The 72,089-nt window shown below is 39.2% G+C and overlaps 1 protein-coding gene across 1 annotated transcript; it reads left to right on the forward strand.

The window, feature by feature from the left end:
• The first annotated feature begins 8,579 nt into the window (after positions 1 to 8,579).
• FLN1 (fructokinase-like 1) lies at positions 8,580 to 12,280 on the forward strand. Its single transcript, XM_077366612.1, has 2 exons — positions 8,580 to 9,591; positions 10,953 to 12,280. The coding sequence occupies exons 1-2, from the start codon at positions 8,833 to 8,835 to the stop codon at positions 11,643 to 11,645; spliced, it is 1,452 nt and encodes a 483-aa protein (XP_077222727.1). The 5' UTR covers positions 8,580 to 8,832; the 3' UTR covers positions 11,646 to 12,280.
• Positions 12,281 to 72,089: the final 59,809 nt, after the last annotated feature.

Consider the following 72,089-nt stretch of genomic DNA (forward strand, 5'->3'; position numbering starts at 1 on the left):
GCAATCCACCCTTAGCCTAGTACTTTTATGGTGCGTAAACGGATTCGTTGGTTCACGTACTGATACGCCGGACAATAGTACAGTATATCGAACACGGATTCGCGCTAAGAGAACTCTTGGCCTTACCCATAGATTAACCCACACATGCATATAGTATACGAACACACGTGCACCACGTGTGTGAGCCTAGCTTAGGATATCCTACCCATTTGTGTCTAGATTAGGCCGTAGTTCATATTCCAATAGCTACGATCGGTCCTTAGGTACATAAACACAGTCAAGAGTCGAGATTTTGTCTCCACTCCGCTAGATTAGGATGAGGATTGATGCCTTCAGGTAGCATTTGTTAAAATATGAGAAAATTAAAAGCTTTCCCTTTGGGATTAGGATATAAATCCCATCTTTCCCAAGATCTCATAGGATTAGTCTATTCTTGATCTATCTGTTGAAAGCAATCATATGCAATCTCATCTAATCTTGTGATCGTGTGTCTTTCATTCTTCTATCATACGATTCGATCATAACTTCATACTAATCTCACCATCCCCTAACTGGCAGGAACAAAGTCTCATGATCTCTCGATTATACAATCTCAAGATCTAATCATACCTGGTCCAGATGATCCAACCTTGTTTATATCGTTTATATCATTGGTCTCTTCTTACTCTAGGGGTAACCTATTATAAGATTATTTCGATAAGTCCCTCAAAGTCCATTCCCATGACCCTTAAACTAGGGGCATTCCCTAGTGCATTCGTGTCGCCATCATCATGTCTTAGTCCTTCCTTTGATGTAATAGCTTTTTTCATTAAATAATACCTCAGTTCCAATGGCTCTTTTGTGCTTATTTCTCCACATGCTTCTGATCTTGATAGCAATGAAAGCAAAACTCCCTTCTCATGATTTTATGATACTGTCGCATTTTCTCTAAACTGCCAATAACTTGTAATCTTGATCCTTCCTTTTGATTTACAGGCATCATGTCCACCTGCAAAATTTTAGATTGGATTCGTGGTGCATTAAAGGAATCACACATCTATGCTGTAAGTGAGGAGGAGAAAAATTTCCTCAGTTACATAGCCACCATCAAGCTCGATTGGGGGTTACTCTATGCCGCATTACAGTATTGGGACCTCGATAATCATATCTTTCGTTTCGGCGATCAGGAGATGTGTCCTACCTTTGAAGAATGGTGTGCCTTGTTGGAATACCCTCTAGGTTGGCCTCTGGTGAAGCCATCTTTCGTACTTGATTATTGTCTTTTATTCCTACGCTTGATGAATAATCCAAATGAATCCATGGACTCTTTCGTAAAAGGTCAAGAAGTGTCTATGCAAGAACTTATCGACATTTACCCTCCTGTTGGACACTGCAGCCAAGTCGATGTTCAAAAAGCACGATGTCGCGCTCTGAGATTCTGCTCTTTCGCTAGGTTCCTCACTGTCCAGCCTTCTCGCTTCGCGTCAGCTGTTCTTTTAGATCTCATTGATCAAATGGATCGTGGCGCCAATCCAATTCCTACTATATTTGCAGAAACCTTCAATGGATTGGATGATATGGCTCGTCTTTGTGCCAGCTCAGATCCAGGCTCTTACGTTCGCTCTTTTGTTGGGACCTTCTCAGGATGTCCTGCATTACTCCAGGTGTTGTTATGTCACAAGCTAAAAATCGCAGCTCCTGTCCATTTCAATCATACGGTGTACACCTTCAGCGAGTGGCGTCATGATGTTTCCTTCGATCATAAAAGCGATTGGGTTGACTGGTGAAGTTCTCGCCAACAAGATCAGATTCGTTGGCAAATTCCTGGAATCCAAGAAGCTGTCTTCAACACTGGAGAGGCTAACTACGTTCGTCTTCTTAGTCTTAAAAAGACATCCTTCTATGTTCCTGCCAGAATCCTGCGTCAGTATGGAAGGGAGCAATATGTGCCTCCCCTTCGTCACTTCTATCCACCTGAGGATTTCAAGCCTAAGATTGTCAGAGCCGTTTCATCTGCTTGGGATACCAAAGTCATCAATCCCCTAAAAGAATCGATTGAAGAAGATTGTCGCCCGAAGAAAAAATCTAGGAAGAATGTTTAGGCTCATTTTTAGTCTTGTCAGTTTATCTGTGATTTAATAAAAATGAACCATGTACTCAAGCTTTAATGATTGATCAATAAAGTTCATCTTTCTCTCTCATTGTCTTTGTCTATGTGTGTATCATTGTCTACTTTCTTCTATGATTTTAAAATATGTCTGTCAAATATTTCAGGGAAGTAACACCATAGCTAAACCTACTACTTCTTGGGTTCAGATTTCTTCACGATTGGAGAGGAAATCTGTCTCTCCACCACCACCTTCTCTGAGAACCCCGCCATCTCATTCTTTCTCATCCTCATCCTCATCCTCACCAATGGCAGAAAACAAAGATAATCCTCCACCCGTTGCCGTTACCGATACTCTCGCCTTAATTCTCCAGCAACTTCAAGAGGTCAAAGAGGAGAATCGAGTTATCAAGGCCCAGCTTTCTGAGAGGTTGGGGGCATCGCCTTCCAGTTCTAAAGGTAAAGAACCCATGCACCATACAACTACTTCTGCCGCACCTGTCCAGCCAATGTCCATCCCTATCCCTGATAAAACAGAAGAGGAGCTGAAAAAAGAGCAATACAACGAAGATCATAGTAAACCTTCTCAGTCAGTACTCGATAAGTCAGTTATGGAGAAGTTGGACAGTCTCACCAAGCAAGTTCAAGATATTCAGTCTCAGGATCAGGGGGGCTTCAATCCAAGTGACCTCACATTGTTTTCTGAAATCCGTCTCCCGGCACAGTTTCAAATGCCAGACTTTGACAAGTACAACGGAGTTGGCTATCCTGTCACCCACTTACAGATGTTTACATCATGTGTCAGCCTCAAGGCTTATCTCCTGAGCAGATGGCTCAACTAGAAAGGGATCAAGCCAACGTAGTTCGGAAACAACTTTTCGAAATAGGTTTTTAGTATTTTCTAAGTTGTTTTGTGTCTTTTAGCATTTTTAAAGATTTTTGGTGTTTTTAAGTGTTTTCACCCTTTAAGCCCAAGGGAACCTATAAGACTGACATCCGTGATCCATAGCCTGGCGGAATGTCGAGACTAAGGACAGAATCCCTGAAGCTAAAGGGAAATCCCAAAATAGGTGAACTAGAATCCCTGAAATGATAAATGATCCCAAGAAGATAAGAGATAGAATCTAATAAGACTAAGCTAGTCGCTAAAGAAGGGGAGACACTGGTAAGATACCTAGACTATATGACTGACTCCTAAACTAATGACCCTATGAGGGGTGCTAACTAGACTAAGCAAGTCTCCTAGAAGAAGATGAGACAACTGGGGGTGGGCTCAAAGTAACCTTATCACTGCCCCTGCAATGATAAATAGAAAACTAAAAGACTAAGTTAGTCTCTAATGAAGGGGTAACAAGCAATAGGGACTAGGCAAGTCTACTAATGAGACTAAGATAGTCTCCTAAGGGTGGGCTCCAGGTATCCCTATCATTGTCCCTGCTATGATAGAGGAACTAGTGTCTAAGGGTATATGTCTAAAAGACTAAATAAGTCTTATAAAGGAGAGAATGAGGGGATACTACTGAGACTAAACAAGTCCCCTAAAAGGATGGGCTCCAGGTATCCCTCTCATAGCCCTTGCTATGATAGGAAGATAAATGACTAAGAAAGACATCTAAGAGACTAAGCAAGTCTCATACAGGAGAAATAATGAGGGGATGCATAAAGACTAAGCAAGTCCCCTAAAAGAATGGGCTCCATGTGTCCATATCATTGCCCTTGCAATGATAAATAAGGATAAGCTAGAAAGACTAAGTTAGTACTCTAATATAGATAGATGAGAAAGATCGGTAAGACTACACAAGTCCCGGAAAAAAAAAAAAAAAAAGAAGAGAAAGGATCAACATGCATTGTGATGAGAGCCATGAGGAATAATTTAACATGAGTTGTTATGCCTAAATATCAAAATCATCTACCGTCTTTTACAATAGCCTTCCTATGATCAACATATGATAACCAAGACAAATTCAAGTGAAAATTAATCAATCTAATGAACGTATCACTAAAAGGAAATACACATACCCATACAACTAGTGAGTAATCTTATTCTTTTTGAAAGAAAAAGTCTCACATGAAATGGCCAAAATATTCTTTCTGCTTTATAGATTTTGAACAAAGTGTATGTTGAAGAGAACAGAACATAAATCCAAGATAAAATTCATATAATTTTGCCAATGGTTATTGATTCCAAAATGAAATTCCTTAATTGATAAATGCATAGAGCCTGACTCAAACTAAATGAAATTTTTTTTAGGGAATTATGAAGAAGCATGAAGATGTTCTTATATTTTGGCTAATAGATGACAAGTCTCTCACTCAAAATCAATTCCCAAACTTACTTGAACTTTTCCTGACAACAAGTTATACATCCTTCATTTTAACAAGCTAAACATGCATTTTCCATCAAGCATAGGATAACAGAAACCCTCACATCTGTGAAAAAATCCCACAATCCTCACTGATTTCATAATTGCTACTATCATTCAAATTTTAGCATCAAAGTATCCAACAATTAATTCTTAACAATGAGAAGTACCCATTCAAACAACAAACAAGAAATCTCAAAACAAATTCTATCAACCAAAGGACATTATGAGTTTAAGAATGAAAAAGACTATTTCAGAATCCAACTTGTCTAACCAAACCAAAAGATACATTGTCCTAGCTTGTATATTTTTAATGCACTACCGAATTATTCTTATATAGGATCCAACTAAACTATGGAAATGTAGAAATCCACGTTACACCTGAAAGGTTTTGACAGTTATAGTTGTTTCTATCTCAATAACCTGAGCTTCCTAGCATTTCTATTAGAGTGAAGAAAATGAAACAAGAAAAGAAACAAAAGATATGCAAGCAAGAACAAAATGAAGAGCCATAACCAGTGAAACACAATCAAACCTATACTAAAAATTTGTAATATCAAAGAGTAACATGTCAGTTCCCTAATCTCAATTATAACCACAATACAATATCAAAATTTCAGAGTATTAAAAATCATGCATATTGAACATGAAAAGAATTTTGCAGAATTTAAACATGCATTACAATTTCTAATCATAATTCCCTGCTCCTTTTTCCCTAATTTTCCATAATTTAGAATCATCATAACAGACTCTCACATAATCATCTAGTGAGGTTTCAAAATATACAATTTGCTACAATCTCTGAAATTGACAAACACTCTTTGATCATCAAACAGGCTATACTAATATATCCAAAACAACTTCACTTATTTGTGTTATTTTCTAAGCAGGATTTTGCAATCAGCAAATTTCATGTGATCTATTTTAATTTTGAAAATCACCAAACAATTTACAGCCATTAAACAAGACTCTGCTTATACTCAATCATACATATGATTTATCCAACTAACTTTTAACAATATAACATACATTCAAGATCATTGGGGTCACTTGTAGAGTTATTAAGCAAGGTCTTAAAACCAATAGAATACTTGCCATCAATTTTGCAAATCAATATGTATCAGACAACTATTGAATCAAAACCATATTGATGCCAAATCGTGCAAGTAGAAGAAAGAAGCAATTCACTGCTATAAAGCATCAGAACTTAAAGATATTCTCCTGACTTGCCTAAAAAACAAAACATTTGCTATGAATGCTATGAGCTATAATGAACTAAAAAAAAGACATTGATTCTTTGAAGAATAGAATTTTGAAGAATAATAAAAAATAATGAGAACTGGTGGTCACAACAATCATTAACTTTCACATCATAACAACTAGCATTTTTCAGTCATCATTATCATAACAAATTTTTTTTAACATGATGAAGATTTTTTACCAATTTCATATTAATGAACAATGTAGACTTTTATAAATATAAACTGAGATATTGAAATATAGATTTCAAATCTTACCTCTTATCATTACCAAAAGCTTTCATACAAAACTAAATAAATCTCAACACAATGAAGTTAACTCAAACAAGAAGCAGATATTATCACTTAAACTTCTTTCTAAATGTTAATTGCAAATGAACACAGATTCTAGACAAACTATGACCATATATCATTAGATAAGTTATAAAAAAACTACTGAATTTCTACAACTCGTCAAGTAGGCCCATAACTGTATACAGTCAAATGATCATCAAAGGAAAGATAATTACAAATTATGAAAATTTCCACAGTTCTTTACAAGATCATAACCATATATCCTTAAATGAACACCACAGAAAAGTTAACACTAATTATGAGAACAAATCACTACGACTTTCATAAAAAACAAAATCGTATGCCATCATATGCATCATCAAGAAAAAAAACTATAGATCATGAAAAAATTCAAAAATCCTTAGTTAAATTGTCACTACATATCATCGAAAAATATCTTTCCAGTAAAACTACTACAGATTATGACTGATTTACAATCAATTCCAACAAATCACCACCATGTGATATGAAATGAACATTAAAGGAAAAATAACTATAGATCCTAGAAAATTTTACCGTAATTTAAATGAAATTATAACTTCCTAGCATCAAGTGAACAATAAACCATATATCATGAAAATTCTTAGAATCTATTGCAATTTAAATTACTATTACCTTCTTCTTCAAGAGAGTTTAGCCAAAATTTGCTTACTACTTCCAAATGTTTGAGAGGATAGATGAAGAGAATAGTCAGGAATGTGATCCACGGCAATCAGAGCTTGATCAAAGTATATTAAGAGAGGAAATGGCCGTAGAGCAGAGATCGATGTTGATGATGCTATTAGAGAAGAAAAATATCAAAATCCACTCAAGATGCTCAGATCTGAGCAATCAAAAGAGGAATTTGAACTTAGCTGACCTAGATCGAGCTTTAGCTAGGTTAAAAAACGTATTAAAATAGGGAATTCACAGATCTGAGGTCTAGGATAGGTTGTAAAACAAAAACAAAGGTTTCTATAATGAAAAAGAAGCTGAATCTAAGATTTTGAGAGGAATAACTAAGAAATCTAGGGTTTAGGGAAAGAACAATAGCTATGGATAAGAGGTAAAAGTTACGAAGAAGAAGAAGATAAGGAAAACGGCAGGCCGGAGAAAGTTGGCCAGAGAAGATAAGTTCGCCGGTCGGAAAATTGCCGGAAAAGACAAGCCCTAAGATTTCGCCCAAAATCTCTCTCTCTCTCTCTCTCTCTCTCTCTCTCTAAAGCTCTCTCGTCTGGTTGAGAAGAAACTAGAAAAAATCCCCATTTTCTTCCACTAATTTGCTATTTATAGAAAACAACAATTATTTTTTACCCCCCATGCTCTCTGGACAGTCCCTATAAAATGGATTTTTTATGAACATTGCTTTGCTTGATGGGTGATCCAAGGGAAACAAAGTTTAATAAGGGTTTAGGCAAGATAATGCACCCCCCTTTACTACGTAGCTTAGATCTTAAGCTAAGGTGCTATGTTGACTTGGCTAACTCACCCCCCTTTCTACCCTAGTGCATAAGTTGGCTGGGTTACTACATAATACACTCCCCTTTTGACAATGCAATGCAAACTTGGCTCGTCTTATTAGGTAATTTTTGTTCGATTTCAATGAAATTTTGCATGGACCTACTTGGGATCCTAAACTACTCTAGAGTCAATTTTGGGACACTAATTCATTTATTTGAAGGATTTTTATTTAACCAAGCTTATTTAAGATTCACCTAAAATGGGGTGTCTACACCGACCCGTGGTTACCCGACCCGAAAATAACATGGGTCGGGTTTCAAAATCATGGGTCTTGGGTTGGGTTGGGTTTCATGCTCCGACCCAAAATTAGGTCGAATAGGGTTTAAAGAAAAAAGAAACCCAACTCTTATAGGTGTGCTATGATTTTCTTAAATAAGTTGCCAAATTATTTTCAAGTCCATTGGAACAATTGTTTTCATTGAAGTGATAAAGTTTGTGAGATGAAAAATTAGTTTATTTCTTATATCTATCCACTTGACAACTCAAATTTAGAGAGTTTTGTGTGAAGATTTGAAATTAATCAGAATAGTAAGCTAAACTTTAAAAATCGGATCTGACCCGACCCAACCCAAGAAACTATTTGGGGGTAAGGTCTATTCAGGATGGGGTCATATTTATGAATCTCGGGTTTTTCCATAAAGACCTCACCCGACCCGGGATAGTTTATCGCGTAGTGTAGGGTTATGAAAAAACTGACCTGCCTGACTCGAGTTGCAACCGTAGGAAAAGATATTTATGCCCTTTTGTTTTTCTCAACATTTAGGCTAGTTTGGATTGCAATAAAAACATTTATGGCGGAAGTATTTTCTTTCCACGATTTAGAGAGGGAGGTGATGTGATTGAGGTGATTATGGTTAAATTAGAGCGGCATCGTCATAGATTAAAGTTGCCTCAAATTAGAACCGCAAGAAAATAGATTTCTGATGGAAAACCTTTTCTTAAGAAATTTTCCCTGCCGACATTTTAAAGGGAAATTTCTTTCTTAACTTTACATGTCTAAAAAAATACGACATTTTAGAAATATTTTTCCTTTCCAAACCTTTCCTTCTTGGAATCCAAGCAAAGTGGAGGGATAAGCCGGAGAAATATTTTTCATCTCCAAACTTTTCCCCAAAATTCTTCCTATCCAAACAGCTTAGGGAAATAATAGAGAGATAAGCCAGAAAACCTAAATACCGGCAGACATCAGCAAAGCTGGAGAGGAGATGAAGCAGAAACCCTAACCTTCTCTCTCTCTCTCTCTCTCTCTCTCTCTCTCTCTCTCTCAACCCTAGCCCTCCCCTTCAGTCTCATGGCGTTTCTGCAACCGCAATCTCATCTCTATCTTTCATCTCTGCACTCTCTTCCCCCTTTTCTTCTGCCAAATTCTCCAAAAACAGAGATAATCGGACACCTGAATTTTCGAAAATGGAAGGCAAAACAAATGGTGAGAGCTTGCATTGATGGTGGAAATGGCACTATAGAATCTCCGAAAACTACGCGTAGAGGTAGAAAAAAATCAACTGATACTTCACCCCCAACAAAAACCAGGCGCTCAAAAAAACCAGAACCAAAAGAGACCAAAAATGAGGTCCAAGGAGAAGATTTAGAAACCTATGATGACGTGATGGATTTCCCCTACGAATATCCACCGTTGATCTGCTGCTTCGGAGCCGCACAGAGAGAGTTCGTGCCGACGGTCAGGATTTCTGAAAGTCAGATGCATCCTGACATGTACTCCACATGGAAGGGGCTCCAATGGAGGCCGCCGGAGTTTGTTAGGGCTCCGGGCGGTCCTCCGTCAAATGTAGCAATCTCACATGTAAGGCTTGGTGGTCGAGCCGCCTTCATGGGGAAGGTGGGGGATGATGATTTTGGGAAGGAGTTGGTTTATACTATGAACAAGGAGAAGGTTCAGACCCGCGCGGTGAAGATTGATCCCTCGGTGAAGACTGCGGTTTCGTATATGAAGATTGGGTTCAAGGATGGGACGATGAGGGTCGAAACTTCGAGAGAATGCGCCGAGGATTCTCTTTTGAAGTCCGAAGTACACCTCGCGGTGTTGAAAGAGGTACAAACACAATTGCTGCTCTTATATTTTATATTTCGAGTGTCATCTTTTTCTATAAAATATTAGAGCATATTAAGTAATTAGAAAAAGAAGGTGAGCCTTGGCGCAACGGTAAGGTTGCTCCATTGTGACCTGGTGGTCATGGGTTCGAGTAACAGAAACAGCCTCTCTGCACTCCTTGTCATTTGAGAGAGATGGGTTGACGGTCTTATACTCTTTTGGTTATAAACATAATACACACACGCCCGCCCACCCGCCCACATGCCCACACGCACTCCAATTATGTCAGTGGTACGAAATGCGATTAGGATCTGTGAATTTTGACACCTCTTTGCCTTCCTCTTTTTTTTTTTCTTCTCTTCCTTCTATGGTGTACCTGTAGTTTTGTAAAGTATATGTAATTTGAGAGAGAGAGATGAGCGATCTTACACTTCTTGTCATTTGAGAGAGATGAGTTGAAAGTCTTATACTCTTTTGGTTAGAAACATACTGTATGTCCACACCCTCCAATCATGCCAGAATGCAAGTGGTATGAAAGGCTATTAGGATTTGTGAATTTTGACACCTCTTTGCTTTCCTATTTTCTTCGTTCTCTTCCTTCTCCTATGGTGGACCTACATATAGTTTTGTTAAGTATATGGAGAGAGAGAGAGAGAGAGAGAGAGAGAGAGAGAGAGAGAGAGAGAGAGAGATGAGCGATCTTACACTTCTTGTCATTTGAGAGAGATGAGTTGACGGTCTCATACTCTTTTGGTTAGATACATACTATATGTGCACACCCTCCAATCATGTCAGAATGCTAGTGGTATTAAATGCTATTAGGATCTGTGAATTTTGACACCTCTTTTCTTTCCTCTTTCCTCTTTCCTCTTTTCTCTTCCTTCTCCTATGGTGTACCTACATATAGTTTTGTAAAGTATATGTACGTTGAACAACATTTTCTAAGAAGGTACTCTCTTACTTCTTATATCACTAGTTTATTTTTATTTTTTCTTTATTATGTATCTGAAATAAGAGATTATTAATTACGAATGTAGGAACAATCGTGGTTCCTAGTCTTGCAATATGATATAAGAGATTGTAAATTTATGGAGCATTAATTATAAGAGCCCCAACTGTTGTTCTGTTACTCAGGCAAGGTTTGCATCTTCTATTAGTTTCTGAATTTAAAGAAAAAGAAATGTTGCATTTGAAAATTGGAGAAAAATGGAATTTCCTTCTATGGCACTGTTATGATCAAGTATTTTACGTTTCAGGAAAAATCCTATGGTGTGATTCTCTTGTGAATTGGATTTCTTGTATTGCATTGCATTGAATTTTATTGTTTTTTTATTTCCTTTTCTGGTTATGAATATATGCAGGCTAGGATCTTCCATTTTAACTCGGAAGTTCTCACATCTCCATCTATGCACGCTGCCCTTTTCAGAGCGATGACAGTGTCAAAAAGATTTGGGGGACTGATATTCTTTGATTTGAATTTGCCTTTGCCTCTGTGGAGATCTCCAGAAGAGACAAGGGAGGTGATAAAGAAAGCATGGAACCAGGCAAATATCATTGAAGTTTCAAAGCAAGAGCTAGAGTTTCTTTTAGATGAGGAGTATTATGAGAAGAAAAGAAACTACAGGCCTCAATACTATGCAGATTCCTTTGAGCAAACTAAGCAGCGGCGTGATTACTACCATTATACTCGTGAGGAGATTTCTTCTTTATGGCATGGTGAGATAAAGATCTTATTTGTAACAGACGGAACACTTCGGATTCATTACTACACCCCGACTTTTGATGGAGTGGTGATTGGCACAGAGGACGTACTTATTACCCCGTTTACTTGTGATAGAACTGGTTCTGGCGATGCTCTTGTTGCCGGTATCATTAGAAAGCTGACAACACATCCGGAGATGTATGAAAACCAGGATGTTTTGGAGAGGCAGCTTAGGTTTGCAATTGCGGCAGGTATCATATCGCAATGGACTATTGGTGCTGTGAGAGGTTTTCCAACTGAGAGTGCTACCCAAAATTTGAAAGAGCAGGTTTATGTACCTTCGATGTGGTAATGACGCTACTGTTAGATGTTGTAGTTAGTTACATGCCCTGTGGGAACCAAAAGATGCCTTATTGGAATGTTACAAATGCTAGCTGGGCATTCCTTTGAAAGTGGCTGTAACACGAGATCTGAAATAACTGTAGGCTCAACGTAAGGATGAGACATGAGATTAGTAGCATCATTGGATGGATTGGATATCTTTCCAAATCCATGTTTTGTACCAAAGGATGCCAAGACTGCCTAGTTGAATGATGTTATGCTTTCGAGTATTTTTTTTACAGTACGGACCATTGAGTGTTGTAAAATCATCAGAAGTGAGCCATGAAACGTGCAATTTGTCATAAAGAGCTCATGGAGCTTGCTCTTAGGAAACAAATTTTACACCCCCAACCGGCGAGGAGAACGCTGAGAATTGTTTGCATTTGGAAGCCTAAATAATTTTGAATAACCAAAAATAGGGTTCAGAATGTGGGTTTTGTTAATCAATCTTCTGATATATAAATTCAATTCTGAGTCATTTAAGCTAGTTTTATTTCCTTCTTTCAAACCTATGAACCCAATCCGTACTTATCTTTATTATGTCTCTGCAGAGGCTGGCTGCTACATTCAAAGGTAAATGGATGATTTCAATGAGTCCATTTTGTCTCCCCTGTCATCATTAACATTGAGGAGGAGATGACCCTGGTTATTAGGGCTCATAATATCTTGCAACTTGTTGTCAAGGCTTGATGTTCTTTTGATGCATGGAATGAGAATGTCCATCTATTTATGTTTACTTTCGCAATCTAATCCTGAGTAAAAACTATTGCACTATTCAGCCTGGCATAAGCTATCTGTTAGTCTTCATAGCTTTATTGTTTACCTTGCATTGCTACCTTGTTACTCGAGTTTAAAAATAATACCGATCCAGTTTTTTCACGAGGAATGCATGCATTTGTCATGAAATGTCAGTCAACCTGATTTTATTATCTCTTGAGTATATCTGCATTTTTCAACTATCCGGAAACCATTTTTATATCCAAGCAATTTGCTCTTCGTTCAATGTGTAGAAGACAGCTTATGTGTCAAGTATTGATAGCTAGTGACTCTTGACATATTACATTCATTTGTACATTTATTTGTTCCCACTTTACCAGGAAACCCAAGTCTTGGGCAACTTTTAGATGAGAAATGAGACTGCTACTTTACCAAATATTTTATCTTCTTACGAGCAGTTTAATTGGGTGTGAATGTGATGCTGGTGCTGCTTGTGTAGCATGCATTCTTTATTATCTTATGATATATGCAATTGATAATTTCACCTTTTGTGAATTTGTTATCTTATCTATTGAGAAAGTTACATGTGGTGGTGATGGTAAGAGTAAAGGTCTGCATGAGTTGGAAATCGCCGAAGTTTGGGGTAGAATTCCCTGTCTACTCAGGTTGTAAGTTGATTCACTACTTTTATTCTCTTGCATCAATGATTTTTTTAGCCATATTTGAATCTATTTTATGCTTGCCAAATTAGAGAACAATTCTTGTCGTTAAACTTTCAGTTGCTTCTTACCCCTTAAGTTAGTTTGTGTTAGCTTTCATGTTCATACACAGTATAATATACTGGAGTTTTAGACTGCAACACAAAAAATGGGAACAACTTGGTCATATCTTTTCGTCTTTCTGTATGTTCTGCCAGCAGGGAACCTTATTAATAGTGATGCATGGAAATGATCGAGCAAGTGAAAGTATAGCTATTCAAAACTAGATTTAATCAACACTAGTAGAGAGACAATAGGAGAGGGGATTAGAATCATTCCAATAAAATTTTAGCACTGCAAAAGCTTCTGGCCATATAAAATTAAAAACACAGTGAACTGTTCATAGTTCCAGTACGATTGCTTAATACCTATAAAACATTATTGTAAACCCAAATGAATCTCAGCCCATAACCTATCATCACCAAATGTCCCAAACCAACCCAAAAGGGAATTTGCCAAATTCCAACATTCCTACAATATTAAAAAAGTCTACATACTGCCCTGTTTTTTTGCTGTATATGCATACAAACCATAATATCCAAACTCATTAAATTCTGATAAAATATTTGATAATTCTTAGATAAATCAAGGGATGGAATTCTCTAAGTTCCAAGTTGTATGGACAAGTGTGACCCACTAGATAATGTCATCCGCTCTACAAATTGACATCACTTTTCAAGTCTGTTTTTTGGCCATTCTTCTGATGTAATGGTTGTATTTCTCCTTTACAGGGAGAGTAATCTTTGGCTTGTGTTCCACATCATCCCCTCTGGCAGGAAAGAACTCGACACCGATGACTTTGTACTCTATATAATCATAGCGGTCCTTATTCAATCCTTGCAACTCTTCCATGAAATTCATGTGATTTTAGTTGATGACTTGCCTTTTCTCTTGATAAGAAGCTTATCATATAGGCCTTCATTAATCCTTGCAACTCTTACATTGAAATTCATGTACTTTTATTTGATGGTTTGCCTTGGCTTTTCGCCATAGCATGGATAAGATCAATCATATTTCTAGCAGGAGAGACATTTCTTTGAGGCTACCATTAGTGCTGATTTCTTACCTGGAAAAGGAAATTTCAGAGAGATACTACGGGGAAATCTTTGCCTGTGATTTCGTTATCTGTTCCTCATAGTGTTTCTGAATATTCGAAAATTACTTTTCAATATCTGAGCATGAATGTAGGTTCTCCTCCAAATTGTTATATGTGCCTTCCTCTTTGTTTTTCCATGAAAACCTAAAGTGGATTGCCTTGCCCTTAATGGCAAAATTCAGAGTGAATCAGAAAGTTGGAAATCCACCCATTTTATCTCATACTTGTAGATTGGAATTAATTTAATCAGTCCTAAAAGTATATCATCTCTATTGGACTGCAGCTTTTCAGCTACCGATAGCTGTTCTCAACAAAATTGAAAAATTTGTTTAGGGCCCGTTTGGATCCTGTAAATTTGGCCTCTTGGATTTGGATTTGGAAATTTAAATCCAAATCTAGCATTCGCCCCCTCCTTTTGGTGGTCAGATTTGATTTGAGGCTAATTCAACTTATTTATAAATCAACAAAATAAAAAGAGATGTTTTGATTTGAAAATCTGTTTAGAAGTAGTTATTTAGAAATCAAAATCTCCTCAACATTCCTCAAGTGCATTGCGCCTCCTCGACTTGACCGTGTCTCTGCTCCTCATCCTCTATGCACCACTCTCTCCTCCTCTTTGGTTATCTTTCCCCGCTCTAATGAAGATTGTAGGAACGTGTAGGGCCCAATAAGTGCCATATTTGGCCAATAGGACTTTTAGGGCATGTTTGGATCGATGGATTGTTTTTACTTGGAAAAAAACCTATTTAAAAAAAATTAAAATCAGAGGTTTGGTAATCCTCTTTAATTTGAATTTTAAAATTCTAGGCGAAAGACTTTCATTAAAAATTAAGGAAAGTAAAAAACCTTCTTGAACCCATTTTTCTTTTTTTAAGAAATTAAAATTCTTGTTTATCAGGCTACAGGCTCTCTCTGATGCGGATTGTAGGCCTAATAAGTGGCATATTTGTCCATTAGGACTTTTAGGGATTTGTTTCCATGCTATTTAGTTTTCAGGATTTTTATTTTCATGGTATTTACTTTTAGACATTTTATTTTTCATGTTATTTAGAGTTAGAGAATTTATTTATTTTCCATGGAATTTTATTTCAATTGCCTATATACAGGTCTCATGAATTAGGGATTATTAGCTTTTGATGAATTGAATTGATTGAGATTTCTCCCCTCAAATTTTTTCTTCTTCCTCTTTCTCCTTCTCTTCTTTTATTCCTCTTCTTCTCTTTTCCCCTCTTTCGTCTTCTTTCCCTTCTCTGGCCAGCATCACACTCTCAATCTCTGTGGCAACCAACTAGAATAAGGGTGCCATACCCATTTTTTTTTCTAGATCTAAGGGTTTCAGGTTTCAGATCATGGCGTTTGGGTGTTTCAGATCGTGGAAAATCTCAGGTTTCAGATCATGGAGTTGAGGTTTTCACATCATAGAGTTTGGGGGTTTCATAGTAGCATGGGGTTTGGGGGTTTCATATTGAGAAAATCTCAAGGCTTTGGATCGAGGAGTTTGAGGGTTTTGGGTGTTTCATATCATAAAGTTTGACGGTTTCGAATTATGAACAAGGGATTGTTTCCCATGGCATCGACTTGCCGAAAATATGTCGTCGCCAATCAGCCCGTTTTGAAGACAAAGGCATCACTTGGGCGGAAGAAGGTCGTCGTTCCCTCACTTGAGCGAACCCGTTTTGACAATTCATCGTTGTTTCTTTTAGATTTGTAGTTTTCGGCAACCCGAAAACCAATGGCTTGGTATTATCCCTCACCGGCGACGCTCCCACATTTAGTCGCACCCTTTTCTGCTGCCTTGTAACACCCCAAAAAATAACGGCCACTTACCACTAGAAAATCTCTAATGGGCGTTGTAATAGGGTTACAGAGAAAAAGAACAAGAATAATCAAGAAGAGATATTCTTGAATCGTTGAAGGAGGCAGAGCTAAATTATAGAATTTAAAATCCGAGGATGTTTTTTTTTTTTTTTTTGAAATGGCAAAATCCTAGGATAGGATGTTAATTCATGTAAGCCAAACTAAAGAAAAAGAAAATCCATAAAAGAAAAAACCCAGAAATAAGTTCTTGGAAAGCATTATGATGATGCTCAAAATTGTTTGTACAATCAAATGACTAAGATGATGCTGATCCTAACCGCCGTTGGATACAGGTAATGCGAAGGAAGCTGGACCTGAAACCTGTACCCATAGACAACAGGTTAGGGACCACCCGGAGTTTTGACTCTGGGGAACCCTCTGACGCTCAAGTCAGTGAAGAGATAAACAGAATGAGAGCTTAGCCAGGGAGAAGAACGTGTTACCTAGTTGGGAGAGGGGGGTTCCTATTTATAGGCGAACGTTCTATATTCCGTGGTTTGGTGTAATGGCGATGTGTTGTGATGCTATTCACCGAGAGGTGATAATGACATTCTATGGTGTATTATCATTGTGGGGTGCAGCTGATTGGATGTCCTGAGAGCGAGGCACGATCTCTGATGCAACAGGTACAAGGTCTAGATGTCATTAGAAGAAGGTTCTTGCCTTTTCGAGCGGTTGGTGATGTAACCCGCTCCTATGAGGCAGTGTGCACTTGTGAGGTGGCGGACAAGATCGTGCGGCACGGCCTTGCGGGAAGGTGAGTGTTACGGGGACCAATAGGTGGTGACCACTCAGCATGCCTTTGGCGGGGGCCACGTGTTGGAGATCGGATGGCTATTCAATTAGGCTAATGGAGGTGACCCCCAGCTCGCATATGGTCCAGTGTGCTCGGCTTTGTCCTTGGAGCGAAAGATCCAAGAATCTCCGGCGAAATCTTCCCGCTTTCTCACCTCTGTGTAGCACCCCTCACAACCAACACTCCACATTCCAGCCGATTCCACCTGTGCACCAGTGAATGGTCTTTGGAAAATATTAGAAATGAGATTAGTGTTAGAAGAGAGGAAGAAGAAGAGGAGTAGAGATACGGAGAGTCTCCACTAGGGAGCTCCTCATGTAACTCAACTCAATTCAACTCAACTCAACTCAACTCACTCAACAAAGCCTCTGTCCCAAACTAGTTGGGGTCGGCTAAATGAATCTTTTAGAAAAATTTCATTAAGAAGGAATCTACCCGGCTCTAATCCTGTCTCTAGTTGGGTTCTTCTACGTGGATCATTTTCTTCCATTCTATCCTATCCAAGGTCTTGTTCTTCGTTATGTTCTTAGCTATCATGTCTTTCCTCACTATTTCTACCCAAGTTGTTTTCGGTCTGCCCCTACCTCTTTTTACTCCATCAATTTGGCACGAGTCGCCTCTTCTCACCGGAGCGTCCAAAGGCCTACGTTGTATATGTCCAAACCATCTTAAGCGGTGCTCTCTCATCTTCTCCTTAATTGGTGCCACGCCCACCTTTTTACGTATGTCTTCATTTTAAATTCTATCTAACCTTGTGTGGCCGCACATCTATCTAAGCATTCGCATCTCCACTACACTCATCTTATGCACATGCTGGTTCTTGGTGCCCCAACATTCTGAGCCGTACAACATGGCTGGCCTCACAGCTGTCTTATAAAACTTTTCCTTCAACTTGGTAGGGATTTTACGGTCGCACAGAACTACTGAGGCAAGCTTCCACTTCAACCAACCAACCTGCTCTTATTCTATGGTTAACATCCTCTTCAATCTCTCCTTCCTTATGTAGAATTGAACCAAGATAGCAAAAGATATCCCTCTTAGGTACCTCTTGTCGAGTCATATTTACTACATCCTCGTCCCGCTTCCTTACATTACTAAAGTTGCATTCTATATATTCTGTCTTATTCCTACTCAGTCTAAAACCTTTGGATTCCAAAGTAGTTCTCCATAACTCTAACTTAGCATTTACTCCTGCTTTGGTTTCGTCGATTAATACTATATCGTCTGCAAATAACATACACCACGGCACCTCATCCTGGATAGCCTCCGTAAGTTCATTCATAACTAACGTAAAAAGATAAGGGCTTAGAGCTAATCCTTAGTGCAGTCCTATTGTAATTGGAAACTCATTAGACGTGCCATCTGTGGTTCTGACACTAGTTACTGTTCCATCGTACATATCCTTAATCACATCAACATATTTAGTAGGCACTTTTTTTCCTTTCAAGGACCCACCACATAACACTCCTGGAAACCCTATCATACTCTTTCTCCAAATCAATGAAAACCATATGAAGGTCCTTTTTATTTTCTCTAAATCTCTCCATTAACCGCTTAATCAAGAAGATAACTTCCATAGTCGATCGTCTGGGCATGAAGCCAAATTGATTCTCTGACACCTTAGTCTCTTTTCTTAGTCTATGCTCAATTACCCTCTCCCAAAGCTTCATGGTGTGACTCATTAGCTTAATTCCCCGGTAATTGATGCAACTTTGAATATCCCCTTTATTCTTATAAATAGGGACTAATCACTAATGTACTCGTCCTCTACTCATCAGGCATCTTCTTAGTTTTCAAAATATTGTTAAATAATCTAATTAACCAAACCAAACCCACATCACCCAAGCATCTCCAAGTCTCAATAGGAATATCGTCAAGCCCCCTAGCCTTACCTCATGTGATATTTTTCATAGCTACTCTTACCTCTGATGTTCGGATTCTACGAACAAACCTTTTGTTTGTATCATTAAAAGCGTTATCAAGTTCTCCCAAATTCGCTACAGGTTCTCTATTAAACAACTTATCGAAGTAACTTCTCCACCTCTCTTTAACCTCGTTTTCTTTTACTAACCATCTTTCATTCTCGTCTTTTATGTATTTTATATGATTCAAGTCCGTGCTCTACCTTTCTCTCATCTTAGCAAGCTTATAGATATCATTTTCACCCTCTTTCTTCCCTAACCTGTGGTACAAATCCTCATATGTGCCTCTAGCTTCCCTTACTGCCTTCGTAACTTCTTTTCTAGCCAATTTATACTTCTCAATGTTCTCCTCATTTCTACACTTATGCAAACATTTATAACACTCTCTTTTAGACGTAATCACCTTTTGGACCTCCTCATTCCACCACCATATGTCTTTAGACGGTTGCCCACTTCCTCTAGATTCTCCGAGTACCTCCATAGCCACTTTCCTGATATAACTAGACATCCCATTCCACATAATATTAGTCCCCTCGTCAAGACTCCAAGGTCCTTCTTTAAGCAGTCTATCCTTAAACATCTTTAGTTTTTCCCCTTTGAGATCCCACCACCTAGTCCTCGGATGTCTAACATCTTTATCTTTTCTCCTCCAACGTTTGATGCATATATCCAACACCACCAGCCTATGTTGTGTGACTAAACACTCACCGGGTATGACTTTACGATCTTTACAAGCAGCTCTGTCCCCCTAGTGAGGAGAAAATATATCTGGCTACAGTTGGTGCCACTGCTAAAGGTTATCAAGTGTGAATCTCTTTTCTTAAAAAAAGTATTTGTTAACATCAAACCATATGCCACTGCAAACCCTAAAATATCCTCTCCTACCTCATTCCTATTGCCAAAACCCAATCCGCCATGAACCCTCTCAAAACCTCCACTTGTTTTTCCCACATGTCCATTTAAATCTCCTCCTATAAATAACTTCTCTCCATTTGGTATTCCTTGGACTACTTCATCCATGTCGTCCCAAAATTGCCTCTTTGACAGAATCATTTAATCCTATTTGAGGGGCATACGCACTAATAACGTTAATCATCTATTCACCTAATACTAATTTAATTAGAATAATTCTATCACCCTTTATTTTAACATCTACAACCTCGTCTCTTAAGCTCTTTTCTATTATGATCTCTACACCATTTTTATTCCTCTCCTTACCTCTATACCATAACTTGAAATCCGTATTTTCTATTTCCCTAGCTTTTTCTCCTATCCATTTAGTCTCTTGAAGACAAGTTATATTAACTCTCCTTCTACTCAGTGTATCAACTAATTTTCTCAGCTTACCTGTTAGTGAACCTATGTTATAACTTACTAAACGAATCCTACTCTCTTGGACTAGCTTCCTCGCCCCCCGCACCAGTCCAGTAGGGTGCGAGGACCCTTGCCCATTTTTCGGCACACCCGGGCGCCGATGTGGTGCGTCACTAAGGGAGTGACGGCCCAGGACTCGCCTCCTCATGCCTTTCACCGGCCCATGAAGGTGCAAGGACCCTTGTTCATTTAACACTACATCTGGGCGCCGATGCAGCGCATCGCTAAGAGGATAAAGGAGGAGATTGGTGTCAGGTTGGCAGCCGGCCATAAACTCGTAATGTAAATGATGTATACATAGGCCCAAATAGGGCAACATGTGTGTATATACTATGGAACTCCAGCTTGCTACAAAGGAGACTACAACAACCAGCTAAAAATAACAAAAAAGTACAATAAGCTCATACACACATTCAGCTTGGTATAACACTCCTCATGCTGGTGTGGTGAATACATAATGAAAAGCATAATAAAAGTAGTAACTACCATAGTGAACATCATCGAGATCAATAGCTATAAAAAAAGAGCAACTCCCCCTTAAGTAGCACAATAGCGAGAGCGTTCAAACAGGACCCCCCCCCCCCCCCCCCTGAATGAGAGGACAACGAACAAATCCGTATATCAACGAGCAATGGAGGCGCCATAGTAGGAACTGTCAACGGTACAACGAGCAAAATAGGCACACCGAAGGTGTGCACATCGAACATCGGCGAAATAGCACTGGTTGGTAGAGACATCAGTTAAGTAGCATAACACCAAGAGAAGATAACCACCGATGGAGAAACCATCGGAGACAAGATTGACGGAGAAACCTTCGCCTGGAGAGAAGAAAATGAGAAGATAACCAACCAACGATAGGGAAACCAATGTCTGGTGATAAGGTCGACGGCATGAACATCGTCGCCTGAAGATAGGAAGAAAAGGAGGGAGAAGATAACCAACCAATGAGGGGAAACCATCGTCTGGAGACAAGGTCGACGGTATGAACATCGTCGCTTAAAGGGAGGTTGACGGGGAAACCGTTGCCTGAAGAGAGCCAACCAATGATGGGGACATCATCGTTTGGAAAGAAGGTCGACAGAATGAACATCGTCGCCTGAAGAGAGGAAGAAGAAAAGGAAGAAGATAACCGACCAACAATGGGGAAACCTTCGCTTGGTAAACCGACAAGCAATGGGGAAACCCGGTGAAGATAAGGCATAAAGCCGGAAAAATAAGATGAATGCGTAGAAGGTACGCCACGAACAAGAAGAGAAGAAACAACTGAAGAATGGAACTGGCACTTGAAGAGTGGTGAAATAGATTAAGGAGAAAACAACATGAAGAAGACGAAGAACAGAATCACGGACAATGCCACTCCTCCTCGGGTTTAGGGTTTAGAGATGTAGGTGTAGGGTTATGGATTTAGGTTTAGGGTTTAGGGATTCACATTTTGGTGGGTTTTGGGAAGATGGAAAAGGAATAGGGATATGGAAAAGAGAGATGACAGAGATGGGAGCTAGGGTTTTGGGGTGGGGGTAGCGCATGAGAGAGGGAGAGGGATACGGCGTGCGAGATATAAAGAGAGATGCGTGGGATGAGAGATGGATAAGAGATGGAGTCTTTTTCTTTCCCTTAGGATCTTAGCTCTGATACCATGTTAGAAATGAGATTAGGGTCAGAAGAGAGGCAAAATAGTAGAGATATGGAGAGTATCTACTAGGGAGCTCCTCATGTAAATGATGTATATATAGGCCCAAATAGGGGCAACATGTGTATAATGACTTTAGTACCCCTAAGACTACAAATAATGACTAATAGGGCTGCAACAGGGTCAGGTTGGGTCGGGTTTTTCAAAACCTTAGCCCAACCTTGGATCCCATTCTCTCGGCCCTGACCTGCCCTGACCCTGAGTTAGGGCCGAAAAACCTCAACCCATTGCCCGCCCTACAGGGCTCAGTGCTGGCCCTGGCCCGCCCTGATTGGCCCTGATTGGGCAGGGCCTGCCCGGCCCGGCCCTAATTGACCCTAGTGCAAATACCTGTTAAGAGTGCCAAAAATAAAGCAACCACTTATCATATAGAACAAAATGATCAATAAACAGAGAAAGGGAACAAAATAAGACAATATGAATTCAACAGCATGACGGGCAACAGAGACAATTAATAATAATAATCTAAAGAAACATCAATCCAAGATAATAGAAAACATTAGCAAAAGAAACAAGCACAGATGGTTCAATTCTATAATAGAAAACTTAGGGTCGGGCCGGGTCAGGGTACCCGAGGCATTAACCCAGAACCCGACCCGACCTGAGTCAGGGTCTAAAAAATTGAACCCTGACCCGCCCTCAGGGTTGGAAAATCCAGCCCTGACCCTGTTCGGGCTCAGGGAGGGTCAGGGCTGACAGGGCCAAACTTGCACCCCTAATGACTAAACTACCCTAATACAACAGAAAAAAACTTTTCTTGGAAAAAAGACGGATGACAACAGAAAGAGTAACATGCTTAGTATATATTATACGTAACTTGAGAAAAACCATTCAGATTGTGAAATAGAGTATGTTATATTGTATAGAACAATCTGATATAGCATGTGCAAAATGTGTTTTAACTCTTGGGCAATCCAACAATCTGATATAACATGCGCAAAATGTGTTTTAACTCATGGGCAATCCCCGACCGGCCGGAATTGGGGGGGTTTTAAGAAATGATCAGGGGAAATAATTTGGGCGTTTGCGGGGCCTATCGGAGTGGCAGATGCATCGGAAGCCGAGATTCGGGCGGCTCATCAAGGCATAAAACTTTTGGCATCTAATAGAGTGGATAATGTGGTCGTAGAAGGGGACTCCTTAAACGTCATTGTTGAAACCCTACATGGTGTGATAGAGAAAGAGAGAGATAATGAGAGAGTAGAGAATCAGATGAGAGGTGTAACTGTGAGAGAGAGAGAGAGATGATCGATCACCTATCCCTCACTAATATGTATTATATATATACATGAGTTAGGTTATATGAAAAAAGACCAAAATGACCCACATGAGTGCACACCCACTTTTAACACTCCCCCTCAAGCTGGAGTGTATATATCATACATCCCCATCTTGTTACATAAGTTGCTCAATCTCACTCTGCTTAAAGGTTTGGTAAACATATCGGCAACTTGCTTATTTGATCTAGTGAACACTGTGCATATCTCCCCCTTTTGAATTCTGTGACGGATAAAGTGGCGATCTACTTCTATATGTTTAGTCCTATCATGGAATACTGGGTTCTGTGAGATGTGAATGGCGGACTTGATATCATAGTGAAGTGAAGCAGGAGATGAGTAGGGAAGTCCAATCTCTGACATGAACGATCTCAACCAGATCAACTCACAACCTGTATAGGCCATGGCTCTATACTCTGCTTCTGCACTTGATCTTGATACGACATCTTGTTTCTTGCTTTTTCCAGGAAACCAAATTTCTCCCAACAAAGGTACAGTAGCCAGTAGTCGATCTCCTATCTGCTGGTGATCCTGCCCAATCTGCATCTGAATATCCCTCAATTCTCATATGCTTGTGTTTCTTGAAGATCAATCCTTTACCAGGAGCTTTCTTCAGGTACCTCACAATCTGAGTGACTGCTGACCAGTGTGATGTCCGTGCTGTATTCATGAACTGGCTGGCTACACCAACAACGTAGGATATGTCTGGGCGTGTGACAGTGAGGTAAATTAGCTTCCCAACTAAACGTCTGTATCTCCCTGGATCCTCTAGAATTTCTCCTTGATCAGGAGAAATCTTGATGCTAGGATCCATGGGTGTCTCAGCCGGCTTTGCACCCAGCAGACCTGTCTCCTCCAATATATCTAGAGCATATTTTCTTTGTGACAGAGATAGTCCTTCACGTGAGTAAGCTACCTCTATCCCTAAAAAATATCTGAGGCGACCATGGTCCTTGGTGCTGAACTCTTTTTGAAGGAAATCCTTCAGGCTTTGTATACCTGCACTATCACTCCCAGTAATAATAATGTCATCAACATAGACAACCAGAAATATCCAACCATCCTTGGATTGGGAGCTGAATACGGAATGGTCCATAGCGGACTAAGTCATGCCAAACCTTACAACTGCTTCACTGAATCTCCCAAACCAGGCACGGGGAGATTGCTTAAGGCCGTACAAAGCCTTGTTCAACTTACAGACATCATTCTTCATCTCCCCCTGAGCAACATACCCAGGAGGCTGCTCCATATAAACCTCCTACTGCAGATCACCATGCAAGAATGCATTTTTGACATCTAACTGATAGAGTGGCCACGACATATTAACAGCAAGTGGGATGGGAACTCTAACGGATGGGATTTTTGCAACGGGAGAGAACGTCTGTGTAATCAATTCCATAGGTTTGTGTGTATCCTTTCGCTACCAGTCTTGCCTTCAGTCTCTCCACTGTACCATCTGGTAAATATTTCACTGTGAACACCCACTTACAACCCACTGTCTGTGCCCCATGGGGAAGGGAAACCAACTTCCATGTATGATTAGTTTGCAAAGCACCCATCTCAGCATCCATTGCTGCTCTCCAACCAGGATGTGCTAAAGCCTCTACAACTGAACGAGGTATAGAGACAGAGGAAATAGATGATAACAAAGAACTAAAAGTCGATGACATGCGAGCATAAGAAACCAGGTCAGAAATAAACCTGATCCAACCCCCCCCCCCCTTCTGTTTTCAAAAATCACAAGGCTGATCATAGAGCATGTATCAATTGATTTTCCTTTTAAAATAAAATTGCAACCCTCAGTCCAAGAGACATCTTATGCTCAACTCTATTACCCATAGCTAATACAATTGTACAAACACAATAAAAGCATCGAACCAATTAACCAAAACTAAGTAGACAGACATATAACTTGATAAAGCCCCTCACAATACGTTCCTGAAACAAAAATCTAAAACTTTAACATAAACATATCAATGCTCCAACAGTTATCTATAATTTGTCCTGATTCTCATAACTACATAAACTTTCACACAATTCTGAACATCTATGGTTATAAAAACACCTAATAGACAAATCACACATCAAACAAACGTATACAACCATTTAACAGGGATTGGACTAATGGAGTGAGTGAAAAATACATCCAACACTAAATATATATATATATATATATATATATATATATATATTTCTTAAGCAATTTCCAAAATCAGAGCTTCAAAAAAATTCAGTAAAAATAAATCTATAAGAACATGCTGAGGCTAATCTTCTTCCAAATCAAAATATAGAAAGAGTATTTACTAAAAACACAAATCAATATTCTTCATCAAATGTCATTATAATGCCAAGACCTGAAACTTAAAACGTATGTCTTTAGAGACGCATAAAGAACAGGAAAATCAGTGAACAAGATTGATCAGAATCATGAAGATAAATGATGATACTTGACGAAATTAGAAGAATAAATACCTTTTTAGAACTCTGAAATAATCAGGCTTCGCTTGAACCTAACAGACCTCTTCTTTTAAAAGCTCTGAGATGATCAGACCTTGCTCAAATCGAACAGGTCTCTGCAATTCCTCTTCTTCTCTCCTTTTCCTTTTCTTTGATATTGCCTCTGCTATACAAACTTTTACAACTTCTTTGGCAGTACAACCTTTAAGGATCTCAGAAAACTCCTAAATTTCTAAAGAATTATAGGAACAACCTGATCTGAAACTTGAAAAGAACGAAAAATGTAGAAACCTGATGGATCTGTGGCTTACAAGGACAAATCTAAAGCTTACTGGTATGGATCTAGGGTTTGAGGTAAGATAGTAACATAGATATGAAACTTGGAGTTTGAATTAGGGTTTCAAAGAGGAAAAAGATAAAACTACGGTTTCTAAGATCTACAACAACAAAAGAGTGAAGATGATATGGGTTAATTTTTCTTTGTATGCTACATGGGTTATTAGGTTGTATTGTCAGTTGTTGTTTCCTTTATTTTCATTGGTTGGTATTTGTAGTTGAAGGAGTTATTAGTGTGTTGTAAAGGTAGTGGGTGTATGTGTCTAGTTAGTGGGAGAAGTTACAGACAGTTACGGGGCAGTTTCTCCTTGTACTTAAATTCTGTATTGTGTTAATGAAAGGGATATCTATGTTTTCCAGAAAAATATCTCTCTGCTGTAATCTTTTGCAGAAATTTTCCAATTGTTTATCTCTTTGAGCAGTGTTCAAACGAACACCACAGCTCGGGGTGGCAGGAAGAAATCTCAGCAAAATTCCTTTTTGAGGAATTTAATTTCAGATCATAACAATTTGGTATCAAAGCAGGGCTCTGGGATGGCTGATGGTACACGTGGAGCCCAAATGGAAGAAAGAATGCGCAGCTTACAACACTCGCAAGAGGAGTTGAGGGAAACGACAACGCCATGGTGAATTGCTTGCAGAGATACTGCATCGTTTGGACGAGTGGAGGGCAGATGGAGGAAACCCTGAAGGATCAATCGGGCATTCTCAAATTCTCCAAGGCACGGGACAATCATTTGGCAGTAATGGCAGCATACAGACACGCACTATGAAGTTGGATTTTCCACACTTTGATGGGAAAAATCTGAGTGGATGGCTTTTCAAAGCGAAGCAATATTTCAGCTATCACCAAGTACCTCAAGAGCAATGGTTAACAATGGCCTCTTTCAATGTGGAAGGAGAAGCTTTGGAATGGTACCAATTGGTATACGGAATATAAACCACAAGCAACATGGGACCAATTCATCAAAGCCATGGATGCTCGCTTTGGACCCACAAGAAGTGAGAATTATGCAGGTTGATTGTCTAAACTTCAGCAAATGTCTTCTGTCATGGATTATCAAAGGGAGTTTCAAAGACTTTCAAATAAAGTTAAAGGACTCTCTGAAGAATACTGAATTGAGGTGTACCTAAGCGGTTTAAAGGATGAAATAAGGGTAGGAGTTCAAAAGATGAATCCCACCTCCCTTCCCGAAGCATTCAGTTTAGCTCGGTTGCAAGAGGAAGAAGTGAATGTGAGACGCCGATTTATGAGGTCCAAAGCTCCTCGGCCTAAAGCTGTTGCAACCACCAATCAACAAAAGAGTCCAGTTCCAATGATTACAAAACTGTCACCTGCGGAAGCTAGAGATAGAAGGGAGAAGGGTCTATGCTATCACTGTGATGAAAAGTATACTCCCAATCACAGGTGTAGAACCCAAAAATTATTTGGGTAGAAGGACTCTTGGAGGAAGACGAAGATGAAGATGTTCCGGCTGTAGCAATTGAGCAAGACAATGAATTTATAGAAAATGAGGATGATGTGGCACCTGAGATCTCTGTACATGCCATTGCTGGAACCCGAGCACCACAAACAATGAGGGTAATGGGTATGTTAAGGCATTGCCAAATCACTATTCTTATTAACAGTGGATCAACTCATAACTTTATTGATCCGATTGTCATCCGGCGTACCAACATTCCAACTCAATCCGATGCAACCTTTGAAGTTATGGTGGCTAATGGTGAGAGACTGAAGGGAAATGAACGCTGTAGAGGAGTTTTCATGCAAGCTCAAGGTGTACCAATAAAAGCTGATTTTTATTTATTATCTCTGGGAGGATGTGATGCGGTTCTTGGAGCAGCATGGTTGCACACGTTGGGCCCTATTTTGTGGGATTTCTCATCCTTATCCATGAAGTTTAAAGATAAGGAGAGAGAGTATACATTACAAGGCATTCCTTCTACTAATTCTGAGGTGGTGGGACCTGAGAAGATTGTTAAGCAGTTAAGGGGAACTGAAAAGGCGTATGTGTTGCAACTTTGCAACATGGCAATGGTGGCCAAGCAAGCAGACATTGATCCACATGTGCAGCAAGTATTAGATCAATTTTCAGATGTGTTTAAAGAACCTAGTGAACTGCCTCCTCCTAGATCGCAAGACCATGGTATACGTCTCATTGATGGGGCACATCCAGTATCAGTACGGCCGTACGGGTACCCTTATTTCCAGAAATCTGAAATTGACAAAATAGTTGAAGAATTATTATCTTCTGGGGTTATCAGGCCTACTGTATCCCCATTCTCATCTCCAGTTCTATTGATACGAAAACACGATGGATCCTGGAGGATGTGTGGATTACAGGGCATTAAATAAGGTTACAATTAAAGACAAATTTCTTATTCCTGTAATTGATGAATTGTTGGATGAATTGCATGGATCTGAGATCTTTAGCAAGCTTGATTTGAGGTCTGGTTATCACCAGATACGGGTGAAGGAGGAAGATATTCCCAAAACCGCTTTTAGAACACATGAGGGTCACTACGAATTTCTAGTGATGCCTTTTGGTTTAACCAATGCTCCCTCAACATTCCAGGCTCTCATGAATGATGTATTTAGGCCGTATTTAAGAAAATTTGTGTTGGTATTTTTTGATGATATATTAGTCTATAGTTGATCTGCTAATGAGCATTTGCAACATTTGGAAGCCACCTTGGAAGTCTTACGCAAGCACAAATTATATGCAAAGGTTTCTAAAAGTTCGTTTGGGTGCAATGAAGTCAGTTATTTGGGCCACATTATCTCTAAGCAGGGAGTTGCAGTTGACCAGGAAAAGGTGATAAGCATGGTTAATTGGCCTAGACCTACTTCAGTGAAAGCATTGAGAGGATTTTTGGGACTGACAGGGTACTACAGAAAGTTTATACTAGGTTATGGTAAAATTGCAGCACCCTTAACAGCTCTATTGAAGAAGCATGCATGGGGATGGAATGCAGGGGCAGAACATGCATTTCAGAATTTAAAGGAGGCAATGACAAAATCTCCCGTCTTGGCTCTTCCTAACTTTTCTCTCCCATTCATCATTGAATGTGATGCCAGTGGGCTAGGAGTTGGAGCAGTTTTAATGCAGATGGGCCGTCCCCTTGCATATCTTAGTCAAGCTTTACATGGTCGTAATCTTTCTCTCTCTTCATATGAGAAAGAATTACTTTCCATAATCATGGCTGTAAAAAAATGGAGGCCTTATTTACTTCGAAGAAAGTTTATGATTCGAATGGATCAACGAAGTCTTAAATTTCTCTTGGAGCAAAAGATTGCAACACCTATCCAGCAGAAGTGTTTATCAAAGCTTATGGGATATGATTATCAGATTGAATACAAAAAGGGGGCTGAAAATAAGGTGGCTGATGCCCTTACCCGCATCCAAGATGGAGAAATATTTCCAATTTCCAATCCTGTGCCAACATGATTAGAAAGGGTGAAAGAAGAAATCGTTCGAGATGCTCATCTCCAACAAATCAGAAACAAAATTGAAGAAGGAGAATTGGATGTGGCTAAATATAAGGAAGTTGATGGAATTCTATGGAGGAAGGGAAGGATCTTGTTGGGACCCGCTTCACCACTAAGGAAGGAAATTTTTTTGGAGCATCATGCCTCACCTACCGCTGGACATTCTGGGTTTCAAAATACGGTAAGGAGAATAACCACTTCTTTCTATTGGCCAGGGTTAAGAAAAGAAATCAAAAGGTGGGTCCAAGAATGCGGCATTGTCAACAAGTCAAGTCAGAAAATGTGGCCCTTCCTGGTCTTTTGCAACCTCTCCCTATCCATGAGAAAGTATGGAGAGATATTTCCCTTGATTTCATTGATGGCTTGCCGGTTTCCTCTTCGAAATCAGCTATATTGGTGGTAATTGACAGACTCTAAAAATATGGGCATTTTATTCCTCTCTCTCACCCTTACACAGCCCAAACAGTAGCAAAGTTATTTTTCGATCACATATTCAAGTTGCATGGTATGCAGTCCACCATTGTTTCTGATAGAGATTCGTTATTTACAAGTAGCTTTTGGAAAGAAGTGTTTAAATTACAAGGAACCCAACTCCAAATGAGCTCAGCATATCACCCACAATCCGATGGGCAGACCGAAGTTCTCAACAGATTCTTGGAGAATTATTTGAGGTGCTTTGCTTGTGCTCAACCGAAAACATGGGCTAGGTGGATTACTCTGGCCGAGTGGTGGTATAACACCACATACCATTCAGCCATCAAAACGACTCCATATGAAGCTTTATATGGTGTAGCACCACCTACACTATTATCATATGTACCAGGGTCTACAAAGGTACAGGCTGTTGAAGAAGAATTAAAAGACAGAGATAAGGCTCTACAATTGATAAAAGAGAATCTTCGGATGGCTCAAGAGAGGATGAAAACTTTTGCAGATAAACATAGGACTGAGAGATCTTTCAATGTTGGTGATTGGGTGTATCTAAGATTGCAGCCATATAGACGGGTTTCTGTGGCAGCAAGAAGATCAATGAAGCTGGCAGCTAGGTATTTTGGACCCTTCCAAATCCTCCAAAAGGTGGGACCCGTAGCATACAAATTGGAATTGCCTCAAGGAAGTAAAATACATCCAGTTTTCCACGTGTCACAGCTGATGAAAAAGATTGGGGAGCAAATTCAGCCAAGTACCACTTTACCACCATTATCTGAAGATGGAAATCTTCAGCCTTATCCTGAGTCAATCCTTGGAAAAAGAATGGTTAGAAGAGGGAATGCAGCTAACACAGAAGTCCTGGTTCAATGGCAAGGAACACAAGAAGCTGATGCAACATGGGAGAGGTTAAGGTGGCTTGAAGAAAAGTTTCCCGATGCTAACCTTGTGGACAAGGTTTCTCTAAGGGGTGGGGAATGATATGGGTTAATTTTTCTTTGTATGCTACATGGGTTATTAGGTTGTATTGTCAGTTGTTGTTTCCTTTATTTTCATTGGTTGGTATTTGTAGTTATTAGTGTTGTAAAGGTAGTGGGTGTATGTGTCTAGTTAGTGGGAGAAGTTACAGAGTTACGGGGCAGTTTCTCCTTGTACTTAAATTCTGTATTGTGTTAATGAAAGGGATATCTATGTTTTGCAGAAAATATCTCTGCTGTAATCTTTTGCAGAAATTTTCCAATTGTTTATCTCTTTGAGCAGTGTTCAAACGAACACCATAGCTCGGGGTGGCAGGAAGAAATCTCAGCAAAATTCCTTTTTGAGGAATTTAATTTCAGATCATAACAGAAGATCAATACAAAGTGTAAACAAAGAGAGGCTAATCAGAGATCAATCGGAAAAATATTGCTAGAGAAGAAGATCACGAACAAGGAAGTGAGTTAGGGTTTCGAGAATTCTTCTCGTTCTCTTTCTCTATCTCTCTCTCAAAATGATGAAACCTCTAAAAAATGAAAACCCCTTGCTTCTTATGCTTAGGGTTGCAAATGAACTGAGCCGGCTCACGAACATGTTTGGGTTCGGCTCGTTAAAAGCTCGGCTCGGGCTCGTTCGTTTACTAAACGAGCCAAACCCGAGCCCAAAAATTAGGGTCGCTAAATAAACGAGCCGAACTTGAGCTTTGTATAGTTCGGCTCGGAAAAGCTCGCGAGCTTTTTAAGCTCGGTTCATAAACGAGCCGACCCGAGCCGCGCTTTAAAGGTTGGATTATGTTTCTTTTTTATATATAATAAAATAAAAGAATGTGGTTTATTTATCACAAATGAAAGTTTGGCCGAGTGGTTAAGGTGCTGAATTTAGAGGGGGCTTGGTTTTAAATCCCACAAATGTATGTTTTTATCATTCTTGAGACGAGCCGAGCTTAAGCTCGGTTCGTTCCACTTAACGAGCCGAGCCGAACACGTGCCTTCATAAAAACTAAACGAGCCGAGCCTGAACACCCCAAAGCTCGGCTCGGCTCGTTTGCAGCCCTACTTATGCTGTGTTCTTTTAGTTTCCTTCCTCCTCTTTTCTGTGGAAAGTCCGTTTTTTTTCCATGGAAAGCCGTAGAAAGCGTTTTCTTTTAGTTTCTGCAGAAACTCTTTCCCTTGACGTGGAAATTTATAAAAAATTACGTGGAAAAGGGGTTTCCGCGATTTCACGGAAAGCCCCTTTTTACCGAGACTTCCACCCGACGATCGTCACTCTCTCTTCTCGCTCAGACTCTGTCGCAAGACCTCCATTCTCGACGACTCTCTCTCTCTCTCTCTCTTTTCTCGCTCTCTCTCTCTCTCTCTCTCTCTTTATCTCTAATATTAGTCTTATTTTTGCTTGATTTATGGGGTTTGGATAGGGTTTCGGTTAAGGGGTTTGGGTAGGGATTCAGATTTACTGGGTTAGGGTTTTTTTTTTGTTTTTTTCCCATTCTATTTTGGTATTCTATTACTAGGTTAGAGTTTCGGATATTTGTTTCTCCTCTGTATATCCACATATCTTTGGTTCAAAAAAGCTCTATATGAGCTTTAGATCATTCAAGGAATACATTTGCTGTTGATTTACGCATTTATTTTTTGGTTACTTTTGTGCCCTGCATTTTTAAAGTATTTTTTGCTGATTTTTAAAATGAAAATTCCAAACAGATCTCTCCATGTATTCTAGCTCAGCAAATTAGTAGGAGTTTTTTTTTTTTCATGTATTTTTCGCAGATCTCTCCATGTATTTTTCATGTATTCCTAATGTCTTCCTGTTGTTGGTTGGCCCATGTATTTTTTAGTTGCTTTTGTATCATTGTATCTTGGACTAATTTTTGTTTTATGAAGGAAACACTCCACACTGAACTCTTCATGTATTTTAGCTTAGCATATTAGCTTGAGTATTTTGTGGGTGTTTTTTTTTCCAAGTTTTAAAACCGTTTGATGCAAATCTCTGACTCTGTCTATTTGATACTCAATTGGTTTTATAAATTTGAACACCTGATCTATTTGATTTTGGGTGGATTTAGGATTCCACAAATATGATTTTTTCTTGTTAGTCATGTTTTTTTTTTTTTTTCTTTTGCAGGTAATCATCCCACTGTCGATTTCATTCTTCCTAACCTTCCTGAGGTTTGTTCTTCATTTCCTTTTTATAGTCTTGATTTCTTTTTTTATATTTTTTTGTTACAAGCCCTATTCCATGTCGTGTTTGGGGCTCCTTATATTTGTTGCTTCGGTTGTTAGAATTGTATCATTGTATTTTGGACTAATTATTGGTAACCTTCTGTTTGTCATAGTTTTCTTATTTTAATTGACTTGAGAGGGTTGGACCCACTTATTTTAGACTAGGTTCTATGTTGGGACCATTCTACATGTTAGTTTGTCATCTAACTGGAATATAGCAAAATACGTTTGTTTGATTTGTAAGTCAATTGGATTAAAATGATAACATCCTAATCCATCAAAAGTTTCCAAATGATTCCCTCCCAATTGTTTCAGGCTCTAAGTGTTTGTAAACAATTCCAAACACCCCAAAAAGAGGACTCAAAATTCAAAAATCCTAAAGCTTATTTATAACTAAAAACACCCCTCTAATCAAAATTCAGAAGTCCTGAAGTTTGTTTCTTAAATAACAATATAACAGAAAACTCAAAAAATAAGGAAATGATAATGTGCCCCTTTTCATCACTGGGGACACCCAGCTGCATTGTACGTGGCAATCAGGTCACTTCATTCCTTCAAATGCGAAGTACATCAGCCCCTTTGCATTCATAGATACACTGTAGCTAGGTGTCCCAAGTGATGAAAAGGGGCGCATTTATCATTTCCCAAAAATTATCCTCATTCGAAATATCATATTCAAGATAAGATAAGAGGATGGTGAAAAAATTAGAATATTTCAACCCATCATTGGATTGACATAACAAAGCAGAACCCAATTAAATCTCAAAAGTCCATTTTGATGGATTTTAGGCGAAAACTATTTCTCAGTATTTGTCAAAACGAAGGCGGTGCAGATGAATTCGCCCCTGCCAGTTGGTATTCAGTTCCCTCTTTACCGGGTTCAGAAGCTACAAAGCGTACATCCAGCTCAAAGGGTACTTCCAATTAGCTCTCTCTCTCTCTCTCTCTCTCTCTCTTTCTCTGTATGCCCAAGGGTTCCCATGGGTTAATCATTCCCCTTACCTTCTTGTTTTGATGCTAGCAAACCAAATTGATTAGCATTTATGGACTAATGTGTTGCTTTGAGGTGTTGTGTTATATACAGGATTTTTATGTCATAATCGCCATTACACAACTCTTCTCAACACATGGCTTGTAGATCAAGAAGCAAAGGAACCAAGAGCTTGCACTCACAGTGAAGACATCCTCATTTGAAGATGTTCAAATCAAGCTCAACATGAAGATCCCACAAGTTCCCTAAGCAAGTGTCAAGAAGGAGCTTGGAGTTGAACATGCTATGGTGACACCTCATGTACCATTCAACATGTATTGAAGATTGGAGGAGGTCACAAGAGCTAGAACGAGTTCAAGAAGTTCACTCACAAGCCGAAGAAGTCCAAGAAAGTGCAAATGAGGCAACCATTTCAAGAAGACTCAAGGTCCTTTTACTTTTAGAATGTATTTTGGAGTCCTCTTGTTTAGATGTAAAATGCACATTCAAAAGGTTTTTAAATGGTTTTCATACCTAACTTTTTATATCTGTAGAAACCATTAACACACCCAAAAATGTGTTTGAAAACCTAGGACTTAAGGCCAAAGACCATGGCCTAAAATCCCTGAAACTTATAAGTTAAATGGAATTTTAACCAGGGCTGGTCGACCGGGGGTCTCCCGGGCGACCACGGAAGCAAGGCTGGAAATCCAGCACTTGCGAGAAAAGAGCGGGCCGGTCGACCGGGGGAAGCCAGGCGACGCGAAAATGGTTCTGTCAAACCAGAACCATTCTGTCATGGGTTTAAGGCGGACGACCACCAAGGGCCAGTCGACCGCGGAAAGGTTTTACGCTTAAAATTTTTAAGAAACAGGTAGCCTTCGCCGGGCGACTGTCATGGGGCCGGTCGACCGCAACGGTTTGAATTTTGAAATTAAAAATGGTGCCCGATAGGGGCGGGCGACCGCTGTGTCCTGGTCGACCGCTCCGGTATGGCAAAAGAGCCGTTGGGGCTTTTGCAGGTTGACTTTTTCAAGCCAGTTTATTACAGTTTTACCCCCAAACGGTCATATTTTCAAATGGGCTATATATACATCATAAAAACAACCTTTTGCAAGATTAAATCCTATCTTTGTGAGCTTAAACTTTTGAATCAAATGTTGTTCCTCTTTGAACTTGTATTTTCACATTTTATCAAGAGGATCTCTCTAGGCTTCACACTTGTATATATTCCTTGGAAAGTTTGAGAGCTTTATTGTTTGTAATCTGCCTACCAAGAGGCAAGAGAGTTCTTTTCCTTTTCTATTTCTTCATTTGTATTTGAGGGTCTCCGATTCAGCCCGTTAACAAAGGTAAATTGTTGAAAGAGGGAGTGTGCCCTCGCCAAGGCTTCGTGCAGAAAAGGTTTGTTCCCTTTGGAGTTGGAGGAGTCGGAGGAGTCGGGTGTACGGCTTGGAGATTCGCTCATTGAAGAATCTCATCATTTTTTAGTATAGCGCCCAAGGAGGTAAACTTGGAAGAGTGGAGTAGGTCTTGTGATAGACCGAACCACTATAAATCTTGTGCCTTGTGGATGCTTTCTCTTCTCTTTTCCTTTGCACATTTTGGTGATTGGTAATCTCTACCCTTTAATTGCATTTATATTTTATTGAACAAGGGTTAGATGATATAGGCATAAAGTTTATTGTAAACCCTAACTTTCATCATCTCGATTATTTTAACAAGAGATAGATTAACTAGTGCTTAATTAGTAAATTAACTTTAATAATCCATCTTAATTAAGCCAAAGATTTTAATTGACCAATTCACCCCCCTCTTGGATTGTCATACCTACATTTCATTTGGTATTAGAGCTTAGGCTCTTAAAGAGAATTTTAATTTTAAAATCTGCAAGAGAAAATATCCGTGTCAATCCAAATGGATTTTGAGAGAGGCCAATCCGCTCTAATCCCTCCATTCTTTGATGGAACGAATTTTAGAGCATGGAAAGTTAAAATGCTTGCCTATCTTAAATCCATAGATTTTGACATCTTAGATGTCATTGAAAGGGGATTTTCTATTCCAAGAAAATGTACAAAAAATGATGCAAGATTATTTTCTTTAAACTGCTATTCTTATAATATGTTCTGGACTATGTCCTAATGCTTTTGAGAAAATTTCATTATTCACAAATGAAAAAGATATTTGGACTAATCTTGAAAATTTCTATGAGAAAAATGTTTGTCTCTTTACAAATGATAAAAACATTATTTTAGAATAAAAGAGACTTTACAAAAATCTTTTGTAAATGAAAATGCTTTCAAACATTCAATTTTCGATTTGGAAAGTTAAATTAAAGATTTGAAATTGGAAGTTAATGAAAGCTTAAAAAGAAATGAAAAATTAAGTCAACTAAGTAAAGTTTTGATAAATAAAAATGATGACTTAATTAAAAGATGTAATATCCTTTGGAAAGAAAATGAAAGCCTTGAAAACACAAACAAAGATTTAAATGAAAAATATAAACTTGTTTGTGAAAATAAAGAACAATTACAAATAAATCATCTTAAGAATCAAATGAATGAGTTTGAATTAATAAATAAAGAACTCTCATTAAAGAATCAAAGACTTCAAGAAGAAAAAGATAAACATGTTTGTTTACGTTCAAAGTCTTGTAATTCTTGTTGCTCTTCATCTACCAATGATTTTTCATGTACTTATTGTGGTTGATTAGGGCATCACAAATCTAGGTGTAAGCTTAGATTTGTGAAATTTAACAAGTTTGTTTGGATAAGAAAAGATACACTCCAAAAAATAAACTTGTATGGAACCAAAGTGATTTGGGTTCCAAAGTTTCCTACTTAAACTAATCATTGAATATGTTAGTTTAGGTGTTGTGCTCAGTTGTTATATCATTTATATTTCTTCTAGATACTTCACTTCATGATTAATATCCTTGTATCTAGATTATATGTGCCTTAATGACATATCATTTCATAATTGAGTGTAGACACCCCATTTTGACCTGACCTCCAATTTCCCCCAAATTCGAACCAATCCCAAAGGTCGAGTAAAATCCCGAAATCAAGTGAGGTCCCGAAGCCAATTCCTAATGTCCGAAGCTTGTCTCTTAAATTGGAAAACCTAAAGTTGAACCCTGAACATCCCAAGATTGAGCCATAATTCCGAACCCCGGTCCCTCTAATCTTTGTTTTTCAAAATTTATAAAATATCCCAAAGTTTTGGCGTTGACCCCCCTGTTTGAGTTCCCGAGTCCTAAGGCTTAATTTGTACAACCTTATTTTGATATTTTCACTAACCCACCTTGTCTGCTTGAGCGCAGAATGTTACCCAAAATATTGTTAGTGTTCTCCAGAATCCTCTCGCAAAATTACACAAGAAATGGGCGAAAAATGGACGAAAAGACAAGCTGAGTTTGTGCAAAAAAATCAAAACTGGATTGTGCTAGTGTCATTTGTTTAAGTGAAAGAGAAAGTGGTGTGAATTATACTAGAAGGGTGTTGTTCAAAGAAAGAAAAAGGGGAGCAAATATATATAGCTTGTGTCTTTAGGACCCTTTCTCACCTCGAACCACCCTCTATACAACAAACAAGAATGGAAAATTACATACTAAGGGTGGCTGTCCAAGGCAAGAAAAGGGGGTAGAAAATGTCATTTCTTTTGTTAAAACCCCACTGATTTAGGGTTCGAAAGAGGAGGGGATTTTTATTTTTTTTGACACAGTAGAGAGGAGAGGAAAAAAAATGGAGCCGCCATCTTCCACCATCTCCGGCCCCCACTCTCCGGCGAATTCCACCCTAGCCGACCACCATCCTCTTCGCCAACCACCATCTCTAGCCATTCTCACCCCTTCCTTCACAGCCATTCTCACCGGCTATTCCATCTCTACCACCAAAACCCACTTTTCTAATCCAAACCCCCCCCAAAATCCGACCCCAATCCGGAATCTGTGAAACCCACTTCATTTCACTCACCCTCTCTACAAACTCATCTCAAGCTCTTCCTCCATTGTATTCTACTTGCAGCCAACAACCCCAATCCTCGTCGGAATCCTGCAAACCCCACCGGAATCCGAGCCTCCATTCTCCCAACCCCATCGTCTCTGCAACTCCTTCTCCATTTCAAGACCCAAATCTACTGGTATCTCCTTCTCCGGCGAGATTCTACCGGAATCCGACCCCCAGCTACCACCATCTCCCCTGTAACTCTCAACCATTCACATATTAATTTTTTTTTTTTACCATCATTTCCTTTAACTTTTGAAACCCTCCATTTTTACAAGGAAAAGAAAAAGAGAAAGGAGAAGGGTTGCTCGGTCTTTATTGTTGGAGAGGCTTTGGATTTTTTTTGGGGGGAGCAACACAGTAGAGAGGGGGAAGAGCAGGGAGCAGAGGAGTAGAGGGAGCTTCGTTTGGGGGCAGCCACATAGGGAAAGAGATAGAGAGAGGGAGGACCGAATCCAGTCATTTTCTCTGGTAGATTTTGCCGTAATCCGTCAACTCTCGAGCTGATATTGAGGATGTTGAAGGTGTGAAGCAACAGGTTTCATTCCCTTTTGTTGATCTGTGAGTAGATATCCTCCCACAAGGCAGATATATCAGGTAATTGCCTAATCCTTTTCAGAGCTAGATTTCGAATCATAATGTTTTGATAATTGCACCAAGTCATATTAAACCTCGGTAATGTTAATATCAAGACGAGAATGCTAATAACATAATTTTCAAAACATGGTTGTGTTAATGTTGTTTCCCCAAGGTCGAGGCTGATATTTGTATGATTCGGTGGGTATACCTTGTTTTGGGGAGTGCGCCAAACTCAGTTAGAATTACCTCGTTCAATAAGAGCACTAAGCTCATTTGTCCCCTGTCAGAATGCTTACGGCTCATTTGTCTTGTGTTAGGTTCCACTTGTCTAGTTCCTGCTCTAATGTCAATCATGGAATTTCAATTACTAATGTCTCAAGACTTGCCACCTTCATTTATACCGGGTATCTTAGTCAATGCATTCTAAACGAGAATACTTACTATGTTTGTTGGAATATCTCTTATACTTGGCAAAAGAAGAAATTGTCGAATTACATCTCTGTCCGTGTTGTCTCTCCACTTGATCATGATGTAATCTATGGAACAACTTATTGTAGCCTTTTCATTCATGTTCTACATGCCCCATGGCGATGACGGAATGCTTCTTGAGCCAACCCTTTGCCCTTCACATCCTCTTTCCCTTCTTGGGATTCTTACAGGGTGTAGGGGTTTCCCTTCTTTCTGAGGTCTTCATTTCTTATGGGATTCAGGGGTTCCACCTTGTCTTCTTTTTGGGACTACTCTCTTCACGTTCCTTGGGATACTCTTTGCATTTCGGGATCCCATCGATTTTGGGAACACTTCGTCACTCCTCTTGGGTCAAGGCGACGACGGACGGAAACCTCCTGAGCCAAAACCCCTTTCAATCAAAGGGATAAACAAAAACACATAAAAATCAAATAGTAAAAATCCAAAAACAACAAAAATCATCAAGAGCATCAAAAACATTTTTTGAAAATGCTGTTTCGAACTACATTGGCTTGATCTCTTTCCACAGGGTATGTAGGTAGCTTGGGTCCACCCAAGTCCAGTCAAACCTTTTTAATAAATATTTTCAAACATTTCAAAACAAAAAAAAATGGGCAAGGATGGTGATTGTCTGGTCACTCGGAGCCTTCTTTTCATTCAATTTTCGGTTTTCATCGTGGTTTTCCGGTTTCCATCAGTTTTCTGACGTTTTATCGGGGTTTGGGACGTGCGATGACGTAGCGTGGCCCCTTTATAGGGATTGTCCTTGCTGAGCCCAACGATAGGTCATGACGATCGCGAGACTTGTCCGATCTTCAGCAGATTAGGATCACTGAGCTTGATTCTTTTTTTGAATCGCCCTCTGAGCCTATCGTGTGTTCCGTCTTCTTTTCCCTGGCATTTTTAGTTCTCACATGCCGTTGATTTTCCAATTTCTTTCTTTTCTTGCATCTTTTAGCTTGCTGTGTGCTTATCTTGGATTTCTTATGCATTCTAGTTTGTTTGTTCTTCTAGCGTGCGATCGATTGCCATTTTCTTAGTCTTATCTCTTGCATAGGCTCGCATGCTAGTGTGTTTGCTTTGCTGCTTTGATTGCTTAGCTATAGCGTTTATCCATTCGTCTTAGCTTGATTATCTGTCTAAACTTAGATATTTGCTTTCCTTATCTCATTATATCTATCATTATTTGCTTAGCTGTAGCTATGCATGCGATTGTTTATTGTTTTCTTAGATGTGATGAGTTAGGATTAGATGCGATGAGTTAGGATTTGGATGTTCATTTTCTTTGCCCATCCCCGGGTCATGCATGCTTAGATAGACGTTTTCTCGGGGATGATTGTTCCCATTTCACATGATATTTGCCCAAAACTCTTCAAAGTTAATTAAAAATGGCATAAGAGACCAAGTGCTTGTACTTGGGCGAATTGGGGATGTCCTTCGGATCTTCCTCATTCGTCACCAGGAACGGACCTTTGCATCTCTGGTTATCCGTTGCGACAGAGTATTTCATGGGATCTAGGGCCCATTTCCTTGGATGGCGACTCTGAGTTATTTTAGGTGCGTCTTGGTTTCAAGGCTTTTGTCTCCGGATCAAGAGGTATCTCATACATATATATTGGCCACCCATGCTGTGAGTGGCATCATGTTTCGAGAGTTCCTTGGTAGAGCTCTCCTTCACATTGTGGAGGTCTCAGAGGATTGACTGGGGGATCTCGCGTTCCTCGGTCACCGTCCTCTCGGGATCGGGGTCCACATTGAGCATTAGATACTCATGATTATGTATGATTCAATAGAGTTTATCTATATCCATTGAGATTAATGATCACATCATCTATTAGCTATAGTCTATAAGGAAAACAATTCTACATTTGTTCTTAGACTATATTTGTGCTTTAATGGTTATATCTTTTAGAAAAATTCATCTAAGTGTAAAAACACATCACCTGTGCACTTGGCATCCACGACTAGAAGAGCTAATATGTCAAACCTTGCTAGACATAGATCAAACATGTATCATACTTTGTATCTAGCAAAACCCATCAAAATCACATCCACAAAGATCTTCATGGAAACATATGTCCACTCAATCACATGAGCCTAAATGTAAGAAATATAGAAATAGATTTTTAGGAATCCTCACATAGCTTAGGGATCAAGTTTACAAGTCCATTAGAATCCCATAAATACAAGAAAAATAGAAGAAAATCGATTTGATCACAAAATCCCTTGAAAAATATTGAAAAATTGGAAACAGGGGTGTGGCGGTCGACTGAGCCTCGGCGGGCGACCATGGTAGGTAATTAGGAGAAAAATAAAAAGAGACAGGCGGGTCGCGGTGGGCGACCGCGATAGCCTAGTCGACCACGACGGTCAAAAACTGCATTTTAAAGGGCTTCCGCGAGTCATTTTTCTATCTTCCGCCATCATTTTCTCTCCTAAGATTTTCTCTCCCCTTTGCTCCCAAGCCATTTTCGTCTAAGATCTTCAAGATTAAGGTAGTTTTGAGAAAGTTTCTTCATCTTCCTCCTTCGATTTGTCACTCTTCACTCTTTTCCTTCGTTTGAAATCACCTTTTGTTTTGTTCTCTTCACATATCTCTTCATTTCTCCCACAAAATCTCTTGATTTCTTTAGGATTCCATCTCTTGTATCCATTCTCCATCTCCTCTCACTTTATCCCTCATCTTCTTCTTGATTCCTCCATTTTTTTTCAAAACCCTAATTCTAGAATGTCGACTTCAAGGAAATCCACCGCACAAAAGAGCAAGGAATAAACCCGAAGAGGAAGTGTTCCCCACCGAAAACTTCTTTAATAAGAAGGCTATGGATCGATTCGCCATTTTTCAACAGCGAGGATTCACCTTTGGACGAAGAGTCATTTTTCAAAACTTTAAGAAGTTCGATCTTCTGTCTCTCTTTGAATTCCAAGGTTGGACCTTCTTTCTCACTTATAGTTCCTTGGTTTATCCTGAACTATCTAGGTATTTCTATGCAAATTTAGATATTGCCCATGGAGGAGTAGTGATGAATACATATATGCAAGAAAATGTATTTGGGCTAAATTTGAAAGACCTTTGTACTTGGCTTGATGTGCCTAATGATGGCAGAAGGATCTTCTTTTGGAAAAAGGGGCGAAATTGAAAAAACATTTCACAAAAGAAGAGGTGTATGAGACATTTGGAACCGTTCCTCCTCCAAGTGACAAATTGAACATCAATGCCAATGTGATGAATGCCACTGCGAGGTTGGTTCACAAAGTTATATCCTATAACATCACACCTAGAGCTTGAAATTTTGATGCAGTAAAACCTTTTGAAACATTCCTGATCCACTGCATTATGAATAAGATTCATCTAAACCTAGGTTACATCATCCTAAGGTACATGGATGAGGCTGTCAAAAGAGGACAGGGTGGTCTTCCTTATGGGATACAAATTACCAAGCTCCTTAGGCGTAAGAAGTTCAACCTAGACAATGCATTCTCAGCGAGCCCTGATCCCGTACTCAACCACACCACCATTACTCTTATGAAAATCCCTATACCAAGTGGAGCTGGTCCTAGTGCGGTTGGATCAGATGAGATTGAAGAGGCTTTAAAAGAAAATGAAGAAGTGGTCCAGATGCAGGAGCGGATTCGCACACACGAGTAGCAGCGCCAGGCTCCCACCACTGGCTCTTATGAGGATCTTGCTAGAGATATTGCATCCTTGAAGACTGGCCTAGACACTCTCACGACTGGATTGGAGACCCTCTCCACTGGATTTGGGATTGCAGAGACCTAGAGAGCCACTGATCACTCAGCTATGATGGAGTTTTTGAGAGAGGACAGGAGACTTAGAGCTGAGCAGCATGCCGACATGATGCGAGCCTATTAGAGGAGCCAGACTACCAGATATTTTTCCAAGACTCCTCGTGACGAGGGTCCTCCTCAGGAGTGATAGATGCCCAACACCTTCTTGCCAGCAGATGCACTGGAGATTATCATATCTTATTGTTGCTTGATCAACTTTTTGATTTCTTCTTCTTGCCCAGTATGGGCCTTTTGGACTATGTTTATATTTCATTTCCTTCATGGATGTTGTTCATGCCCGATGTGGGCTTTATGTCTGGATGTACATGCCCAGTATGGGCTTTATGACTTGATGATGTGGATGATGCCCAGTGTGGGCTTTTTGGTTTATGTATGATGGATGATGGTACCCTGTAGGGGCTTTTATGTTTATGCAGTTGTGGATGGATATGCCATATGTGGCATATATATATATAGATGTATTGGATGTTGCCCAGAGGGGCTTTATGTTGTATGTTCATTTTGATATCATGTTCAGAGTTCATTGTGTCTCAGTTGTTGTAGCAGTGTTGAGAAGTACTTGTCGCTCTCACACTCATTTGTATTTCTCTGACATGATGTTCTGATGTGAAGAGGATGTGTATATCGATCCACAAGTTTCTCATATATATATATATATATAATCTTTTGGTTGCCGTGGATGTGTATTCCCATATTGATACTTGTGTATCCATGTGTTTATTAGACTATATTCTATTCATTGTCATATCCTTAGTCTAATAATCATCCATTCTTGTTCAAATTGTAATTATCTTTTGATTGGAGCAAAATTTGGTATGGTTAAAGGTGATTGCATTCAAGTCAAGCGTCTATGTGCCTAGAACTATTACATTTAGATTAGAAGCACATAGTCAGGGGGAGCTTTCACCTTCATATATGTGTGAATCTCTACGGGGGCAAGTAACTTTAGATCTCGAAAAGTTTTATCATAGTTCAGAGCATATTCATGCTCTGGAAGAGACTTGTCTGCTCATTGCCTAGAGAACCCCTCATTAAGCAACTTATGATCTTGAATAGTCATGTCTTAAATTTGAGCATATCCTTGCTTAGGTAGAAACTTATCTTGCTTTAAAAAGTTACAAATGGAGACCAAGTGTTCAAATCATTTACCTTTCAACCATAGTATCCTGTCATTTCACCTAGGGCCAGTGACAAAAACTTAGGGGAGAGTCAAATGGTTATATATTCATGTTTATATGGATCGTTGTGATGTGCTCACAAGGTCTATTACCCCCATAGTTGTGCTTAACTTGCAAATTTTTAGATAAAAAGGGGCTTATCATGTATTTCACTTTTGTTTTTCTCTTTGATAAGCATCACTTGAGCATAAATGTCATATCATATACTAGGTACATAGCTTAGATAAGCTATTTCTCACCTTGACACTTAATTTGCACTTTCATTTGTAAAATCCTTCATTTTTGCTGTTGCCAAAAGGGGGAGAGTTTTGGGAATTGATTACGTAGTCCAAATTGTATGTGCACCATATGCTTTACATTCATTCATTATACATGTGCATATAGTGAGGGGGAGCTATGCTCTATTGTTTATATCATATCACGCTTATTCATCTATTTGTTTAACATCTTCTTCCTCCCTAATCAATTTGTTTGCCATCATAAAAAATGGGGAGAATGTAAGCCCAAGGGTTCCCATGGGTTAATCATTCACCTTACCTTCTTGTTTTGATGCTAGCAAACCAAATTGATTAGCATTTATGGACTAATGTGTTGCTTTGAGGTGTTGTGTTATATACATGATTTTCATGTCATAATCGCCATTACACAACTCTTCTCAACACTTGGCTTGTGGATCAAGAAGCAAAGGAACCAAGAGCTTGCACTCACAGTGAAGACATCCTCATTTGAAGATGTTCAAATCAAGAAGCTCAACATGAAGATCCCACAAGTTCCCTAAGCAAGTGTCAAGAAGGAGCTTGGAGCTGAACATGCTATGGTGACACCTCATGTACCATTCAACATGTATTGAAGATTGGAGGAGGTCACAAGAGCTAGAACGAGTTCAAGAAGTTCACTTACAAGCCGAAGAAGTCCAAGAAAGTGCAAATGAGCCAACCATTTCAAGAAGACTCAAGGTCCTTTTACTTTTAGAATGTATTTTGGAGTCCTCTTGTTTAGATGTAAAATGCACTTTCAAAAGGTTTCAAATGGTTTTCATACCTAACTTTTTGTCTTTGGAAACCATTAACACACCCAAAAATGTGTTCGAAAACCTTGGACTTAAGCCCAAAGACCATGGCCCAAAATTCCTTAAGCTTATAAGTTAAAATGGAATTTTAACCAGGGCCGCTCGACCGGGGGTCTCCCGAGCGACCGCGGAAATGGTTCTGTCGAAGCAGAACCATTCAGTCATGGGTTTGCGGCGGACGACTGCGGAAATGTTTTGCGCTTAAATTTTTAAGAAACAGGTAGCCCTCGTCGGTTGACCGCCATGGGGCCGGTCGACCGTGACAATTTGAATTTTGAAATTGAAAATGGTGCCCGATAGGCGCGCTCCGGTCTGGCAAAAGAGCCGTTAGGGCTTTTGCAGGCTGACTTTTTCAATCCAGTTTATTACAGTTTTACTCCCAAACGTCATATTTTCAAATGGGCTATATATACATCATAAAAACCTTTTAAAACAACCTTTTTGCAAGATTAAATCCTATCAAAGGTTGTTCCTCTTTGAACTTGTATTTTCACATTTTATCAAGAGGATCTCCATAGGCTCCACACTTGTATCTATTCCTTGGAGAGTTTCAGAGCTTTATTGTTTGTGATCCGCCTACCAAGAGGCACGAGAGTTCTTTTCCTTTTCTATTTCTTTATTTGTATTTGAGGGTCTCTGATTCAGCCCGTTAACAAAGGTGAATCGTTGAAAGAGGGAGTGTGCCCTCGCCAAGGCTTCCTACAGAAAGGGTTTGTTCCCTTTGGTGTTGGAGGAGTCGGGTGTACAGCTTGGAGATTCGCCCGTTGAAGAATCTCATCATTTTTTAGTGGAGCACCCAGGGAGATTAACTTGGAAGAGTGGAGTAGGTCTTGTGATAGACCGAACCACTATAAATCTTGTGCCTTGTGGATGCTTGCTCTTCTCCTTTCCTTTGTACATTTTGGTGATTGGTAATCTCTACCCTTTAATTGCATTTATGTTTTATTGAACAAGGGTTAGAGGATATAAGCATAAAGTTTAATCTAAACCCTAACTTTCATCATCTCGATTATTTTAACAAGAGATAGATTAACTAGTGCTTAATTAGTAAATTAACTTTAATAATCCATCTTAATTAAGCCAAAATTTTTAATTGACCAATTTACCCCCCTTCTTGGATTGTTACACCTACATTTTACTCTCTCTCTCTCTCTCTCTCACACACACACACACAAACTGTATACACCCCTCAAATCTCTCTCTCACTCACTCTGTTCCAACACAACTCCTTTGGTCGGGTCCAACAATTGAATCTTTAAGATCTTTGAATAGGCATGTCCAGCGTATTTAAAAAATATATATATGCACACCTAAGAGATCATATAACAAGTATTTTAAAAAAATTACTTGGCCCACCTTATTCAAAGATTCAAACCGTTCATTGGGTCCAATTTAAATAGGCTTGCCCATAAAATCATCTCCATATGATGATCCTTACCCTCCAAGGCACCATATAACGTGTCACAGAGATGGTTCATCCCATAGAGATGATTAATTTTTGGGTTGGTGTGTGGTGTCGTGGTGTGTGGTGGTGGGAGTGGGTGTGTGGGTGGGGGGACAAATGAAAGTTTGGATCTTTGAACAAAGTGGGACCTAAGAATTTTCTAATAAATAAGCATTATACGGTGCCCAGACGTAGGTGCACAATGCGCATATTTAAAAAAATCACTCAGATATCATTAGTGTTGAGAAAATCCACCAGACAAATTCGATTCGATCGTACACAAATAAACAAAAAAGATAAAAGAAAACACAAGCGGCAGAATGAACACCGAGATTTACGTAGTTCGGCCAAGCCTACATCCACGGTCGAGAACACGATCGTCCACTATGAGAAAAATAATATACCATGATTATAATGGGATCAAACAGAACCACCAAACCCACAACCTTTTCCTTTCCCTCTCACTCAAGACCGTACCCAAGAGAAATCCAAGAGAAAGTCAAGAACAAGCCCAAGAGAAGAAACCCTAGAAGAAAAAACCCTTTCTTCTCTCTTTCTCTACCTTCTCTCTCCTCTATTTCCTAAGTTCTGCCGCACTCACCTTTCATGTTGATGAGCCCTTTATATCTAGGTTTTAGAAACAACCTAAAACATCTCTTTCTAATTCAGCTTCCCAATGTAATTGTGTTTCTTTGGAAACAAGGCAACTTTCCCAACAATCGCAACCTTGGCTTGTTTTCCAACTACCTGAAGATTTCTTATTGATGTTGCCACCGGTCTGTTGTCTCCACAAACGACCATTAGCCTTCCGAAGTACCAGCTACACACCATTAAATCATCTTGGTTCTGACTCCTCCCGATTCAATCACCACGGCCAATGCACGTGTAGCTGCCAACCTGTTAACTCACCTAGTCAACATTGGAGAGGGATCTCTATCCATCCTCCCTGACACAGGTACTGTGATCTTCTGACCGTTGTATGCAACCTTGAAACCTATCTCTACACAGACTACGAAAGAGACCCTATGCGTGCGCGGCCATTACTCGTTTCCAACTAGCTATCGAGATCTTAGGAACACTAGCCACCGTTGTTTGCCCAAGGGTTCAACCCTTTATATGTTTTGATGATCTTCAAACCCAAATTGATTAAGTGTATACTGATTTACTTTGCAAGTGATGTTTATTAGACAGGTAATTCATTTGGAACATCAAAACTTGCGCAAGTAATATAGCCCGAGAGCCATTGCTTGGAGATGAACTCAAGATGGTGATCTACTCATGAGGCAAAGTCAAGACATTCAAGAGATGGGGGAGTCACAAGTATAGGTCAAGCAAAAGAGTTCACAAGAACAAGCCAAAGATTCAAGTGTAGACAATTTGTGCCAATGCAATCAAGGTAAGACTTTTTATTTATCATTCATAGACTTTATTACAGGTCTTCTCTTTCAAATTGTCTTGCACTTTCAAATGTATTGCATTTCAAATGGTTTTACGCATTTCAAGTTTTGCAATAAAACTTTTCAAAACCTATTTGAATTCAAAGTGCTTTCAAAGATTAGTAACTTGAGTCCCAAAACATTTTTTTATAGAAGGGAGAAATACTTAAGCATTACCAAAGTTTTAAATTTAAAATGGATTTTCCAACAGGGCCGGTCGACTGGGCATAAGCTGGTTGTCCGAGAGATGCTTGCTGGAAATCCAGTTAATGGCAAAACACACTGGGCAGGGTCGACCGCATAGGTTCTGTTTGCAAAAAAAAAAAAGAAAGAAAAGAAACCATGTTGGATGGGTGGATTGGGCCAGCAAAAATATAGCCATTACAGGCTCAAACGACAAGTTTTATTTTTGGATTTTTTGCATCTGAATGTACCCATATTACCCTTCAACGGCTATGTCTCAACGTGGGCTATAAATATGGACCTAATTAATTCATTTACAACCTTTCATTTTGGAAAACACATTAACACTTGCATTCAAGGTTTTAAGCATATTCCAGCTACCTCCTTCAAAGAGCTTTTAATTGTTCATCCAATTTCACAAGGAGATCTCCATAGGCTTAAATTGCACTTCCATTTTGGAGAATTTGAGAGTTACATTTTATCACAAGCTTATTAGAGGCTAAGATTTTTCTTCTTCTTTGTACACATTATATTTGCTGAGAAGGGTTTCATCCCTTATTTAGTGCGATTGTAATAGGCCCTCGAATCTAGGCTTTGTCTGGATTCGAGGTGGTGGAGAACACCCAAGGAGACAAATTTGGGGAGTGGAGTAGGCCTCTTGGTGGAGGACCGAACCACTATGCATCGCGGTGTTGTCTCTTCCATTGCTCTTACTCCTCATTCTGCTTATGGTGATTGGTAACATCTTTGATTTTGCTCTTTCAATTCTTAATTAAAACAAGGGTTAGATTGTTTTGAAAACCTTATTTGATTTGCAAAAGTTTTAAAAACTTTATCTGGGGTTGCCTTTGGGATTTCAACAGTGTCCCCAACCAGATGATATAATCCTCTACACTTCTCTCCTTTCATCAGAACCATACAGTTGCATGTGATTTTCATTGCTCCACCTGCAGCTGAATACCTGTAACCCCTGCAATCCAACTACTACATCAAACATCTTGATCCTCACAGTTCCAACTCTCATGACGTCAAAAGTAGACCCATTAATCAAGGAAACTACACTCATCCTTGTCTCCTGAGATGTATCAAAATATTCTCTCTTGGAGCATACATGAACAGGGAACCCTGAATAAGCTCTTCTAAACATTTATCAGTAGAAGAGTTCCGGATAGAAGAATACAAAGTTCAATTTTACTTTCTTTGAGAGATTTTCAAATACTACTTTTATCATTTCAAGATGTATTAAATTGAAATGTGGTATCAATCTTCCATCATTTGATCATGTATATGGAGCATTATAGTTTTATCTATATATACATGATCTTTGGTTGCCATGGACATGTTCCTGTACTTCATTGGTTACATTCTCTTGTCCATGTGTTTATTATTCATTTCATTTTGTATCCTAAAGTCTAATAACTATCCATTATTGTTTAAACTAAATTCTTTTGAATGGAGCAACTCAAAATGGTTAAGGGTGATTAGATGTGAATCAAGGGCCTATGTGCTTAGAACTCTAACATTTAGATTAGATGCACACAGTCAGGGGGAGCCTTCATTTTGATATGTGTAAATCTCTATGAGTACGAAACAAGTCATCTCAAAAAGGTTATATTATAGTTCAGAGCATATCAATGCTCTGGAAGAGACTTGTCTGCTTATTATCAAGAGATCCGCTACATGATGCAACTTGTGAACTTGTAATGTTAGGTCATAGATCTGAGCATATCCTTGCTCAGGTAGATACTTATCTGCTTCAAAAGTTACAAATGAAGCCCAAGTATTCAAATCACTCACCTGTTTAACCATTTTCTCTGTCATGCCCTACAACATAGGTTTCATCTAGGGCCAATGACAAATAAATAGGGGGAGAGCCAAATGGTTACATATTTATGATTACATAGACCATTGTGATGTGCTCACATGGTTTATTTCCCCCACACTTGTGCTTTTTATCCAAAGTTTTAGATTAAAAAAAAAAATTGGCTTATCATGCATTTTACTCTGTTTTTCATTTTGATAAGCATCATATGAGCTTAAATGTCATATCATATTCCATATATATAGCTTTTATAAGCTATCATTCATCTTGACACCCCACTTGCACTATCACTTGTGATTATTTTCCTTTTTGCTGTTGCCAAAAGAGGGAGAATTTTGAGAATTGATTAGGTAGTCTAATTGTATATGCACCATATGATTTACATTATCATTTTACACTTGTGCATATAGTGAGGGGGAGCATTGCTTCATTGTTTATAGTATTTAAATGCTTATTCATCTATTTGTTTGATATCTCCTACCTCCATAATCAATTTGTTTGTCATCATCAAAAAAGGGGGAGACTGTAAGCCCAAGGGTTCCCATGGGTCTAATCATTCACCTTACCTCTTGTTTTGATGCTAGCAAACTCGAATTGATTATCATTTATGGACTAACGTGTTGCTTTGAGGTGTTGTGTTGTATACATGAATTTCATGTCATAATCCCCATTACACAACTCTGTTAGAGAAAGTGCCCTAAACATATAAATTAGTCCAATATTGGCAAATATTATTTTAATATTATTTTATTATAAAAGGAGTTTTATATGTGGCCACATGGGACGAATTTTCTCAAGTAGGAGACTTGAGAAAACGTTCCATAATAAGTTTTCAAAAGTTTTGAAATAACTTTCAAATTAAAGTATATCTATTAAATAGAAAGTCTATTTGGAGAAGGAAATCATTTTACAAGATAAAGAGCAAGAGAGAGATTTTTGGAATGAGTATAATGAGTCTACCATATTTGGGACTCTTATTCCAACTTTGAGTATTGAAAAGAAGTGGGTGTTATAAACTAATTATCTATTTTAGATAAAATAGAAGTGAGACTTTTTAGGTACCAAAATGTTAGAATTGGTTTTCTATAAAACCCCAAGTATTATTGGACGTTTTAACCTAACCTTTTCAATCAGGAAAACTTCTTCTCTCTTTAGAAAAACGCACATCTCTCTCTCTCTCTCTCTCTAAGCCTTCTCAAGTTCAAAACCTAGTTTTCATCAAAGACTACAGCTTGAGATCAAACGCTCCATCCATATTTTAGATTCCCAAATTCAAAAAGGCTGCTTTGGATCAGTTCTTAACATAGAACAAATATTGTTCTATTTTTCTTGTGCAAAATCAAAGGATCCCATCGGATCAACTTGCGGCGTTCGCGAAGAAGAGTTCGTTCGTCACGATTCGGGGAGTAGATCAAGCAGACGATTTTCTTCGTGGTAACTTCTCTAAAGGTATGATTTTATCTATTTATTTTATCACCAAAATATAATCTAGTTCCTAGAAATCCTGTGCTAAGGGAAAAATTGAAGTATAATTGTTATACTATGCGATTTTATTCCGCTGCGCATAGCAATTTTGCCCAGGGGTTATACGACCATTCTAACAAGTGGTATCGAAGCAAACTAGGGAATAGATTAGGAGGCTAACGAACCAAAGATAGATCTTGCAGCTACCCGCTGTGAGCCCAGACGTTTATCCCTGCTATCCGAGGTTCCTAGTCTTTGTGTGATTTTAACAGACATAGGACTATTTTTCGAAAACAACAGATCTGATCTAGTTGCTAGATTTGTTTGGATGATCGCGTTACATGGTTGGATAGTACACTCGAATACGAATCCAAACATCAAGAATCATCGAAATCCGATGGGCGGATTATGAGATATGATTTTTTGAAGTTGCATGTAATTTGCTGGAATTGCTGAAATTTTGGTGCGAAAATTGAAACGGGTTTTTGATTTTCACCCTAAACAAGTTTGAAAAACCTGTAACCCAGGCATGGATTTTTCAAACAATGTCTTGGGGAGTTTGTAGCATGATCAGAACCATGATAGATCTTTCGGATAATTGAATCCCACTCAGAATTATCTGAAATGTCATGTTATCTGGATTATGTCCCCGACACAGGACAAATTTTTGTTTTTCCTATCAAACGATCTTGTTTTACCCCAAAAATTTTAATGGTGATTTCTTAGATCATATAAAATTATTTTATGATGATTCTAATGGAAATCAGATTGGTTGTATATTAATTAAAAATTAATCAACCTATTAAAAGTGCGAAATAGTCGCTTAAGGTAAATATTGGGCAGAAAGGGAGTTTGGACCTCAACTTGTGAGCTACAAACATAAGTTATTTTATGATTTTATGTGCTGATGTGCAAGTGATTTATCTTCTTATTCGTGGTTTGTTCCACATATTATCCGCAATGTATTAATTTTAATTTTATTTAATTGTTATACTCCCTCTGGGCAGTTGTGCGGACAACTGGTTTTCCATGGAGATTTGATCATGATGTATAGGTTACATAGGCTAGTGTAGGATACTAGGGTAGTTTATTTCATGTTAAAATAAGCTCAGTTGATGATCGGATTGTCGACAAAGAGGCCGGCGGACAGATGAAATTAACCGTGGCATGGAGATGCTTCAGATGGTCTGGCAGATGATGGCGGCTCTTGATTCGACCAAGGACGGAATTATACATCAATGTTGCTGATGTACATGGCCTTATATGATAAGGCATATATCTGAGTTTTGTCCCTTTGGATGATTCGCCTTGAGGTCGGCGAATATCCCTTGTACGAAAGCACTAAGTTGCCCAAAATTCACCCTCGGTTTGGTACCGTTGAGTTGTGGGGATACCCTTATTTAAATAATGTTAGTAGGAGTTCCCTACAACCCAATACCAAATTGAGTTTATGGTTTGATGGTTGTATTCATGTGATGAATGGTTTGTGGATGGTTTGTTTTTTTGATGTATGTTATTGTTTCCATTGGATGGTTACTTATGTTGAAACATGCATGACATGTTGTTATCACTCTCCCACTATAAGAATTCCCTCTTAAATATATTAAGTTGATAATGGAATCCAAATTGAAAGAATTAGATTCCATGGCCTTCCATAGCCATCTGATGGTTGGCTAGTTAAGAGGATAGAATGGTCACATTAAGAGGATAGAATGGTCACATGCCAGAGCAGAAGCCGATTCTATTCCCTTAGCTAGAGTAACCATTAGATTCCCATGGGAATAAAGGGGATGTGTGAAGATACAAAGGTCACATGCCAAAGCAGAAGCCTTTGTAGATTTGCATGGTTTTCTGAGGCAGTAGGTCTAACTTAACCAAGCAAAGGGTATTGATGCCCAAAGGATAAACATACCGCGATGCTTGGAGGCCAAAACATAAATCAGATGTTATGTGAGACATAATGGATTAGAAGAATCCACTTATTCAAAGATTTGGATAAGTTTCCGATACCCATTGGAGAGATCACTGATCTCTCTTGATTCACGGGGTTGAGGGACCCGTGAATGAGACGTACAATGGGTGGTACCATCGTAGATCGAAAACCCAGATCCGATGGAAATATGTCATGAAATTAATGAACTTAGATTTGGTAGTCTTGCTATTTTGTGTCTCTCTTTTTCATTAAATGTAGATCAATGGCTTCCTTCAACCCACTAGCTAGAATCCTAGAAGATAATAAGTTAACTGGCCCTAATTACATTGACTGGAAAAGAAATTTGATGCTGGTTTTAACAGTTACGAAAGTTTACTGGGTTCTTACCACTGCTGAACCTGAAGAGCCTACTGTCGATGCCCCACAGGCTGAAAGGGACAGGTGGCAGAAATGGACTGATGATAATGAAATGGCTAAGTGTTATATCCTTGGCTCCATGTCGAATGTGCTGCAACAACAACATGTTGGAATGGCTACAGTCACAGAATTAATGCTTAATCTAAAAGAATTATTTGGAGAGCAGAATCGCACAACTAGACTGATTGCGATAAAGGGCCTTGTATCCACTAAGATGGTAGAGGGAACCTCGGTCAGGGACCATATGCTAAAGATGATGGGTTTCCTTAATGAACTCGACATCTTGGGGGCCATCATAGATGCAGAAACGCAGATAGACATTGTTCTTGCTTCCCTACCAGGGTCATTCAACGAGTTTGTGATGACCTATCATATGAATAAGTTAACAATGACATTGACTGAGCTATTAAACCAACTCCAGTCAACTGAAGATCTGAAGAAGGTAAATAAGAAGAGTGTCTTCTTAGCTGAGGATAATGTACCTTCAGTCTCCAAACCGAAAGGTAAGGGAAAAAGAAGGAGAAAAGGCCAAGCCTCCAAGAAAAAGGCTCCAATGGTTAAGAATAAGAAAGCTTTCAAGAAAAAGTCAACCAAAAGCAACGATGCATGCTTCCATTGTGGCAAGCCTGGACATTGGGAGTAGAATTGCAGGAGCTACTTAGCTAGCAAGCAGGGTAACAAGCCTTCTCAAGGTATGTCACAAGTTTTTGTTGCTGAAACCAATATGATTGGTCCTGCTTTTTCCTGGTGTGTAGATATTGGTGCGACCTCACACATCTGCAATGTTTTGCAGGGGCTAAGGATAAGTAGAAGGCTGACTGATGGCGAACTCAACCTACAGGTTAGAACTGATGCAATTGTTACAGTTCAGGCTGTGGGTGATTACTATTTGGCATTTTCTAGGGGATACTTACTATTAAAAGATTGTCTTTATGTGCCCTCTATAAGAAGGAATTTGATTTATGTTTTTAAACTTATTTCAGATGGATATTTAGTAGATTTTAATAAAAGTTCAGTTTTTATTAAAAAGAATAATTCTATTATAGTTGAAGGTACATGTTCAAATGGTTTATATCTAATTAACACAAAAGAGGTTGTGAGTAACATTGAGAGTGTTCCAAGAGTTGATGTTCCGAACCTCAAAAGGGCAAGGAACATGATAATTCCTACTCAACTTTGGCATCTTCGATTAGGTCATATTGGTGTACAGCGGATACAAGGTTAGTGAAAGCTGGTCCATTGGATTCTATTCAAGTGGAACCCTTTTCAACTTGTGAATCATGTCTACAGGGCAAAATGACTAAAATTCCTTTTAAAGGCAAGAGTAGAAGAAGCGAGAGTGTGTTGGAGTTAATACATACTGATGTTTGTGGACCTCTTTCTTGTCCTGCCAGAGGAGAGTTTGTCTACTTTGTGACTTTTACGGATGACTATTCAAGATACAGATATCTGTACCTAATGCGACGTAAGTCTGAGACCCTGGAAAAGTTTAAGGAGTTCAAGAATGAAGTAGAAAACCAGTTAAATAACAAAATCAAGACTCTTCGCTTTGATAAGGGAGGAGAGTATCTCTCGGATGTGTTTAAGGACTACTTAAAAGAACATGGAATAACATCTCAATGGACTCCACCTGCCACACCCGAGTTGAACGGTGTGTCAGAAAGAAGGAATCGAACTTTGTTAGACATGGTTTGTTCCATGATGAGTTTTGCCAAGGCACCATTGTTTCTTTGGGGGTATGCCTTAGAAACAACGCTCTATATCCTTAATCGAGTCCCAACTAAGTCAGTACCAATGACTCCATATGAATTATGGACGGGTAGAAAACCTTCATTGAATCACATGAGGATATGGAGTTTTCCTGCCCATGTTAAAAAGATAAGTACTGACAAGTTAGAGAAGCGAACCGAAAGGTGTCTCTTTATTGAATATCCTAAGGAAACAAAGGGTTATTGGTTTTATAACCCTGGCGAACAAACTTGTGTTGTAAGCCGGAATGTCACATTCTTGGAAGAAGAGTTCATCCTAGATGCAGGTGAGATGGAGAGGATTGCCTTGGAAGAGAAATCTGATAATCCAATAGAGAGATACGAGAAAACTGAGCAAGAATCTAATGAGCCGACTCCGACACTTCGACATAGTATTAGGAAGATAAGAACACCCCGTAGAGATCTCTATCTGGGTGAGAAAATTAATCCAAACATAGAAGAAAAAGATCCCCTTAACTATAGAGAGGCGATGTTAGACATCGATGCGAGCAAATGGTTAGATGCTATGAAATCCGAAATGGACTCTATGTATTCCAACAAGGTCTGGACTCTAGTCGATCCACCAGAGGGTATTAAGCCCATTGGATGGAAATGAATATTCAAGAGGAAGAAAGGCCCTGATGGAAAGGAGGAGACCTACAAGGCACGGCTTGTGGCAAAGGGTTATACTCAAAAGGCTGGAATTGATTATGAGGAAACCTTTTTGCCTGTAACTATGTTAAAGTCCATCAGGATTTTGTTAGCTATCGCTGCACATTATGATTATGAAATCTGGCAGATGGACGTCAAAACGGCCTTCTTGAATGGAAATATTCAGGAAGATATTTATATGGTCCAGCTAGAGGGTTTTGAGGCTGCTGAAGAGGATAATCACAAAGTGTGCAAGTTGCAGAGATCCATTTATAGATTAAAGCAAGCATCTCGCAGTTGGAATCATCGTTTTGATCAAGCGGTCAAAGAGTTTGGCTTCTCTCAAAATGTTGATGATGCTTGTGTATACAAGAAGGTTAATGGGAGTGCCGTAACATTTTTTGTCCTATACGTGGATGACATTCTACTCATTGGGAATGATGTAGGAATGTTATCTAACACAAAGTTATGGCTTTCCAGTACATTTGCAATGAAAGATCTGGGTGAAGCTTTTTATATTTTAGAACATAAATTGTATAGGGACCATAAAAGTAGGAAGCTTGGGCTATCACAGGAGGCTTACGTTGATAAGATATTGGCAAGGTTTAATATGACAGATTCCAAGAAGGGATTAATCCCTTTCAGGCATGGAATCAGGCTATCCAAGAAGATGTCTCCAAAGACATCTGAGGAGAAGCAAATGATGAATAAAGTTCCCTATGCTTCGGCTGTGGGAAGTCTTATGTACGCCATGTTATGTATAAGGCTAGATATCTGTCATTCTGTAAGTGTGGTTAGCAAATATCAGTCAAACCCAGGTCCTGAGCATTGGACGGCGGTTAAACATATTTTTAAATATCTTAGGAGAACCAAACATTACTGTTTGGTTTATGGGGCAGATGAGTTAGTCGTTTCTGGCTATACCGACATGGATTTTCAGTCTAACGTTGATGACATGAAGTCTTCTTCAGGCTTTGTTTTTACTTTAGCTAGTGGAGCGATATCTTGGAAGAGTTGTAAATAAGACACCACAGCAGATTCTACCACTGAAGCAGAATATATTGCTGCCAATAAAGTGGCGAAAGAGGCAGTCTGGCTGCAGAAGTTTTTGGATGACCTTGGCATCGTTCTCCCTGTCGAGAAACCAATTACGTTGTATTGTGATAACAACGGGGCTATTGCTCAAGCAAAGGAACTAAGGTCTCATCAGAAGTCCAAGCACGTCCTTCGGAAGTATCATGTGATACGGGAGATCATTGACAGAGGAGATGTTGTCATAGCAAAGGTGGCTTCAGCAAATAACGTGGCAGACCCTTTCACAAAGTCCCTTAGTCAAAAAGTGTTTGACAAGCATGTAGAGGGAATGAGTCTTAGATATATGCACGACTGGATCTAAAGTCAATGGGAGATTACTTTAAATTCCAGTGTACCTTGCATTTTTATTAATAAAGAATTATTTCATGACATTTTTGGGTGCTATTTTGTTAATATGTGAGATGTGCTTGCTTTTACTCATATTAGTCCTTAGGAAGCAAAGTAGGAATACCATGCTCAAGGATTCACAGATCCTAAGGGGCTGGGAGATATGGAATTCCGGTTCTTTGCAAACCTTAAAAGTTCCTGGTTGGGGTGGAGACTGGACATCTCCTCCTGTACACAACCAGCACCAGTCTTGCTGACATGCACGTGTCATGGGGTGACTTATCTCAGTCACTTGGGTAGTGGATCCTAAGCAAGAAGAGTGGGAGCGACAATTGGGATCGCGCTCTAAACTGGATCTCATTGGAATAGCCTGTGGACAGGAGATAGTAAGGTTATTCCACCAGATAGGACCTTTTACATGTCCTATGACCTGAGGGATTTTATTAGTCTATGGGCCCGTCCTGTTATCTTGGTCCATCTTGCAATGGTTCTCTTAGGAATCATTTGAGGGTGGTACTGGAATCGTTGACAAACCTATGAGACTAATAGTGATACCCGACAAGGAATTCTCCGCCTCATATACCTGAGGGTACCATCTACAGTTTTGGTCAGCAATAGGCTTATAAAATACCTGGCCAGGTGGATTTGATAAATGTTTTATCAAATGTTTTTATGAAAATATTTTGAATGGTTTAGCAAATGCATTTGCGGGCCTAAGCTGCTTGACTGAAAGGTATACCAAGAGTGGGCCCATGGGGTAGTGTATATCCACCCCCCGTAGGACTTAACTCAGTAGATGGAGAACGGAGGAAGGACTTGCATATATTGGATGTGATTAGGTAGGGGTGCTCATTAATCGGTAGAAACCGAATAACCGAACCGAACCGAACCGTTTCGGCTAATCGGTTCGGTTACGAAACCATTCGGTTTGGTTTCAGCATCACAGAAATTTCGGTGTTCGGTTTTGGTTTCAGTTTTTAAGGTAAAAAAATCGGTGTAACCGATAAAACTGAAATATCAGTTTTGAAGGGATTATCAGTTGTGTCGGACGGAGCTCAAAATGCATTATGTTTTAGTTCAGAAAGGGAGTGGAAATCTCGAGGCAAACGATCTCGGTCGTTAAATTCCACATGTACAGAGACTACTCCTGCCATGGCCATGTGCTCCTTAATTGCTGTGGAGCTCAGTTGTTATATTCGCCCCCCTGTTTTTCAGTTAGTACAACCCACTCTACTCATATAGTGTATTTATGACTATTTTACAATAGAGGAGGTTGTCCCGAGTAAAACGATGTCTACGAATTACCAAATCAAAAAAAGACTTAATGTTAAAGACTTAGGGTTTCATTTTCTTTTTTATTTCTCTCTTCTCTCCTTTCTTGTCTTTGCTAGGGTTTCTCTCGCCTCGCCGCTGGTGCTTCTAACACTGCCCTCGCCACCTCTAACAGCTCCGGTTCGCCGCCTCGTGGACCGCCGCACGGTAGATAACATTTCGTTCTTCCTTTTTTTTATTTCTTTCATTTTTCTCTTGATTCATCTAAGTTATTTTCTTATTTCATTTTTTGCTTGCTATCGAGTTTGTATTTTGCTTCTTCTAGGTTTTGGTTGTGTGCATTGGTAGATAACATTAGGGCTTCTTGTGGCATTTTTAGGGAGGTTTGATTCGACCCACAATTGTGGTGGTTGTTCACAATTCGGTTATAACCGAATTAACCGAAAAACCGAAATCAAAATTGGTTTCGGTTAGTTTCGGTCCTCCCTCAATTCGGTTACGATTTCGGTTATGAAAATGTGCTAACCGAAAAAAATTCGATCACAAGAATTCGGTTCATTCGGTTCGGTTATAACCGAATGAACAGCCCTATGATAAGGGGTAAGATGATTTGACGGTCATCTTCAAGGTTACGTCTCGATGGAGGCTACTGACTCAATGTGATTGTGGTTTTCTAAGTACGGAAAAAGATCACAGTGGGACTCTTCATTAGGTTCTGCAGGATCGACCGTTGAATCCCTGCAACGATCCCACTCACAACCCGAATGACCAATTGTATCTGTTAGATATGGTCCCGCATTTATTTGACTGCATAGATAAACTTGTTTTGAAACAAAGGGAATAGATATCATAGTGTATGTACACTATGAGACATATTTGGAATACCAAATTGGTTAAGTGTTAACCGAAATGGGTATTATAGGATGGAGCTTTATTCCCATTAGATGGGAATTTCTTACAAGATTTAAAATTTTGGATTTAACTATATTGGACAAATTACATGTTAAGGGCAAGTGGGAGATTGTTAGAGAAAGTGCCCTAAACATATAAATTAGTCCAATATTGGCAAATATTATTTCAATATTATTTTATTATAAAAGGAGTTTTATATGTGGCCCACATGGGATGAATTTTCTCAAGTAGGAGACTTGAGAAAACGTTCCATAATAAGTTTCCAAAAGTTTTGAAATAACTTTCAAATTAAAGTATATCTATTAAATAGAAAGTCTATTTAGAGAAGGAAACCATTTTACAAGATAAAGAGCAAGAGAGAGATTTTTGGAATGAGTATAATGAGTCTACTATATTTGGGACTCTTATTCCAACGTTTAGTATTGAAAAGAAGTGGGTTTTATAAACTAATTTTCTGTTTTAGATAAAATAGAAGTGAGACTTTTTAGGTACCAAAATGGCAGAATTGGTTTTCTATAAAACCCCAAGTAATATTGGACGTTTTAACCCAACCTTTTCAATTGGGGAAACCTCTTCTTCTCCCTTTGGAAACACACAAATCTCTCTCTCTCTCTCTCTCTCTAAGCCTTCTAAGTTCAAAACCTAGTTTTCATAAAAGACTACAACTTGAGATCAAAAGTCCCATCCATATTTTAGATTCCCAAATTCAAAAGGGCTGATTTGGATCAGTTCTTAATATAGAACAAATATTGTTCTATTTTTCTTGTGCAAAATCAAAGGATCCCATCGGATCAACTTGCAGCGTTCGCGAAGAAGAGTTCATTCGAGATGATTCGGGGAGTAGATCAAGCAGACAATTTTCTTCGTGGTAACTTCTCTAAAGGTATGATTTTATCTATTTATTTTATCACCAAAATATAATCTAGTTCCTAGAAATCATGGGCTAAGGATAAAATTGAAGTATAATTGTTATACTATGTGATATTATTCCGCTGCGAATAACGATTTTTCTCGGGGGTTATACGACCCTTCTAACAAACTCAATTCAACACATGGCTTGTAGATCAAGAATCAAAGGAACAAAGAGCTTTTATATACAGTGAAGACATCACCATTTGGAGATGATCAGGTCAAAGAAGCTCGAAGATGAAGAATCCACAAGTTCCTAACAAAGTGTCAAGAAGGAGCTTGAAGTTGAACATGCCATGGTGACACCTCATGAACTATTCAACATGCATTGAAGATTGGAGGGAGTCACAAGAGCTAGAACAAGTTCAAGATGTTCACTCAAGCTGAAGAAGTCCAAGGAACTACAAAGGAGCGAATACATTCCAAGAAGACTCAACGGTATCATTTTTAGAATGCATTTATAGTCCTCTTGATTTTATGTAAAATTGCACTTTCAAAAGGTTTTCAAATGGTTTTCATAATTAACCTTTTACATCTTTAAAAACCATCGACACACCCAAAAATGTGTTTTGAAAACCTAGGCCAAAAGACCATGGCCCAAAGCTCCTGAATTTTGAAGTTAAAAATAGAATTTTATACAGAGCCGGTCGACAGGGGAAGGATGGCTGGAATTCCAGCATCTTTCGAACAATAGCGGGCCAGTCTACCGGTCTAAGCCGGGCTACCGCGAAAGTGTCCTTGGAAAGTCAGGAACAATCCGTCATGGGTTTGGGCGGGCGACCGCCGTGGGTCGGTCGACTAGGATAGGTTTTTGAGCCAAAATGTTGAGCAAACAGGTAGCCCTCGCTGGGCGGCCGCCATGGAGTCGGTTGATCTCGACGGTAAGTAATTTGAAAATACAAAAGGGCGCCCGATAGGGGCGGGCGACCACGGTGGCTCGGTCGACCGTGACGGTCTGGCAAACTAGCCGTTGAGGCTTGCGCTGGTTGACTTTTTCAACCCAGTTTTTTACGGTTTTACCCCCAAACGGTCATATTTTCAAATACACTATATATACACGATTAAAAAGATCAAGCTTTTGAACATTTTAGAAAGATCAAATCCCATTTTTTTTTAGCTAAAACCTTCTATCAAAAGTCATACCTCTTTGAACTTGCATTTGCACATTCTATCAAGAGGATCTCCACTAGGCTTCTTACATTTTCTATCTTTGGAGAGTTTTGTGAGTTACAACGTTGTAATCCGCCTATCAAGAGGCATTGAGAGGTTTTCTTTTATTTTCTTCATTTGTTTGTGAGGGTCTCTTCGGCCAGGTAACAAAGGTGAAGACGTTGTGAGGGTCTACTCTTCGGCCCGTTAAGCAAGGAGAAGACGTTGTAAGAGGGTGTGTCCCCTCATCAAGGCTTTGTGCATAAAGGGTTATTTCCCTTTGAAGATCGGAGGAGTTGGGTGTACGGCTTCGAGATTCGCCCTTTGAAGAATCTCATTGTTTTAGTGAAGCGCCCTAAGGAGGTAAACTTGGAAGAGTGGAGTAGGTTTTGTGATAGATCGAACCACTACAAATCTTGTGCCTTGTGGATGCGTTCTCTCCTCCCTCTCTTTGCACTTTGTGGTGATAGGTAATCTCTACCCTTTCTTATATTTATGTTTTATTAAAACAAGGGTTAGGGCAACTAGGCTTAAAGTAATATCTAAACCCTAATTTGAACAAGGGTTAGATTAATAAGCACTTAATTAGTAAATTAATTTTAATAATCCATTTAATTAAGCCCAAAATTTTTAATTGACCAATTCACCCCCCTCTTGGATTGTCACACTCGTATTTCAAGGATCAACATGCACAAAGGGAAAAGAGCTTGAACACAATGGTAGCATCATCTATGGAAGGTGTCAAAGTAAGAAGCTCCAATTGAAGGTCCCACAAGCAAGCCTTGAACTCAAATGAAGATCAAACGAAGGCTGGTTTAAGAATCATTCAAGAGAGTGCATAGAATGGTTGAATGTATATCCCCCTCTCTTAGGACCTATTCTTGATCAAGGCACATTAAAAAATACCTCAAAATATTTTCAAAAGTAATCCAAAACCAAGTGGCTCCAAAGCCCAAGTGCTAAGTTAAGTTTCAAAATGGAAACACATGAAATTAACACTTGAAAACTGGATCCAGCAAATAAATCATATCATAAATGATCCAAAATATTTTTAACAAAAAGATCTCATCGTTTCCATTCAAATTGAGTACAAGAACGTCGAAATCCGATAAGAAACGAAGGAGATACGAATTTTACAAGTTGGGAGCTGAAATCTAGAATCCAGGTACGGAATTAAGTGGGACCCCATGGAGTTCCGTGAAGCGCGCTGGAACTTAAAAAATATAGCCGTTAGAGCTCTAAAAGTTGCTTAGAATTACCATTTTGCCCCTGTAACGGCTAGTTTTGATTTTTAGCTATATATATATATATGGGTTTAAATTTGTATTGTAACAAAAGAGAAAGATTTTCCAACATATCTAAAGCCCATACAAACATTTGCAAACCTTCTTTGCCTTCAACATCTCTCTCCAACTCAGTTGTGCCTTGATCTTGATTAAACCCTTTTGAGAGTGGATTATGCTTTTTACTTCTAATCTTCTTTAAGAGAATTTTTGTGTAACCTTCAACTTGTAATCAAGCCTACATAGAGGCTATATATTCTTCAAGATTGTAAATAGGGTATTCGATTCGGCCCGCTAAGAAAGGTTAATGAAGCTTGTAAAAGAGGGTCTTCGATTCGGCCCGCTAAGAAAGGTGAATCAAGCTTGTAAAGAAGGTCTTCGATTCGGCCCGCTAAAAAAGGTGAATCAAGCTTGTAAGAGGGTTTCTTAATCTATCCCGTTAAGAAAGGAGGATCACATAGTGGAAGTGCCAAGGAGGTCTTGGTAGAGTGGATGTAGGGCTCAATAGGGTGCTAAGTGCCGAACCACTCTAAAAATCAATGTGTTCATCTTCTTGACTCCTTCTCACTCCCTCCTTCACACTTGATTGGTATGATCTTTACTTTTTCTTATTTTCTTTCATCTTTAAATTAACAAGGGGTAGTTGTATTCATATTTGCAAATTAATAAGGCTTTGCATCATAACCCAATTATTTAATTTTCCCTTTATGCTTTAAGTGTTACACTTGGAATCTTATATTAAGTCCTTAACTAATCAACTTAAAAAGAGAAATTTTTTTTATAAACCCACCCTCCTCTTGGGTTGCCTATTGGGATTTCAATCTTCTTCCTAAATGTTATTACTTTATTTGCCAGACATATTCAAATTGTGTTGACCTCCTTCGACTCAATGTCTTCCCACTCATCATATGTCATCTTCTCTCGCTTCCCATCATTTCCCTTCAACGCCTTAGTAATGCCCTGTTGAACAAGGATGTCCTTCACCCTCATATGACATTGGGTAAAACTTTCATTTTCGTCAAGTCTGTCGATGCCAAACTAGGTAGAACTCGGTTTTACTGCCATCTCAAATCACCCTCAATGCGAAGCTCCACCTCGAAAGAGAATTTCTTGGACAATCTTTCTACCTTCAAGGATCGCGCTAGCTGCGATCCAACCACAACTCCCCCGAACACTCCATCGTGAGCTCTGATACGACTTGTTGAGAAAATCAACCATGCAAATCCGAACTGATTGTGGACAAATAAATGGAAAAGATAAAAGTAAACACAAGCGCAATGATGAACATTGAGATTTACGTGGTTCGGCCAAGCCTACATCCACGGACGAGAACATGATCTTCCACTATGAGAAAAACAATATACAAGAATTACAATCGGATCAAACCAAACCCACAAACCTGAAAGCCTTTCCTTGCTGTGGACCCCGATCCGGAGAGAGGTAGCGGTGAGGGACGTGCCCCCACGCACTAACAGTCTCAGGATCATCCACGTGAATGGAGAGCTCTACCAAGGAACTCTCGAAAGAAGAAATGCCTCTCACAGTATGAGTGGCGATATAAAAGGTGAGATACCTCTCGATTCGGGGACTAGCCCAGATTCGAGGCGTACCTTAAACAAAGAAGAGTCGCCATCCAAGGAAGTGGGCCAAGGATCCCATACTATGCTCTGTTGCAACGGATAACCAGAGATTATAAAATAAGGGTTCGTGCCTGGTTACGAATTCGGAAGGTCTAAAGAGCACCTCATCCGCCCAAGTGCAAACACCTGGTCTCTTATGCCATTTATTATTGATTTTGAAGAGTTTTGGGTGAAAGTCATATGAAATGGGAATCAATATCTCCGAGAAGACGTCTATCTAATCATGCATGTCTCGGAGATGAAAATAATAAGCACACATAAGATAAATGAAATAAGTGTCACCTGAGAATAACTAGGTTATAAGTGACATGCCTAATGGGTGTCTAAGTTCTGATGAACAAACACATGCATGACACACCAAAAAAGTATAAGGTCTGCGCAATAAAGTAAGAAAACACTGCAAAACATAGAAAAATGACTCGATACTATACAACCCTAAGACTCTAATCTATACCTAGGCTCGAGTCTTTAGATGATCTGATGTTCATCCAAAGAAGCCTACGTATCCCCGCCTCCACGAGAATCAAGGCAACGTAGTTCTTCGCACCTATTCTAAGCTATGATGCCTAAGACATCTAGACCTCTATCCTAGACTCGATCTAAAAGACCGGACTAGTTCTTAAAGCTTCTTGTGTGATTATTTAAATTCCAATGGATTGTATATTTTAGGACACCCTATATGCCCTAACTAAATGCAGGTTAGCCCTAAGCCAATGCAGGTGGTTCCTATAATCTATGTGTAGCTAGGCTGTATATCCTAAGAAAACAGTAGGATCTATCGCATCTTAGACCTAGTCATCAATTGGCGATGTGGATCGCCAACTGACCGGACGGAGGCATAAAACTCCTAGCTAGGACTCACTCCTAACTCTAACACAAACAAATAAAACACACAACAAACAAACAACGAACGAGGGAGCAACTCCCGACTCAAAAACTCTCTAACTAGGACAAGCTCCTAACTCTAGAGGAAGATCTTTTCGAAGAAAACAATATTTTGAAAGATTTTTGTAATTTTTGAAAGATTTAAAATGCTTATTTTTAAAGGTTTGGCTGGACTTGGGATGTGGATCCCAAGCTGCACTACGTACCCTGTTGAAAGGGATCAAGCCAACGTAGTTCGGAACAGATTTCCTAACTACTCTTAATGACTCAAGATTTTTGAGATTTTTGGTTTTTCAGATGTTTTTGTTGTTTTTAAGTGTTTTTGACTCAAGGGAGACAAATCCTATCATCATAAAGGGGAGGACAGACTCCTGATATCCCGCAAAGGTTGGACAGCATCCTATGCTTTGCGGGGGAAAAGAACAGAAACACAGCTTTGCAAGGGTTGGACAGCATCCTATACCTTGCAAGAGTGGATAGAAAAACATGATACGATGAGAGGTTGGATAAAATCCTAAACCCTATGATGATAGAATTTGATTCCTGAACAAGAGGACTGACTCTCTAGACTAAGGACGGATTCCTATGCTAGTGGACTGATCAAACTAAGATAAAGCTCAACAAGTAATAAGGAAAGACCTTGTGCATATTTGGCAAAGGTAAAACATCCAGCCGGGCCGGACAGCTACCTAGCCCTAGGGTGCAACAAATGTGCAACCCAATACCCATAAGGGTAAGGGGTATGATGCCAAGCCGAGTAGGATGTTCTCCCAAAACCAAATGATGCACAAAGAAGAGGATGCTAATAGAATGAGACTGGGCAAGTCTCTTAGACATATAGGTAGGATAGAGAAAAAATGCGAACAAGGAAAAAGAGACCTTGTGCATATTTGGTTTAAGTAAAACACCCAGCCGGGCCGGACAGCTACCTAGCCCTAGGGTGCAACAAATGTGCAACCCAATACCTATAGGGTAAGGGGTATGATGCCAAGCCGAGCAAGGTGTTCTTCCAAAAACCAAGAGACGCACAAAGATGAGGTTTAGAAAGAAAAATGAGATTGTGAGAGACTCCTAAACAAAAAGATAAGCTCCAAGAGAGGTGCTGACGAGACACGGCATGTCTCCTAAGGATGGACTCACTAACGAGACAAAGCTTGTCTCTAAAGGATACAACTTTCTCTGTCTGAGACATAGCCTGTCTCCCTAAATTGAGGCTTTAAATGACAAAATTTAAGGGTATCTCAAAAGACTGGGCACGTCTTAAAAACAAACGAGGGAAGGGCTACTCGGACTAAGAGAGTCCCCTAAGGATGGGCTTAGGCTAGCGCCTTCATCGCCCTACAAGAAAAGGGGATTCTAATATCTAAAGAGAATTAACAGCAATCTATAAGACTGTGTTAGTCTATCAAAAAGAGAAGAAAATGCTACCAGATAATCGCAAATTTTATTCTAAAAACAAATCAAGTGCTAAGCAAAGAAGAATATACAATTTAATTGCAATCATAAAATGATAACTAACATTAATTAGTCCAGACCAGCCGCTGGATAGCCTAATAAAGTAAAAAACAATATCAAACACTTCTAAACCAACCACAAACCCCAATACGGGGACTCCAATGAAATCAGATGATGCCAAAGTAATCATCTGATATCATATACACATTATAATATTTCTAATCCCGCCTTGAGATCAGACAGTACTCATGTCGATGATATCGAATAGAGTAGTCATCTGATCTCCTTCTTCCTATTAACAATTCATTTAAATAATAAGGAATGAGTATAATAAGCTTTGAGATAATCTCACCTGAATAATCCATTTATTACCATCTTCGAATCCCTAACTCAAAGCTTAGTATGAAAGAGAAGTATTAAATTTCCAACAGATTATAGAAACACATTAAATGATATTTTCAATTTGTATAAATTTTAATACATAACAGGGCATCAACTTGTGCAGATTCAAATGTAAAAACTGTGAGAGCGAAATATAAGCAGATTTGTGCAAATAGTGGGGCCGATGAGACAAAGCCTATCTCCAAAAGGGGTTTGATTTTTCTGAGACACAGCTTGTCTCCTAAAAGAAGGCTCTAGATAACTCTTTCATCGCCCTTGCAATGAAATAAAAGGAACCTAAGGTCTAAAAGACTAGGCAAGTCTTCTAAAGAAGATAGGGGAGTGCTACTTGGAGTGTGCAAGTCTCCTAAGGATGGGCTTGGGCTAGCGCCTTCATCGCCTTTGCAATGACAGGTCAGGATATGGCAACTAATGGATCGAGTTGGTCTTCGACTGGTAGGGGGTACAACTCGTGAGACTTTGATAATCTCCTATAGATTGACTCATTAAAAGGACAAAGCTTGCTTTCTATAGAAAGGAGAGACATGGAGGGGGTTGTATATATGTTACAGATATTCTTCATGGTCTAAGTAATTCTCATAGGGGGGGGCGGAACACTAGTTAATAAGCCACCAATACAAACCACCATCAAGATCTGGTCAATGTTGTCACACCACTAGGAAAAAATCTAACATGGTTACACTGCTTCAACTTGATAAGAGCATCTTGTGTCTTACCAACCAGAAGATCCACATAAACTGCAACCAGCACCACTTTTGGGTTGTTTGGTATCGCCAATAGAGCTTGTGTGATAAACCACTGTGTCTGCTCCATATCACCTAGAGGTTCTTCCATCGAGGTGTTATTTGCAACTACTGGACCATTCAACTCCTCACTATCTCCTCTACCCTTTTCAATTCTCCACTTCTCACAGTATTCATCACTATACGGAAAAATTACATTGTTCCCATTTGAGACATAGACGTACAACTGCTCAGCAGCTTCTTTTGGCCGGTTCAGGCGGGGAAGGGCCTCTGCCGCAATAATCATGACCTAGAAAAATGTATATTCTGGAGCAGTCGGGGAGTTGCGGGAGTGCTTTGGCAGCTGATAGAGCTTTCAAATGGCTTTCTAAGTTCAGCTCAACAAATGCTAAGTCTTCTAGAACCGCTTGCTTTATCATGTGATTCTCTTTTTTTTTTTTAGATCTCTTTGTATGCACAGATAGAGCTCTGGAGGGCGGTGTTTGAGCTAGCACCTCCTTTGGATTCTTTGGAGTCACCATTTGCACTCGCCTGAGAAGAGACGGTGGCTACATTTGATGTCTTTGAATCTCTAATGGGTAAATTCTTGTGGTTCGACTCGAGAGCATTCAATAAGTCGGAGCCAAAACAGGGGTCTGTTGTAGAAAAAATGAACTGGCCTTGCGGAAGCAGCGGGTAGCAAGAATTGGTTTCCTACATGCCAAGTGTTGCAAACCACAGTTGTATACAATAAGAAGATATTTGTTTTGAATTCCAAGACCTGATGGCATATCCAATACTGGTGACGATCCTTTTGTTTCTAGCGGATTACCTGACTTAGAGGGGGTATGGGCTTTGAATGAGAAAAGATCTGATTAGGGGCAGTGAAATTAGGCTTGGGAGTGGGGACTATGGGGACTCCACCCAAGCCATTCCCATGGGCCTCATTGCCAAGCAGAGGAGATGCATCCCACGAGTACATTGGCACCACCTCTGATCCGTACGGAACTGGTGATGAAAAATATTCGGGGAAAGCAAGAGGGTATACAGCCAAAAAAAAGGGAAAATGAGGTCCATTCATGAGATAAAGGAAATGGAATGTGAGGAATGGAGGTGCTGATGAAAGATGTCAGCAATGGTGGCAGCAATGGGAGAAAGGAGCTGAGACTGATTCCCACTTATGATCGTCATATCACAAACCAAACAACCAAGGATCCTAAATTCCATGCTTCAACTTTAATCAATTAATAAGCAGAAAAATAAATACAAATCCATGTAGCTCAAAACCTAAAAAAAAATCATTATTCAAACATAATCATTAAGACTCACAGAAGTGAGGCTAACCTCGACTCAGTGATGAATCACCTTATTGTGCTGCCCTGCTATACATCCCAAAGCTTAACACTAAAGAAAAAAAAAAATACTAAAACTAGAACCTTAATCTCTCCTTAGAAATCAAAAGAACAAAGGATTTGATAGAATTGATCATAGAAATAATATTAATATCTCCATGACAACTGATTACATCCAAAATTAACATTATGGTAATTAAATGCCATTATCCCCAACAGAATGAATCATGCAAATCAAGAATAGGTATATGTCAATCAACAGGTAAGGACAACATCATCATCAGCCATGCTCTGCTTTTAATTAATCTAACAGATCACTCAGTACATTAGATAATCATGGCAAAATCTTCTAGTTATACATAAATCCAGATTATTTTCGCAATTTTTGATGAATATACACACATATTGGTCATAAGATCTCTGAAATTCGAATAGCAACATAATCATAATAGATTTCCAAACAAATTACTCATTTAGTTCAGCAGTACAAAGAAAATCGAGCATTAAACTATTAAAATCACAGGTAATAAAGAAGCTAATTCTCGTACTCATTATCTACTTTACTAAAAAATTAATCTAGTAATAAAAATAAAATAAAACTGATACACTAACCTTTAATTTCACCAAGATCCAGATGACTTGAAGTACTGGATTGATCCCTTCTTCCAGAGACAACAAAAAATTTCAGAAACACCTTTTATGCCTCAGATCTGAACTCCAGTGATCACTAATGTCTGAATCCAAAAGCTTTTCGATATAGAGAAAGTGAGAATTAAGAAGATCATTTCTTTTTTTTTTCTTTTTTTTTTTTTACTCTTCTTTCATCTTTTCTATCTTCAAATTTCGATCCGCAAAGGAGAAATACTTGTAAGATCTGGTATAGGACGATGAGGTTACAAATAAATCAAGCTTTGCCAGAAATGATGAACTAGCCAAAATCTGACCGGAGGATTACCGGAGAAGATGACCGGTGAAGCACAGTTAGGGTTCCGAGAAAGAAAAACGGCATAAATTTCAGATCTCTCGAAAATAAGCAAGGTGAGAGAACAAATGGATTATGACGTGAAGAGAAAGATCAAAGAAAACTAACGCCCGGATCTCAGGCGAGTTCGTCGGAGAAAATGATGAGTATGAAATTAGGATTTCTGAGAAAAAGATCGGAGATTCGGTTGACTTTCGGCTGGAGATCACGGATCTTACCGGAAAATGTGAATGGCCGGAAGAACCTACCGGAATATGGCCGGAGATCGGCTAGATCGGAGAATGAACGAGGGTTTGTGATTTTAGGGATTTCTCTCTCTCTCTGTGATTAAAAAAAACCTAGATCTGAAAAAAAGGCCTTGATTAATATTTATAGGAAAATTTAAAATTTGATATTCGCACTCCATTTGATAAGCGCACAAATGCGCGAATTCAATTGGATAACACACCCCCTATTTCCTGATAACTGCACAAACTCCGCTTGTCTTTTTCGAATTTTTTTGTCGGATTTTTCTGAAATTTTGCCAGGACATTTCTGAGGTCCTAAGGCTTCTAAAAATGTATTTATGGGCACTTAGGATCTTTGGATGACTGGAATTTTCCTTCAAATACACGGATTTTGGGGTAAAATGAAAAAAACCTAGTGGGCCACCCCCTATTTACACTACACACACCCTCTCAGCCCGATTGCTGGGCAAACGAGCTCGGATCTTCCTGAAATTTTGGAGGGACCTTAGTGAAACCCTAACCAGGCTTGGGGTGAAGTTTGGGACCCTATTGGTGAGATTCGGATGGATTTGGCACGAGCCGGGAGGGTTTAGGGCTTAGTCAAAATGGGGTGTCTACACTTGCCCACTCAATCAAGAATGTACCCGAGAGAAATCCAAGAGAAACCCGAGAACAAACCCAAGAGAAAAAACCCTTCTTTCTCTCTTTCTTCATTTGTCTCTCCCTTCTCTCTCCTCTCTTTTCCATGTTCTATTGCACTCCCCTTTCACGTTGATTAGCCCTTTATATCTAGGTTTTAGAAACAACCTAAAGCATCTCTTTCTAATTTAGCTTCCCAACCTAATTTGGTTTATTGGGTAACTCGCAACTTTCCAACAATTAGAGATCTCTACCACGCGCAAGGTTAGGATCATCCCACGAAGATGAATATTGGGTACGACCTGTTTATGTTGGGCCCTGCTCTATTTTACTTACGGACAGTATAATGCGTATTTATTAGAAAATTCATTGTGGCCCACCTTGTTTGAAGATCCAAGCTGTTCATTTGTTGGGCCCCGGTGCAAACAACCTTTCCTATAAAAGCATCTCTATAGGTTGATCCTGTCTCGTCGATCTAATGTATGGTGTCTTCCGTCTATAGATCGGAGGGCTAGGATCATCCTATGGAGATAATTTTATCGACAAGGCCTATCTACATTGGGGCCTAACAAGTGAATTGTTTGGATTTCAAATA

This window comes from Tasmannia lanceolata, unplaced genomic scaffold, assembly GCF_043159265.1.
Source record: "Tasmannia lanceolata isolate RefF3 unplaced genomic scaffold, GAP_Taslan_0.1 ptg000023l, whole genome shotgun sequence".
NCBI classification, from domain to species: domain Eukaryota; kingdom Viridiplantae; phylum Streptophyta; class Magnoliopsida; order Canellales; family Winteraceae; genus Tasmannia; species Tasmannia lanceolata.

Coding starts and splice junctions, on each gene's coding strand:
- FLN1 (XM_077366612.1), top strand. CDS start 8,833: ATGGCGTTTCTGCAACCGCAATCTCATCTCTATCTTTCATCTCTGCAC. Junction 9,592..10,952: donor ACCTCGCGGTGTTGAAAGAG/GTACAAACACAA, acceptor GAATATATGCAG/GCTAGGATCTTCCATTTTAA.